This window comes from Somniosus microcephalus, unplaced genomic scaffold (genome assembly GCF_052327205.1).
Source record: "Somniosus microcephalus isolate GS21.2 unplaced genomic scaffold, FLI_Smic_1.0 scaffold251, whole genome shotgun sequence".
Classification (NCBI taxonomy): Eukaryota; Metazoa; Chordata; class Chondrichthyes; order Squaliformes; family Somniosidae; genus Somniosus; species Somniosus microcephalus.
In genome coordinates, this window is record NW_028225438.1 from 214,791 (window position 1) to 286,309 (window position 71,519).

Sequence of the window (71,519 nt, forward strand, 5' to 3'; positions counted from 1 at the left end):
GCCCCACCACAACAAAGGGACCTGGGAATGGATTGGTATTGGTACCCACAGGTCAGGTACTGTACCAAGGGGTCCACTACGTGGTGGCTTCGGTGATTTTAAACCTCACCGAGGTACGATTGCCAGAGTGGTGCCCCAGGGAAACGGAGCAATTATACCAGGTCCTGTTAACAAACATGTTTAAACAGTTTTACGAATTCGACTTTGCCGATGTCGACAGAGCCGAATTGCGTACCACACCACATGAGGTCTTGGACAGGATAGGGAGACAAAGAAGGGGTGCAGTAAATGATATTTTCACAGCTTTTAATACAGAAACTTCCGTCATCAACACACTGGATGATGTGGAGCTGCAAACCCAGATCAATGGTTTGAAAACACATTTAAGAAAGATACTGACTGACGAGAATAAGGTAGTGGGTTCTGAGTTACATGAGGACCAGGCCATGACACTACACTTAAAAGAGATAATAGCTGAGCTGGAGAAACACGCCAAAATGGTAAATGCTCTCATCAGGGAGGATTGTAACGTGTCCGATCAGGCTGCGCAGAACGAAGCTTGTGTGCTATACGGGGCGTGGTTACTGGGCGAGGGCCACAGTAACCTGGATGATTTGAAACAAGGTTTAGTCCCCTCCTGGATCAGCAACAAGCACCTCGCAGCCCTCCACCCTTTTGAGAATGCATTGAGTCCGTGCCAGCTCAGACTAGCTTCAGAGGCCTACCCAGTCCCAGTGGACTGTGGACGGTTTAATCACACCATTATGGGCATAGTGGTAAGAATGCCGGTGATGGGAAAGACAGCCAAACCCGCCCCGGTAGATAGGGTGGAGAACATTGGAGTCATTCAGGGGGGTGCGCACATTCGCTGCACAGGTGTCCCACCTTACATCATTCGATGGGAGCATGCAATGACGTGTACCGACCTCTCGGGGTGCCGAAGCCGGGGAGCACACATCATCCTGTGTCCCCAACACTTGAATGCCCATTCAAAACCACAGTGCGGGTTCAGAACTGCTGGCGCGAAGCCTATAAATTGCACCATGGAGGCAATGGCACAAGGCCATGTGCCCCTGCAGGTGGCATATATACAGGAGGTGGGACATACTGTGTCACCACTGCAGCGCCCCACTGCCAGCATGGACAGCACAGTTGGTGTCCGGTTAGTGACAGCAGCTTCTATTTCCAGCCCAGGGCAGAAGTTCAAGTGGCCCAAGAGCGAATTGTCCCCATTGCTGAACCTTCCACTGTTCACATCACTGTGAAAGAGAATTTCACTGATCTGCAGTGATTCGTTGCACATTTTGGATATATCATTCCCCCTCTCCCTGAACACCTCACCAAGATATTAAAAGCCATTGTTGTTTCACAGAAACACTTCTACACACTGGAGCAGAAGACTTTAGAGATAGGGGCAGACATATTGAACATAGTGACCCCACCGTGGTGGGAACTGTTCACTAATATAGAAGTCCCTTCTTGGATTAGGATAGCCTCCCACATTCTTGTAGTGTGCCAGGTTGTCATTGTAGTTTATTTACTGTTTGTACACTGTAAAAGGGTCAAACATTCACAAAAGTATGAGAATAGAGGGGAATGGAGGGAGCATTATGTGCGGGTAGAAGAAGAGACACCTGTTTAGATTTTGCTGCTTTGTATAAAGATAAAGTATTACCTCCCTCCTCTGCATTATTTTGATATGTATTCATGTGCATTGTGATTTTTGTGTGTATTTTATTTTAATATTGAAGTCTTATTAGATGTGATTTTATTATTAAAAGGGTAATGTGTATGCACTAGGTGATGTAGGGGTATAAGGACCCCCTCCACGCCTGGAAGTAAGTTGTTAGATTTTTAACTCCAAGGTATTGCCATCTATAGATGCTTAATGTACACTAGATTTTTCTGAAATGTGAAATTCATGTGTCGTGGGGTCATAGATAGGTAAATACTGGGGATGGTTAGATTGTGGAAAGTCAGAAAATTTTGCTCACCCAGAATTATGATACTTCAAGCAAGTTACAGTATCATCAGGGGGGAGTGTAGGATTTACAAAATTGGACTTTGTATTAATAAGGGTCAAATGGCAGAAGAGGCCATGATTTTAAAGACTGTTTTAAAAGAAGCCCAGAAAAAGGGGCATACAAAATGGCCACCATACCATGTGACCGGCTTATTGGGACACTTTAAAATGGTTCCTGCGAATCCTCAGACAGCTTTGTGGATTCAACCCACAGTAAGTTCTGGAAGCCGTTTCTGAGAGAACGAAACCAGACCCACACATATACATATGGATTAGATGCAGATCCAGTCAAGATCGGCCTGGAGACAGAGGCCATCTAAATGTTGACCCAGACAAAAGGGGACAATTTCATATTCATGAGAACAGCACCAAGGATTAGATAACAAGATCAGCAGGACATTAAAAACAATGAAGGTAATTCCAGACCAGAGATGGGCCTTTACCGGCCATCGAAAACATTAAAAAATATAATAACTACCCCGCTGTGCTCCCAGCCCGCCAAAAGTTAAACAAAGACTAACCTGATTTTGGGCGGGAAGTGGAGACTCCTGAAAAAAGGTATAACTGGAGGAGTTGAAGTTGTACAGAGACGCTGAAGGAGACACTGGAGTTGTAGTTGCGGAGACAGTTGGAGACAGCTACACTCAGAAACACATGACCGAGTGGCAGTGGGTGAAGAGGAGTCGCTTCGGGAGAAGATCAGCAAACTCCTCTCCACCATCGGAGGAAGAAGAATTAAGCCAACATCAGGAAGGCTGTTCGAAGCCGGCGTCCCGCCCCGGGGAAACACATCGGGAGATCATCGACCATCCCCAGGCCGTTGCCGGAACGAAAGGCCATCGACCCAACTCGGGAGAAGAGACAAAAACGAACTGAAGAAACGATGGGAGCCAGCCCAAGGCTCCTCTGACCGGGGTCGAGCCGACGATCCCCGACCCCGCCGACAGCCAGAACCAGCCGGTGTCCAGCTGCCCCCGACCCCCACCTCGGGAGAGAGGTGTGGCGCAGCTCGCTGCGGCTCCACGATCCACGTGGAGACGGAACGCCTGAAAGGATCAAACGCAGACTGGTTCAAAACCTTGCACTTCCTAGTTGGATTGGTGAGCATGTTTCTGGCTCTTCACAATCAGATCTAGATAGGTTTAAGGGGGTGGATTTAAGGGCACAATTAACATGAGTTGTTGTCCCTCGATGTTCCATATGTTTCCTTATTTCATGATGATCTTTGTAGAGTATAAGATGCCTGTATTTGCCTTAGTTAGTATGGTGTCGTTATGATTTGTTTGTGTTTTTCCCTCCCATGTACTCTCTTATCTGCTTGCATTTGATTTGATATTTTTCCTTATGCAATAAAGTTTCATTTTGTTTCTTCAAACTTGGTCTACAAGAGTTTTCTCTACATTGTAGTTCCTGCCCCAAAGTCCAGAATATAGAATCTAAGGGGCGAGTGGGTCGAACCACTCAAGGTTTTACTGTGCAAGAGAGAGAGGCCTCTAGAGAGAGAAACCTCAGAGACATCTCTCAGGAAAACCCCTTACACAGTTTCTGTTTTAAACCCGAGGCAGAAGTTAAAGTGGCCCAGGAGTGAATTGTCCCCATTCCTGAACCCTCCACTGTTCACCTCACTGTGAAGGAGAATTTTACGAATTTGCAAAAGTACGTAGCACACTTTGGCTACGAAATTCCCCCTCTCCCTGAACACCTTACCAAAATACTCAAGGCCATTATAGTTTCGCAGAAACATTTTTATACACTCGAACAGAAAACAGTAGAGATAGGGACTAAGATATTGGATATTGTGACTCCACCCTGGTGGAACATTTTCAGTAATATAGAGGTCCCTTTGTGGATCAGACTGGCTTCCCACATTCTCGTGGTTTGCCAGTTAGGGATAGTGTTGTATTTAGTTTGTATCCAGTGTAAGGGAAAAGGTCGGTGGTCAGAATTCCGAAACCAGAGGATTTGGAAGGAACATTATGTAAAGCTGGAGGGAGATATGCCAGTTTAAGTCCTTTTCCCTGTATTCTTGATTGAAGGATTGTTGTTTCTTTGTGTTTGTTATTTTTAATAAAGGTTTTTCTGTTGTTGTTTTTTTGCGACGTGGTTTAATAAAGATATGTGTACCAAGTGGTGCAGGGGTGTTGGACCCCTCCATGCTTGGCTGTGTGTGTAAAGTCTGTAATTTTACTCTCTGTATGCTGATGTACACAACATTTTCACGGAATGGGAAGTGCATGTGTCGTGGGTATATTAGATAGGGGAGGGGAGGGTTGACTATTACAGGGGAGGGTTGACTATGGAGGTTCAGAAAAATTTTGCTCCCCTTAAATGTATGATACTTCAAGCAAGTTTTAGTATCACGGGGGGAATGTAAGATTTGCAAAATTTCTGCTTTCCCCGAAGGCTGTTATTAATAAACGGGACCCTGCGTGGACATTTTACATCAAAAAGGGTACCCAAGATGGCATCCATGCCTCGTGGCAGAAAGCCTGTGAGATTTTAAAATAGACTCTGCAACGCAGACAGCTTATGGATCGAAACCCAAGCTGCAGGTTTCTGTGAAGAGAGACTGTATTTTGAAACCAGACAGGACTCTGAATTATGCATTAGACTGAATTGGAGACAAATCTAAATTCAGTTTAGGCCTATAGTTAAGGCCATCAAGCAGTCTACATATATTATCGGAAACAGATTAACAGAGCCGTCGAGGCTGGACAGGCCCATCAAGGAACTTTCATGACAATACAAGTCAATTATCGGGCCAGTAGATGCGATTACCGGCCATCTAAAAACAGTTAGTATGGATTGCTACCATTATTTAAAATAGTCCGCCAAGATTAAGACAAAGAACTAACCTGATTTGGCGCGCAGATAAGGGTTTTCGAAAAGGTATAATTGAAGGCCCCCGGGTAGCAATCGCTCTCTGTGTGCTGGTGCTGCTGCTCTCTCTGCTCTTCGGCCCCTCGCCCTCATGGCTGCCGCTCTTTCCCCGTCCCGCGCTTACCCCCTGGCCTTTACCCGTGCCCTTTTCCCACTCCATCTGGAATCGCCCCGGCACCGGGTCAGGCGGACACGGACAATTCAGGCCAGGCGAGGCGGGACTCAACGAGTGGAGGAGGGAAGACCACCGGAGGGAAGGCCACCTGAGGAAGACCGGCTGAAGAAGACCAACTGAGGAGATGAACTGAGGAAAGGCTTCGAATTATCGGGCCTTCCGCCTCAGCCGACCTTCGAATATCCGCACACCAACTCAAACTGGCGGCTGGCGACGAAGAATCATCCCTGCAAGGTAAAGTACCCAAACAGAGACTTTACCTTTGGGGTACTCGAACCTGGACAACATCCTTGCAGCGCCCGGAGACGACGTGACGACAGCAGGCTCCAGAGAGCACCAAGAGCGAACCCCGAACCCAACCGCTGTTTTGAGTCCAACAAACCTTTTGATTGGTGAGCATGAAGTTCTGACCCCTCATAGCTTAATCTAGTTAGGTATAGGTGTGGGATAAGGATAAGGGGATTGTTAAGATAGTTGTTTTCCCTCGATGTGTTGTGTGTTCCCCATTCCCTGTATAAGTATAGTTACTATTCTTTTGTGGTTTTTTTGCCAGTAGAAGTGTACACTAGTAATTTTCCATAAGATTGTATCAGTTTTTCCTCTTCAGTAAAATCTTGGTTTTTGTTTACATCCAACCACCTGTCTACTCGAGTCTTCTCTGTACCGCCGCTATTACGTCCGTGAATAATTGAGACACGGACAGCAGGAGTGGAACAAAATAAGTCTTTACTGATGGAAGTCAATAGTGAAACTGAAACAACCGAGGCTCACTAGCGCCTTTTATACAGGGGTGGTCACTGCCGGTACTGCAGTCTGAGACCAGTTATTCTCTTAAAGGTACATACACAACAATTCCTCCCCTTTTAGATAAACAGTACATAACATTCATTTAACAACTAAATGATAACTAATTACAATCACAATTACGGTTGCTAAATACATTGGTTAAGTTTAAGCAATTATAAGTTCAGTCTTTGAGGAGGCTTCCTGATTCCGTCTGGATAACGCCTCTTTGGGGTATCAGGTTCTTCTGGCAATGTTGAGTCAGGATCAATGTCGTTGGTTGGTTCATCTGCTTCCAATATTACCGGTTCTGCGGTAGCTGCAATTGGAACGTCGATTTCATTACCAGGTGTATCAGATCGTGGTGTGGAGTTGACGTTTTCCAGTGACTCTAGGATCTGGTCAGCATGGCATCTTACAATGCTCTCCCCAACGTCCACAGTATACATGAGAGGTCCTTGTCGTGTACAAATCGTTCCTGGCTGCCATTTCTCAGTGCGGTAGTCCCGGGCCAAAACTGGTTGACCTATCTTAAAACGCCTGGTCGGCCTTTCATGCATATTCTGAAACTGCCTGTTCTCCACATCTCTTCGGACGTTTGGCTTAACCAAATCCAAGTGGCATCGTAGTCTTCGATTGAAGAACATCATGGCTGGAGTTTGGTTGGTAACCGCATGTGTCGCATTCCGGTAGGCAAACAAGAAGTTGTCCACCTTGTGTTGTAGGGGTATATCTTCATTACACATTGCCTTGATAGCCTTCTTGAATGTTTGGACAAACCTCTCGGCCAATCCATTAGTGGCTGGATGATATGGGGCAGATGTGTAATGCTTAACACCATTGTTCTTTAAGAACCTCCGGAACTCTTCAGACACAAACTGTGGTCCATTGTCAGAGCAAATCTGTTCAGGCAGCCCATTCCTGGCGAATATGGTTCATAAAACTGTGATAGTTTTTTCCGTGGTGGTTGAGGACATTTTTATTACCTCTGGCCACTTTGAATGTGCATCCACCACAATTAAAAACATCGAGTCCATGAAGGGACCAGCAAAATCAATGTGCACCCTTTGCCATGGAGATGAGGGCCACTCCCATGGATGCAGAGGAGCTTGTGGTGGGGCGTTTTGGACCTTCTGGCATCCTGCACAGCTCTTGGTCATCTCTTCGATTTCTCTATCGATTCCCGGCCACCACACAAACGCTCTGGCTAAGTTCTTCATTTTTACCCCACCCAGATGACCCTCATGAAGCTCATTGAGCACTCTATCCGTCAACTTAGGTGGAATTACTACTCTGGATCCACACATCAAGGTTCCTCTGCACACTGACAACTGTTCTCTTCTCGGCGAGAATGCTGGCAGCAGTGGTTCGCCATGTGCTGGCCATCCCTTCACCGTTAAATCATAGACCCGTGATAGTTTCGGGTCATTCCGTGTTTCCTTTTCTATGTTTGCATTCGTCACAGGGAGACATTCGACTATGGTCGAGTGGAATAACTCCATTGGATCCACTGCAAGGTCTTCTTCTTCCACCGTCGGCAATGGTAGGCGTGACAATCCATCAGCATTTCCATGCTGTTTAGTTCCTTTGTACTGGATGTCATATTGGTGTGCCCCTAGGAAAAGGGACCATCTCTGCAGCCGTTGTGCTGTCATTATCGGTACGCCCTTCTGAGGGTTGAAAATGGAGACAAGAGGTTGATGATCGGTTCGTAGAGTAAATTTTTGACCGTGCAGGTAGCGATTGAACTTCTTCACCCCCCACACTAGGCTGAGGGCCTCTCTGTCAATCTGGGCGTAGTTACGCTCGGCAGAAGTTAACGAGCGTGACGCAAAAGCTATCGGCCTCTCTAAACCATCAAGGAATTTACGTGACAGTACCGCCCCAATGCCGTAGGGAGACGCATCACACGCCAGTCTGATCAGCAGTGCTGGGTTGTAATGAGCCAATACTTCCCTTGAAGTGATTAAGTCCTTACTCTTCTGAAAGGCACGCTTACAATCATCGTTCCATTTCCATGCTACCCCCGTTCGTAGCAGGGCGTTCAGTGGGTGCAGAATTGTCGACAAATTCGGCAAAAACTTATGCTAGTAATTCACCAATCCGAGGAATGACCTCAGTTGCGACACATTTTCAGGCGCTGGGGCCTTAACAACCACTTCAATTTTGTCAGGGGACTTATGTAACCCCTCTTCATCAATCACATGGCCACAATACGATATCTGTTTCTTAAAAAATTCACACTTGGGGCGGTTGGCTCGCAGCCCATGTTCCCGTAGTCTAGTGAGCACCTGTTCTAGGTTGTTAAGGTGTTCACTGTCATCTTCACCTGTCACAAGGATGTCGTCCAAGTAACACTGAGTCCCTGGAATCCCTTGCAGGACTTGTTCCATCGCTCTTTACCATATCGCCGGAGCCGATGCTACTCTGAATGCCAATCGATGATACTGGTAAAGACCTTTGTGAGTGTTTATCGTGAGATACTTCCTAGAGGACTCTTCAACCTCCATCTGCAAATATGCTTGTGCTAGTTCAATTTTGTAAAACGCTTCCCTCCAGACAGTGAGGCGAAGATGTCTTCTATCCTTGGAAGAGGATATTGTACTGTGTGAAGGACTGGGTTCACCGTCACCTTGAAATCCCCACAGATGCAAATCTTCCTTGGCTCCCCGGACTTATTGCTTAATGTTTTCTTCATGACAGGAACGATGGGTGTCGCCCACTCGCTCCAGTCGACCTTAGACAACACGCCTGCCTTCTCCAGATTCTCCAGCTCTGCCTCGACGGCTGGGCGAATTGCATATGGTACCGGTCTTGCTTTGAAAAACTCGGGAACTGCATTCTCTTCTATTTTTATCGAGGCGGTTACGCCTTTTAGCGTGCCCAGTTCTTGTTGAAATACCTCTTTGGCGTTAGCTAAGATTGTTGACAATCGTCCAGGAGTGACGTCTTCATCTTTTTTACCGTCCACCGTCATTGCATGAATGGAGTGCCAATCTAAGTTTATCTTCCTGATCCATTCCCATCCCAATAACGATGGTCCACCATTTGGCAGTATGTAGAGATAAAATTTCCGTATTTTCTTGCCGTTGTTTTCGACAGGCACCCTTATTTTTCCTCTGGGGTATACTTTTTGCCCCGTATACGTCGTCAAGACGATGGATGTCTCTCTCAAGGGTATGTGTGAAAATAGCCGCTCGTAGTATCGTCGATTCATGACGGTTAGCGCTGATCCTGTATCCAATTCCATTTTAACTTGGGACCCTGCTATCGTGAGGGTGACCCAAATGGTTCGGTGATCCTCTTTTGCGATTACATTGTGAATTTTGAGACAGCTTAGTCTCCTGTTCCCGGATTCACTATCGCTCATCTGGTCTTCGGAACTACTGTCCGTCATCTTTTGTGCTTTCTTGTACGGTTCCTTAGTAGCCTTTTTGTTGTCGCTGGTCTTCTTCCCAGACCTGCAAACTCGTGCAATGTGTCCCATCTTTCCGCATTGCCTGCATATGTCTTTGGACCAGCAGTCCTTCTGGTCATGGTTAGTTCTGCCGCAGCGATAACATTTTGCAAATCCCCGTGTCATTTCGTGGGTGCCGTATTCCTGTGGTTTTTGTTGAATTTCTGCAGCTCCCCTGGCTGCTGCTTCATAGGATACTGCCACGCTGAAAGCCTTATCTAGCGTCAGCTCTTTCTTTGAGAGTAACTTCTTCTGTGTTCCTTCACTCAGGAGTCCACAGACAAATTTGTCCCGTAGGGTATCTGCCAGTCCTGCTCTGAACTGGCAGTGCTTTGATAGCTTGCGTAGTTCCGTAAGGTACTCAGCATTGCTCTCATCTTTATGTTGAGTTCTCCTGTGGAATTTAAATCTTTCTGCTATCGACAGCGGTGCAGGGTTTAGGTGTTCCTGTAGGACAGCAACAATTTTGTTAAAACTCTTCGCCTTCAGTTTGGCTGGAGTAATCAGGTCCCGCAATAGGCCGTACGTTCTAGCGCCCATTAAGTTTAGCAATATCGATGCCTTTTTCTCCTCCGCTATTTCGTTTGCCTCGAAATATACCTCGACTCTTTCCACATACGTGGTCCAGTCCTCTATTGTATTATCAAAAGCAGTGATACAGCCAGTCTTCGGCATCTTGCAAATCTAAAATGGCGCCTCCCACGCTTTTCCTTCTTCCCCGATTTAACAAAATGGCGCCTCCCACGCTTTGCCTTCTTCCCCGCTGATTAAGATGGCGCCTCCCGTGCTTTGCCTTCTTCCCCGCTGTTGTTAGCGCTGCTTTCCGCGGTTTCTTGCGCGTTTAATATATATATATTTTTTTTTATTACTTTCCCGTCGTGGAACAATCCTGTGGGACTCTTGCCTCCCTCTTCGTGGGTCTATACGCAGCCCGGCTTCGTAGCACCGGCCGTGCCCTGTGTGCTCCACCCTCTCTCTCTCTTCTTCCCGACAACGCTGCTCGGCCCCGTTGCAAACCACCCGCTCGAATTCGCGACCGCCGCAGCCCAGGAAGGATCAGTGCACTACCTGCCACCAGCCCGATTAGCTGAAGCACCGTCGACAGGAACCAGGCCCGCTTCCGACAGCTTCTCCAGCAATCTTCAACTCCGCAACACAGGGCGGATGCCCACGGTCGACGCCCGTTTCTACTGCTTCTTACTTTCTTTTCTTTCTGGCCTCGACCTCTGCTCACTTCGCTGTAGGAATGGATCCCAGGAGGTGGTGCAGACTGTAGGTAGGTTCGTATCTGCTCGTCGCCAGCATTACGTCCGTGAATAATTGAGACACGGACAGCAGGAGTGGAACAAAATAAGTCTTTACTGATGGAAGTCAATAGTGAAACTGAAACAACCGAGTCTCACTAGCGCCTTTTATACAGGGGTGGTCACTGCTGGTACTGCAGTCTGAGACCAGTTATTCTCTTAAAGGTACATACACAACAGCCGCCTTGTACCTAAGTCCAGTGTCTAGAACCCAGGGGCGTGGGAGCGATTCGAACCACTCACAAAACAGTCAGAGGCATAATTGACTGGGCGTATGCGCCAAACACCACCACACGCCACCCCCTACACCACACCCCTGCCCGTGGGCCTTTCTCCTTTCAGAGAGCCAAGAACTCCAACCTGGCCAGGCAGCGGTGGAGGAGCAGGAACTGCAAGAGGAAGAAGGCAGTGATACTGAAGGCTCAGCACCGTCACTCGATTTCACACTCACAGGCACCAGCTCAGATGCTGACACTGCGTGAATTTAGAGGGTAGCATAGAGGCGGGATCTGCACACGGTGAGACACAGGCATGAGTGGATTATAGCCAGGGCAGGGGGAAAATGTAGCACAGGTGCCAGCTCACCAGGGCGTGAGGTCACACACGAGTTTTACGGCAGAGAACAGATGAGGACTTCAGTGGGGTGGCCTACAGAAGAATGCTAATGGGTTTGCACAATGAAACGCTTGGTGCATTGTCAGGTCTGCCAGAAAGTCTGAGTTCAATATCAAAGAGCAGGGAGGAATCCAGCACTAACCTTGCACAGGGCTTTGCACAGAGCTTGGAGCCCATCGTTTCCAGTGTTGAATTGGTGGGTAAATCGATTAACGCACTTGTGGACTCATCCATGATGCAGCATCTGCTGACTGATGTCTCATCTTCCATTGCAGCACAAGCAGAAGCCATCCAATGCCTGAGTGCTGCAGTGGAAGCTCAGACTGAGATCATGCAAGCTCAGCTTGTTGCCACACAGGCACAGACTGCTGCCTTCGTGGCTGCGGTTACCAGTGTCGAAAGGAGCTTGCAGGGTATCACAGCATTCCAGCAATCTGTCCTGCAACAGATTACTAGGATTACTGAGGCGCCGCCCTGGGGGAGTGGAGTGGCTTCTTGCAGCAAGAACCTGTTGTCCTCTCTCAGGTTGACAGCATTTGTCCTCCCACCACTGCCACTCTATCAGTGCCCTTGATTTTGCATGTCAGCCAGACCAGACTGCTGCTGCGCATGCCGAGGTGGTGCCATCCGAAGCTGAGCCTTCTAGGCCCAGAACTGCTCAAGGTCGTGCTCCAAGGCCATCTGCAGTCTCCCCCACTGAATGTCAGCAGCCTTCCACCAGCCATGCTGCAGCCACTGGGGTAGGACTGCATAGGAGCACTGGGGCAGGCAAAGGCAGACGGAAGACAAGTACTAAGGGACTGCACAAGGGTGATTAGTTTACTTTGGAATGCAATATTGGATGGTTTGTTTAAAAAATTTGGTTAGGGATGTTTGTTTTGTGCTGACTTTTATTGAAGCATTGTGGCCAAGAGGACACTGTGATGGTCAGTAACAGAGGTAAGTAATTGTGTGCAGTTTTGGTCGCCTTATCTGAGGAAGGATATTCTTGCCATGGAAGGAGTTCAGCAAAGATTCACCAGGCTGATACCTGGGATGGCAGGAATGACGTATGAGGAGAGATTGGGACGATTGGGCTTGTACTCGCTGGACTTTAGAAGAATGAGAGGGGCTCTCATTGAAACTTATAAAATTCTGGCAGGACTGGACAGACTAGATGCAGGGAGGATGTTCCCGATGGTCAGGGAGTCCAGAACCAGGGGTCACAGTCTAAGGATAAGGGGTAAGCCTTTTAGGACAGAAATGAGGAGGAATTTCTTCACACAGAGAGTGGTGAACCTGTGGAATTCTCTACCACAGAAGGCAGTAGAGGCCAATACATTAAATATATTCAAGAAGGAGTTGGATATATTTCTTAAGGATAAAGGGATCAAGGGGTATGGGGAGAAAGCAGGGACCGGGTACTGAACTTGGATGGTCAGCCATGATCGCATTGAATGGCGGAGCAGGCTCGAGGGGCCGAATGGCCTACTCCTGCTCCTATCTTCTATGTTTCTATGTTTCTATCTATATGTAAGTTGTGGGACAGTTGCTGAATGGGTAACTGTGTTTGCATTCACTGGCACCACAGCCGAATGAGTCAATCACGGACAGCCCAGCCAGAAAGGAGCTGTGTAGGTTGCCTTCTCCCATACTCCTCCTCTTCTTCCTCCTCGTCATGCTCCTCTTCCTCTTCCTCGTCCTCCTCTGCAGCTCTTTGCCATATACGTGGTGGTAAGGGCAATGCCCTCAGGATCTCGAGGTTGTGGAGCATGCAGCAGAAACGACGAATTTGAGACGTGTTCTGGCGAGTTCTGCACGGCCTCTCCAGAGCTGTCCAGGCAGTGGAAGCATTGTTTAAAGACGCCAATGGTCTGCTCTTTCAGATTGCATGAGGCAGCATGGCTTTCATTATATGTATGCTGCCCACGTGTGGTTGGGTTGTGCACCGGAGTCATGAGTCAGGCGGTCAGCGGATTGCCCTTGTTGCCCAGAAGCCACTCTCTGGTTTGTCGTGGTGGCTCAGCTGGACACTGAGGGAGTGGAATCCCTTCCAGTTGCGGTACATTTCAGAGTTGACATGCGACACCCACAAAGTGACATGCGTACATCAATTGCACTCTGCACCATGGGGAAGCCTGCAATCCTGGCGAAGCCATGTGCTCACTCCGCCTGCTTCTCTCTGGCAAGAGAGAATGAAAGGTATTTAGCTCTCTTTGCATACAGAGCCTCAGTGACCTCTCTTATGCAACAGTGCATGGCGAATTGCGAGATATTGGAAATATCGCCTGCTCCAGCCTGGAAGGAGCCCGACGCATAAAAGTTCATGGCTAAGCTCACGTTGACAGCAATGCCATCCTCGCATTGTTAAGTTTCCACATGCACACATCGGCCACATTTCACATATGTGCTCGAGTTTGTGCATGCGCAGTTGAACATACATGCATTAATGTCATCAGGCGTGCGTCCTCCTTTGACAGGCTCCACCAGGCTGTGTTCACACATGCACAAATCGAATTTCTCGAGCATGCACACTTCCAATCTTACGTGGTGACGTCATCAGGTATGTGCAATAATGTCATCAGGCATGCACATATGTACCTTCATTCAGCGCGATCTTTAAACCCTTCATGTTGGAGACTCCATCAAGAAAGTCCAGATAAGAGAAAACATCTTTAAACTGGGAATTGCTTTAAATGTGAGTACTTGAGCTTTGTGTACCATTGATTGTACTTATTTTCAGAATTCTTAATATTTTTTGTGAGATTCCTCCTGAGGATTGGGAGCAGTTTAGAGTTCAGCAAAAAAGGACCAAGAAATTGATTAAGAGGGGAAAAATAGAGTGTGAGAGTAAACTTGCAAGGAACATAAAAGCGGACTGTTAAAGATTCTACAAGTATATAAAAAGAAAAAGATTAGTGAAGACAAATGTAGGTCCCTTACAGTCAGAAACGGGAGAATTTATAATGGGGAACAAGGAAATGGCATAGCAATAAAACAAATACTTTGGTTCTGTTTTCATGGAAGAGGACATAAATAACTTCCCAGAAATGCTAGGGAACCAAGGGTCCAGTGAGAAGGAGGAATTAAAGGACATTAATATTAGTAAAAAAATAGTGCTAAAGAAATTAATGGGACTGAAAGCCAATAAATCCCCAGGGCCTGATAATCTGCATCCCAAAGTACTAAAAGAGGTAGCCATGGAAATAGTGGATGCATTGGTTGTCATCCAAAATTCTATATATTATGGAACAGTTCCTGCAGATTGGAGGGTGGCAAATGTAACCCCACTATTTAAAAAAGGAGGGAGAGAGAAAATGGGGAACTAGCATCAGTAGTAGGGAAAATGCTAGAGTCTATTATAAAGGATGTGATAACAGGACACTTAGAAAATATCAACGAGATTAGACAATGTCAACATGGATTCATAAAAGGGAAATCGTGTTTGACAAACGTACTGGAGTTTTTTTGAGGATAGAATTGGGAAAATAGATAAGGGAGAACCAGTGGATGTGGTGTATTTGGATTTTCAGAAGGCCTTTGATAGTGTCACACATAAGAGGTTAGTGTGCAAAATTAAAGCACATGGGATTGGGGTTAATATACTGGCATGGATTGAAAATTGGTTAACAGACAGGCAACAGAGAGTAGGAATAAATGGGTCTTTTTTGGGGTGGCAGGCAGTGAATAGTGGGGTACCGCAGGGATCAGTGCTTGGGTCCCAGCTATTCACAATATATATCAATGACTTAGATGAGGGAACCAAATGTAATATTTCCAAGTTTGCTGACGACACAAAACTAGGTGGGATTGTGAGTAGTGAGGAGGATGCAAAGAGGCTTCAAGGCGATTTAGACAAGTTGAGTGAGTGGGCAAATACATGGCAGATATAGTTTAACATGGATAAATGTGAAATTATCCACTTCGGTAGGAAAAACAGAAAGGCAGAGTATTATTTAAATCGTGATAGATTGGGAAATATTGACGTACAAAGTGACCTGGATGTCCTGGTCCACCAATCACTGAAAGCAAACATGCAGGTGCAGCAAGGCATATGGTATGTTACATAAGAACATAAGAAATAGGAGCAGGAGTAGGCCAATTGACCCCTCGAGCCTGCTCCGCCATTCAATAAGATCATGGCTGATCTGATCCTAACCACCAATCCACTATCACAGAACCATCTCCTGAATCTAACAGAATTAGACACACGAAATAGGAGCAGGATCAGGCTACACAGCCCCTGGGCCCGCTCCGCTACCCACAGGGCCATGACCGATCCGAACCTAGACTCATGTCCAAATTCCTGCCCGCTCCCCGTAACCCTTAATTCCCTTTACTTCTAGGAAACTGTCTATTTCTGTTTTAAATTTATGTAATGATGTAGCTTCTACAGCTTTTTGGGGCAGCATATTCCATGGATCTACCACCCTCTGAGTGAAGTAGTTCCTCCTCATCTCAGTTTTGAAAGAGCAGCCCCTTATTCTAAGACTATGCCCCCTAGTTCTAGTTTCACCCATCATCGGGAACATCCTCCCCGCATCCACCCGATCCAACCCCTTCACAATCTTATATGTTTCAATCTTATATGTTGGCCTTCATTGCAAGAGGATTGGAGTACAGGAGCAAGGATGTCTTACTACAGTTATACAGGGCTTTGGTGAGACCACACTGTGTGCAATTTTGGTCTCCTTACCTAAGAAAAGATATACTTGCCATAGAGGGAGTGCAGCGAAGCTTCACCAGACTGATTCCTGGGATGGCAGGACTGTCGTATGAGGAGAGATTGGGTCGGCTAGGCCTGTATTCACTAGAGTTTAGAAGAATGAGAGGGGATCTCATTGAAACGTATAAAATTCTGACAGGGCTAGACAGACTGGATGCAGGGAGGACGTTTCCCCTGACTGGGGGCTCTAGAACGAGGGGTCAGTCTCAGGATTCGGGGTAGGACATTTAGGACTGAGATGAGGGGAAATTTCTTCACTCAGAGGGTGGTGAACCTTTGGAATTTCTCCCACAGAATGCTGTGGAGGCCAAGTCACTGAATATATTTAAGAAGGAGATAGATACATTTCTAGACACAAAAGGCATCAAAGTGTATGGGGAGAGAGAGTGGGAATATGGTATTGAGATAGAGGATCAGCCATGATCATATTGAATGGCGGAGCAGGCTCAAAGGGCCAAATGGTCGACTCCTGCTCCTATTTTTCTATTTTTCTCGGTTAGCCTTTCTCTAATAGCATTACGTCTACAGCGAGCAGTGCAAGGGCCTTGTTTCACTCCACAATCATCAGCTGTTAAGTTTACTGCCAGTGTTAAAGGCTGGTCTGAATGTTCCTTACAGAGCTGGTACAGTTCACCATCTCAACTTATGGACTATGAGCGACACTTACTCTCAGCATCAGCAGAGATCAATGACACAAATAAAATCATAGCTACAGTTTCTTTTTATTGGTTATTTTAACACTCAGCCTCTGATATTACAGCAAATTAACATTTCTCATTGGAAAATCTGTATCTGCAACTATAAAGCTTCATTATTTTTAACCATTTTAATCTATTTTTATATCCTTTAGCCGTAAGTCACCCGGTGGAATTGAACCGCTTCCATTGAAGAGGCTGGAAATCAGGGAGCTGCGGGCAGTTTGTTACAGAGCGAGAGAGAGAGAAAATAATCTTTATTCAGCCATTATACTGGCCATCACGTATAGCGGGCAAATCGGCGGGGACTGTACTCACAAATATTTATGCGTTTACAAAGTAAAGGCTGCTTGGAATGAAAGTACTAACAGTCTATATTAAACAGGTTAAGTCAGATCCTGCCAAACTTGTCCATAGATCAGCGAGCATCAATGCATCTTTCAAACACTGGGGTAGAGTTTTCGCTAATTTGCGTTAGTTTTATCCGTACAATCCGGATGAAATCAGCCGAACCAGCACAAAAGATCACAGAAATTCGAGCATGATTTACGTCAAGTGTAAATCGAGTTTTCCGTGATCTTTAACGCTTGTTTAAAAATCATTCCACCCGAAGCCGGCCCCGCCTCCAAAACTGGCCACGCCCCCAGATCGGAATCCCGAGGATGGCGAGTTTCCGCTGATTGCTCCTGTTTGTGGCCGTTCGAGGAGGATTTTCAAATTGAGCTCGTTTTCTTAGGCACCCAGGCAGTAGTGGGCACGATTTAAAAGTATTACATGTTAAATTTATTTAATTTACTTACAAACTGACAACTATGAAACTAATAAATGGTTCAGTATAGCTTTTTTAAGTCATTTTCATTCATTTTACATCAGGTTTCTCACCGGTGAAATGCTGTACACTTCTATTAAAAATGCTTTTTTTTGTGGTAAATCCATTTTCAGCTGTATTAATAAAACGGCACCAGGTTATCACTCTTAAATACAACAATGAATTTTTTAAATTGAAAGAAAAATAACTGATTACATTTTATTACACTGATCGATTTGACTGGTTCATTGAATGTTTGTGATTATGCAAATACATTCTAGCGGATACTTGAACTGTAACCTGTCTAGTGTAATTTCAAGCACAATTTGCGCCCAAGTTACCGATTACGCCCGAAGCAGAAACTCTACCCCGCTGTGTGTAGTTTCAGCTGGGAAAGTCAGCGTTGACCTAGATAGAAAGGCGTAATTCACAAAGAGCACTTAGATATTCTTCATTGTCACAATCAACCTCCAAGGCCTTTTCAAAGCACTCAATAGCTTCACACTTCTCCCCGTCCAGCTGGTGCAGGAACCCAAGAAGACCAAAGGCCTTGCTGTCTCTGGGATTCCTGTCAATTTGTTTTGTTGCAATCTTTCTCAAGTTTTCACGACACAATTCCCAACTTTTTGTGCCACGTTGGATTTTAAGTCCTTCCAGAAAATGGGTGATGGCCTTTGATTCAGATCTTCTGTGACGCAGTTCAAATAACCCAGCCTGGAAACATATTGCCTGCTTATTATCAGGATGATTATCCCCTAATTGCAGTAGATTGCTGTAGATTTCCTCTGCTTTGAGATATTCTCCATTTAATGAACAGATTCCTGCAAAATCCAATTGTGCAAAAGCAAATGATGGCTTCTGTTCAAATGCCTTTTCAAAATAATACTTGCATAGTTTGATCAACTCCGCTTTCTGTTGAAAAGCAGGATTGCGAGGAATTTTGCTGCCAGGATTTTTGATCAGTTGAAATAGTTTGTTTCTGTAACACAGACCTATTTGGTGGTGTAAGAAGGTAGAGTTTGGGCTAATTTCTAATGCTTTCTTCAACAGCTCCAAAGCTTTTTCCACATCTCCTTCTCTTCTCAAAAATTTTGCTGCATAACGAGTTACATATGGAAGGTCAGGGGACTTCTGCAATGCTTGTTCAACTAATGAGAGAGCTTCCTCCTTTTGCTTGAACTCTTGTAGTTTTAGAGCCAACAGCACCATGGCTACAGAGTCATCTGGATCAAGCTCCAGCACACGTCGCAACTGCTTCACTGATTGACTGGGTTCACCACTCTCTGGGGTACAAGTATCTCCTTCCAGGCGAAACAGAGCAATCGCATAACCAGCATTCCATTCAGTGTCATCAGAATCTTCCTCCAGAGCCTTCTCAAAACATTCCTTTGCCTCTTCATAATATTTCCTAGAAGATTTCAACAGTGACCAACCCTTCTCCCCGTATACTTCAGGTATCAGTGCTGTATACCGAGAGCCATTAGTAAATCGTTTACAGATCATCTCCAGCTTGTCGAGGTAGGACTGGGCCTCTGTCAGTTGTCCCATGTGATAATATACCCAGGCATAGTTTCCATAGGTGATGATGCTTCTTCTTTCAAATTCATGTTCATGATTCTCCCTCAGAATCTTTTCAGCTTCCTTTAAGTTTTGAATTGCCTCTTCACATTTGCCTTGCAGACAGTTTACAAAAGCAAGATGGTTGTAAGGCATGGCCTGGTATTTCACACCAGCCTGTATTGAATCTTGTAATCTATACTTCATGTCGTCCAAGTCAATACTGTCTTTCTGTGGGCCCCACGTGAAGTGACATTGAAGCTGGCCAAGTTTTGCTTTCAAGCAATCCTTCAGTGTGTTGCTGTAAGAGAACAAAATCATCAAAGCCCATCTTATGTGTATCTAACTTACATTTTTAGCTCATATATAAATCAACTTGCAGGGGGTGCCCGGCGTTGCCAGGGCAATTTTGGGCCGCGCGGTCTCCCTGCCCGTGTCTGTCCCCTCTCTCTCTCCATCCCTCTGCCCCTCTCCTCTCCTCTCCCTCCCTCCCGTCCCTGCCCCTCTCTCTGTCCCTCCCTCCCATCTCCCTGAGTAGCGCGTCAGGCCCGGTGCCGTTGTGATATCGGCAGTGCGGGGCCTAGTGGTTAAGGGCCGGCCGGGATCTCGGGCGGAGACGGACCCGAGCTGAGCTCCCCAGGGGATCGCGCGGTTGACGGCCGGCAGCTGCAGCTCGCCCGCCCGTTGCGTGTCTCGGGCCTAGCGCTTGAGGCCCGGCCAGGCTCTCGGGGCGAGACGGACCCGAGCTGAGCTCCGCTGCGGGTGGCGCGGTTGACGGGCGGCCACTGCGGATGACCCGCCCGCTGTGTGTAAACTCACCTGCCGCTCCCAGAGTCGCAATGTGGGGGTTTGTTTGGCTGGTGCTGTCCCTGTGGCGATGAAAAAAATGGCGGCGAAGTTTAGGGAGACTGGAGGATTAAGTCCCGCCCATGACATACTGATTGGTCAACCATCAGGTCACTGAACTGTAGGATTGGTCAAGCAGCACGTCACCATTGAGAAAATATTCTGATCTTTCTTAGCTCCAAAGCGGATGAGCTCACATTTCCCCACACTGAAGTCCATCTGCTGCAGTTTTTCCTACTCGCTTAAGCTGTCAATGTGCCTTTGGAACTGTCTAATCCTATCTGCCTTATTTACTGTGCCACCTAACTTAGGGTCACCAGCAAACTTGGATATACAACTCTCCATTCCTTCATCTAAGTCATTGATAAACACAGTGAAAAGCTGAGGCCCCAGTACAAATCTCTGGGGGCACCACTAATCACATCCTGCCAATTCGAGTACAAACCCATTATCCCAACTCTCTGTCTCCTAGCTGCTAACCAATTCCTTACTCTTCAAAGCTCCAAGACCACAGGCCTTGCCTCAAATTATTACCAGATCCTGGGATCCCACTTTCAGTGCTCCCATACACTAGGGCTCACCCCAGATCCAAACCCTTCCCCTGAGTGCTCACAGACCCAAGGAGAAAAATCATTTAAGTGTATTTTGTGAATTTTAGTGTGTTAAGAAGTCAATTATATGAAGTAAGTTTAATTTTTTAAGGGTTTTTTAAACTCTTGGGGAGTTTAAACCAGAAGTAGAATCCGGGTATAAAAGGGGAGGGGCTAGTGCAGTGCACGGAGTGCTTTGTGCATTGAGTGGTGCTGGAGTTTGCTAAGTGGGAGAAAAATCATTTAAGTGTATTTTGTGAATTTTAGTGTGTTAAGAAGTCAATTATTTGAAGTAAGTTTAATTTTTTAAGGGTTTTTTAAACTCTTGGGCAGTTTAAACCGGAAGTAGAATCCGGGTATAAAAGGGGAGGGGCTAGTGCAGTGCACGGAGTGCTTTGTGCATTGAGTGGTGCTGGAGTTTGCTAAGTAGGAGAGTTCGGATAAGTGGGAGGTGAGGGTGTGTTTTTTGCTCTGTTTTGTTCCCCACTCCCAGGCTTAGACAGCACTGCGGAGGCGGAGCAGCGAGACGAGTCAACCAAACAGGCCCCACAGACAGTATTCAAGGAGGAGGTTGGTGATCAGCTGGTTGGTTGGTTTTCTTCCTTCTCTTCTCTTTTATACCTTTAAGTTGGTAAGTCCTTTGAATAGTGGTGTGACATTATCATCTATATCCAGGCAGGGTCTTCATAACTAATAATAAGAAATTTAATTAATTATATAGAATGGAGCAGGTGATGTGTTACTGTTGCGAGATGTGGGAGCCGGTGGTCCCCATTGAGGCTCACGGTGATTACATCTGCGACAAGTGTTGGCGGCTAGAGGAACTCAAGTTCCATGTTATGGAGCTTGAGACCGAGCTTCAGACACTGCGACACATCAGGGAGGGGGAGAAGTTCCTGGACTCTATGTATCAGGAGGTGGTCACATCTATGAAGTTAATTACTGCAGATGTAGTCCGTGGTCAGGGACAGGACGGTGTGACTACGAGTGAGGAAGGTACAGGGATCCAGGATGTAGTGTTGAAGGAGACACAGCCCTTGTTCTTGTCCAGCAGGATCGAGGTTCTTACTCCCTGTGAGGGCGGGAGCGGGGACTGCAGGGAGGATGAGCAACCTGGCCACAGCACCGTGGTACAGGGGGCCATTCAAGTGGAGGGAGTAAAAAGAAATGTTGTAGTGGTAGGGGATAGCATCATTAGGGGGATAGATAGGGTTCTCTGCAGTCAAGAGCGGGAGTCCCGAAGGTTGTGTTGCCTGCCCGGTGCCAGGGTTAAGGACATCTCTTCTGGGCTGGAAGGAAACTTCGAGTGGGAGGGGGAGGATCCAGTTGTCGTGGTCCATGTTGGTACAAACGACGTAGATAGGACAAGGAGGACGGTTCTGTTAAAGGAGTATGAGCAGCTAGGGATCAAATTAAAAAACAGAACCTCAAGGGTAATAATCTCTGGGTTATTACCTGAGCCACGAGCGAATATGGCTAGGATAAATAAAATTAAAGAGTTAAATGCGTGGCTCAAAGACTGGTGTGGGAGAAATGGGTTTTGCTTCTTGGGACACTGGCACCAATACTGGGACAGGAGGGAGCTGTTCCGTTGGGACGGACTCCACTTGGCCAGTGCTGGGACTAGAGTCCTGGCGAATCATATAACTAGGGCTGTAGAGAGGGCTTTAAACTAATTAGTGGGGGGGAGGTTTCCAGAGAGCAAATAATAGAAATGACAACAGAGAAGGTCATAGACTTAGGTAGCAGTGGGGGAATTAAAAAACAGAATGTGTCAGGAAGGGACAGAAGGTATGGAGTAAAAAGTAAAGTACTAAAAAGGGAAAAAACAGGAACTAAGTGTTACAAAACATATTTGAAAGTTCTTTATCTGAATGCACGTAGCATTCGTAACAAAATGAATGAGTTAACGGCACAAATAACGACATATGGGTATGATCTTGTGGCCATTACAGAAACATGGCTGCAGGGTGACCATGACTGGGAATTAAACATACCAGGTTATTTAACAATCAGGAAGGACAGGCAGGAAGGGAGAGGAGGTGGGGTGGCTATGTTAATAAAGGAAGGAATCACTATAATACAGAGAAATGATATTGTGTCAAAGGAGCAGGATAGTGAAACGGTTTGGGTGGAGATAAGGAATAATAAGGGGAAAAAACACTAGTGGGTGTAGTCTATAGGCCTCCGAACAGTTGCAACTCTGTTGGACAGAGTATTAATCAGGAAATAGTTGAGGCTTGTAATAAGGGAACAGCTATAATTATGGGGGATTTTAATTATCATATTAACTGGACAAATCAAATTGGGCAGAGCAGCCTGAGGATGAGTTCATTGAGTGTATTAGGGATGGGTTTCTTGAGCAGTATGTAACTGAACCGACCAGGGGGCAAGCAACCTTAGATTTGGTCCTGTGTAATGAGACAGGATTAATTAAAAATGTCCTAGTAAAGGATCCCCTTGGAATGAGTGACCATAACATGGTTGAGTTCCATATTCAATTAGAGGGTGAGAAGGTTGGATCTCAAACAAGCGTGCTGAGCTTGAATAAAGGAGACTATGAAGGTATGAGAGCGGAATTGATTAGAGTGGACTGGGAAAATAGATTAAAGGGTAAGACGGTACATGATCAGTGGTGTACATTTAAGGAGTTATTTTACAACTTCCAAAAAAAATATATTCCACTGAGGAAAAAAGGGTGTAAAAGAAAAGATAGCCATCCGTGGCTAAGTAAAATAATTAAGGATAGTATCCGACTAAAAACAAGGGCATATAAGGTAGCCAAATCTAGTGGGAGGATGGAAGATTGGGAAGTCTTTAAAAGACAGCAAAAAATATCTAAAAGATTGATTAAGAAAGGGAAGATAGATTATGAAAGTAAATTAGCAAAAAATATAAAAACAGACAGTAAAAGTTTCTATAGTTATATAAAAAGAAAAAGGGTGGCTAAAGTAAATGTTGGTCCCTTAGAGGATGAGACCGGGAAATTAATGGTGGGAAACATGGAGATGGCAAAAACACTGAACAATTATTTTGTATCAGTCTTTACAGTAGAGGACACTAAGAATATCCCAACACTGGACAAACAGGGGGCTCTAGAGGGGGAGGAACTAAATACGATTAAAATCACTAAGGAAGTGGTACTTGGTAAAATAATGGGACTCAAGGCGGATAAATCCCCTGGACCTGATGGCTTGCACCCTAGGGTCTTCAGGGAAGTAGCGGTAGGGATTGTGGATGCATTGGTAATAATTTTCCAAAACTCACTGGACTCAGCAAAGGTCCCGGCAGATTGGAAAACTGCTAATGTAACACCCTTATTTAAAAAGGGTAGTAGGCAGAAGGCTGGAAACTATAGACCTGTTAGCCTAACATCTGTGGTTGGTAAAATGTTAGAGTCCATTATTAAGGAGACAGTAACGGGACATTTGGATAAACATAATTTAATAGGACAAACTCAGCATGGTTTCATGAAGGGGAAGTCATGTTTGACAAGTTTGCTGGAGTTTTTTGAGGAAGTAACATACAGGGTGGATAAAGGGGAACCAGTGGACGTAGTGTATTTAGACTTCCAAAAGGCATTTGACAAGGTGCCACACAAAAGATTATTGCTCAAGATAAAAAATCACGGGATTGGGGGTAATATTCTGGCGTGGGTGGAGGATTGGCTCTCTAACAGAAAGCAGAGAGTTGGGATAAACGGTTCGTTCTCAGATTGGCAACCAGTAACTAGTGGTGTTCCGCAGGGGTCAGTGCTGGGTCGCCAACTCTTTACAATCTATATTAACAATTTGGAGGAGGGGACCGAGTGTAACATATCAAAGTTTGCAGATGCTACAAAGATGGGACGGAAAGTAGTGAGTGAGGAGGACATAAAAAACCTGCAAAGGGACATAGACAGGCTAAGCAAGTGGGCAGAGATTTGGCAGATGGAATACAATACTGGAAAGTGTGAGGTTATGCACTTTGGCAGGAAAAATCATAGTGCAAGTTATTATCTTAATGGCAAGAAACTGGAAAGTACTGTAGTACAAAGGGATCTGGGGGTCCTGGTGCACGAAACTCAAAAAGTTAGTATGCAGGTGCAGCAAGTGATCAAGGCCAATGGAATGTTGGCTTTTATTGCTAGGGGGATGGAATATAAAAACGGGGAGGTATTGCTTCAGTTGTATAAGGTATTGGTGAGACCGCACCTGGAATACTGCATACAGTTTTGGTGTCCATACTTAAGAAAAGACATACTTGCTCTCGAGTCAGTACAAAGAAGGTTCACTCGGTTAATCCCGGGGATGAGGGGGTGGTCATATGAGGAGAGGTTGAGTAGATTGGGACTCTACTCATTGGAGTTCAGAAGAATGAGAGGCGATCTTATTGAAACATATAAGATTGTGAAGGGGCTTGATCGGCTGGATGCGGTGAGGATGTTCCCAATGATGGGTGAAACTAGAACTAGGGGGCATAATCTTAAAATAAGAGGCTGCTCTTTCAAAACTGTGATGAGGAGAAACTTCTTCACTCAGAGGGTGGTAGGTTTGTGGAATTTGCTGCCCCAGAAAGCTGTGGAAGCTACATCATTAAATAAATTTAAAACAGAAATAGATAGTTTCCTAGAAGTAAAGGGAATTAAGGGTTATGGGGAGCGGGCAGGAAATTGGACATGAGTCTAGGTTCGGAATGGTCATGGCCCTGTGGGTAGTGGAGTGGGCCCAGGGGCCGTGTAGCCTGGTTCTGCTCCTACTGTGTTCTAATTCTGTGTTAGATTTCAGGAGATGGTTTTATTCCTGTTCCTGGCTGGGGTGGAGATCGCCTTTACAGAAGGTAAGTAATGTAGAAAATATAGGGACAGAGTGATCTCCTGGAAGAATTTCGATCGCCTAGATGGGTCGGAGAGGAATTTCCCAGATTTTTTTCTCCCAAATTGTCCATTGGGTCTTTATCTGGTTTTTCGCCTCTCCCGGGAGATCACATGGGTTCGGGTGGATGCAGAGTGATAGAAGATTTGAGGTTAGGATCAGATCAGCCATGATCTTATTGAATGGTGGAGCAGGCTCGAGGGGCCGATTGGCCTACTCCTGCTCCTATTTCTTATGTTCTTATGACAGATCCCAAACCCTTCCCCTGAGTGCTCACAGACCCAAGGACAGATCCCAAACCCTTCCCCTGAGTGCTCACAGACCCAAGGACAGATCCCAAACCCTTCCCCAGAGTGCTCACAGACCCAGGGACAGATCCCAAACCCTTCCCCTGAGTGCTCACAGACCCAGGGACAGATCCCAAACCCTTCCCCTGAGTGCTCACAGACCCAGGGACAGATACCAAACCCTTCCCCAGAGTGCTCACAGACCCAGGGACAGATCCCAAACCCTTCCCCTGAGTGCTCACAGACCCAGGGACAGATCCCAAACCCTTCCCCAGAGTGCTCACAGACCCAGGGACAGATCCCAAACCCTTCCCCTGAGTGCTCACAGACCCAGGGACAGATCCCAAACCCTTCCCCTGAGTGCTCACAGACCCAGGGACAGATCCCAAACCCTTCCCCAGAGTGCTCACAGACCCAGGGACAGATCCCAAACCCTTCCCCTGAGTGCTCACAGACCCAAGGACAGATCCCAAACCCTTCCCGAGTGCTCACAGACCCTGGGGGACAGATCCCAAACCCTTCCCCCGAGTGCTCACAGACCCAGGGACAGATCCCAAACCCTTCCCCTGAGTGCTCACAGACCCGGGGACAGATCCCAAACCCTTCCCCGGAGTGCTCACAGACCCAGGGACAGATCCCAAACCCTTCCCCTGAGTGCTCACAGACCCAGGGACAGATCCCAAACCCTTCCCCCGAGTGCTCACAGACCCAGGGACAGATCCCAAACCCTTCCCCTGAGTGCTCACAGACCCAGGGACAGATCCCAAACCCTTCCCCTGAGTGCTCACAGACCCAGGGACAGATCCCAAACCCTTCCCCTGAGTGCTCACAGGCCCAGGGACAGATCTCAAACCCTTCCCCCGAGTGCTCACAGACCCAGGGACAGATCCCAAACCCTTCCCCCGAATGCTCACAGACCCAGGGACAGATCCCAAACCCTTCCCCTGAGTGCTCACAGACCCAGGGACAGACCCCAAACCCTTCCCCCGAGTGCTCACAGACCCAGGGACAGATCCCAAACCCTTCCCCCGAGTGCTCACAGACCCAGGGACAGATCCCAAACCCTTCCCCTGAATGCTCACAGACCCAGGGACAGATCCCAAACCCTTCCCCCGAGTGCTCACAGACCCAGGGACAGATCCCAAACCCTTCCCCAGAGTGCTCACAGACCCAGGGACAGATCCCAAACCCTTCCCCCGAGTGCTCACAGACCCAGGGACAGATCCCAAACCCTTCCCCCGAGTGCTCACAGACCCAGGGACAGATCCCAAACCCTTCCCCCGAGTGCTCACAGACCCAGGGACAGATCCCAAACCCTTCCCCCGAGTGCTCACAGACCCAGGGACAGATCCCAAACCCTTCCCCCGAGTGCTCACAGACCCAGGGACAGATCCCAAACCCTTCCCCTGAGTGCTCACAGACCCAGGGACAGATCCCAAACCCTTCCCGAGTGCTCACAGACCCAGGGACAGATCCCAAACCCTTCCCCTGAGTGCTCACAGACCCAGGGACAGATCCCAAACCCTTCCCCCGAGTGCTCACAGACCCAGGGACAGATCCCAAACCCTTCCCCTGAGTGCTCACAGACACAGGGACAGATCCCAAACCCTTCCCCCGAGTGCTCACAGACCCAGGGACAGATCCCAAACCCTTCCCCCGAGTGCTCACAGACCCAGGGACAGATCCCAAACCCTTCCCCCGAGTGCTCAGAGACCCAAGGGCAGATCCCAAACCCTTCCCCTGAGTGCTCACAGACCCAGGGACAGATCCCAAACCCTTCCCCCAAGTGCTCACAGACCCAGGGACAGATCCCAAACCCTTCCCCTGAGAGCTCACAGACCCAGGGACAGATCCCAAACCCTTCCCCCGAGTGCTCACAGACCCAGGGACAGATCCCAAACCCTTCCCCTGAGTGCTCACAGACCCAGGGACAGATCCCAAACCCTTCCCCCTGAGTGCTCACAGACCCAGGGACAGATCCCAAACCCTTCCCCCGAGTGCTCACAGACCCAGGGACAGATCCCAAATCCTTCCCCTGAGTGCTCACAGACCCAGGGACAGATCCCAAACCCTTCCCCCGAGTGCTCACAGACCCAGGGACAGATCCCAAACCCTTCCCCCGAGTGCTCACAGACCCAGGGACAGATCCCAAACCCTTCCCCCGAGTGCTCAGAGACCCAAGGACAGATCCCAAACCCTTCCCCTGAGTGCTCACAGACCCAGGGACAGATCCCAAACCCTTCCCCCAAGTGCTCACAGACCCAGGGACAGATCCCAAACCCTTCCCCTGAGTGCTCACAGACCCAGGGACAGATCCCAAACCCTTCCCCCGAGTGCTCACAGACCCAGGGACAGATCCCAAACCCTTACCGAGTGCTCACAGACCCAGGGACAGATCCCAAACCCTTCCCCCGAGTGCTCACAGACCCAGGGACAGATCCCAAACCCTTCCCCCGAGTGCTCACAGACCCAGGGACAGATCCCAAACCCTTCCCCCGAGTGCTCACAGACCCAGGGACAGATCCCAAACCCTTCCCCCGAGTGCTCACAGACCCAGGGACAGGTCCCAAACCCTTCCCCTGAGTGCTCACAGACCCAGGGACAGATCCCAAACCCTTCCCCCGAATGCTCACAGACCCAGGGACAGATCCCAAACCCTTCCCCTGAGTGCTCACAGACCCAGGGACAGATCCCAAACCCTTCCTCTGAATGCTCACATGAAATGTGACTTATTCTGTTATCATAAATCAGTGGCACACTGACAATGATACATGATTATTATATTGTTATAAAACAGCACCCTTCGAGTAACGATTAGCAACACACTTGGAGATTTCTGATTGTGTCTTTTATAAAAACGCACAGTCTATGTGTACAGTAGTAACGTCTGCAACTAATAACGCTGCACTGCCACCCTCTGGAACCTAGTGCAGGCACCAGTCCCAGCTCTCACAGAGAGGGAGGGAACACAGGGAGATAGAGTGGAGAGAGAGAGAGAGAGAGCAATTCCACCATCACCAGTCTCCTGCTTTAAGAAATGTTCTATTTTCATTGTGGCAGGCTCAGGGAGGCAGGTTTAGGAAGGAGTTTGCCCTGAGGTGGCTGCCTTGCTATAAATATGCCTCTGCTATAAACAGATAGCCCCAGCTCCCTTCATTTCAATGGGTTTGAAAAGAGTGGCTTTGATATTAGGGCAGGAGAGTGTCAGGGGTGGGGTTAAACATTTAAATACTGAAACGCAGCCCTAACCCAACGAGCACACGCTTGCCGCCTTTTTAATGGCGACGCATATCAGAGCATCTGAGTGTCCTGCCGTGGAGCGGTCGGACGGTCATTAACATATGTAAATCAGGCTCCTATAATGCGATTATGAACCTGATTTGGAATTAATGGGTTTTCCGAGGGTTGGGAAACTCAGCAATGAACCCGAGGCGGGATTGGACGGCTCTTTACAGGGGAGGTTAAAGGTCAGAAGGCCCAAAGGTTCAGAGCTCACAGCTGCTTTCCCAGTTCCCTCTGGAACAGTTTAGTGAGAGTTCTTGGTGTGAGAGTTGTTTGTAGAGTTTAGAGGTGTTCACGCACAGAGGATCACTATGGGTGGCGCTATGGCTGCTTTGTTTGGACTTTAGATGAGGAAGAGAATGAGCATTATCGGCAGCAAGGGCGTGCTGTGGAGAGAGCCGCAGGTGGCCAGCAGACAAGGGAGTAACAGAGGGTTCGAGGTCACAGGAAGCACTACCCATCTAACAGGGTCTACAGACAGAGGCTCAGCTTCCTTGATGTGTCGGAAGAGCAATGGGTCTGAAGGCTGAGATTGTCAGGTCAGGTGGGCGCAGACATCTGCAGCCTCCTAGAAGACCTGCTCCCTGGTGGACCTGGCGGCCATGCATTACCAGCGGCTGTGAAGGTCACCACGGCCTCAATTTCTGTGCCTCCGGTTCCTTCCAAGGCGCTACCGGAGATATAGCGAAGGTCTCGCAGTCAGCTGCAAGTAAATGCATAAGGCAGGTGACTGATGGATTGTTTGCCAGTGCTGGGAAGTATATAAGCTTCCCCTGTGATGACAATAGCCAGAATCAGCAGGCACTCGGATCCGCATCTCTGGCTGGCTTCCCACAAGTGCAGGCTGCCATCGACTGCACACACGTGGCAATCCGAGCACCCCACAGATCAACCAGGAGTATTTGTCAACCACAAGGGATTCCATTCCATCAATGTTCAGCTGGTGTGTAACCACAAAAAAAAGGTTCATGCAGGTCTGCGCCAGATTCCCTGGGTGCTGCCATGATGCTTTCATGCTGCGACAGTCCAGCATCCCCAACATGTTCAGACCTGGAACCAGCCTTAAGGGAAAGGCGACAAAGGATATCCCCTTCAAACCTGGCTGATGACACCTCTGAGGAACCCCACTGATGAACACCAGGAGCGTTACAACAGGAGCCATATGACAACCAGATGTGTCATTGAGCAAGCCATTGGCACGCTCAGGTTGTGCTTCAGGTGCCTAGACAGGTTTGGAGGTCTCCTTCAGTACTCACCAATGAGGGTCTGCAGGATAATCGTGGTGTGCTGCACTCTGCACGACATAGCACAGCAGTGAGGACTAGAGGTGCAGGAGGAACAAGCCGCTCAGCACTCCTCGTCTGATGAGGACTCAATGACATCCAGGGACGCCTCATTAAACCTGGGCGCAGCCTTTGTCCTCCTTCCTTCCATAACCCTCCCTATACTCCTTCCAGCCCAGTGTAGTTAACTGCAAACCTCCTCCTCCATTGCCTCTGTGAACTGGCCCTTTAAATAGTCCAGGTGAAATCATGTCTTGCGGGTTGGAGACACGAAACCTGGAAGTAAAATGATAATGAGGAATCCCCATTGAAGTCGGATATTCCCACACGTCCCACAATATTGTGCTTTGTCGCCCACTATCGCCCCTGCCCCCTCCCCCGCTCTGATCCCGTCTCCGCGTTAATATCACTGACAATGTCAGTATTATTTTGTAAAATCTCGATACATCTAATAAAGTGATCACTGACCTCATGATGCTGGTCTGGATTTCACCTGTACTTCAGATAGCCGATCAGCTGAAAGACTGCAAGGTTTGTCTTCCCGGATATCTTTATACCATCTGGAATCAGCTGATTTTGAGGAATTGCTGCCTGAAAGTGAAACTGGAAAGCGAAACAGACCATGTCTGATATTTGCCATCTGAAGGTTAGCTGTATTCTGAAAAAGCCTCCATGATCAGGAGCTCGGGAGGAGAGGGAGACTGGGGAATGGGGCTATGGGGAGAGAAGGAGACTGGGGAATGGGGAGAGGGAGACGGGAATGGCGACTCCGGACGAGAAGCAGACTGCGGAATGGGGGCTCGGGGGAGGGGGAGTCTGGGGAAACTGGGGAATGGGGGCTCGGGAGACTGGGGAATGGGGGCTCGGGGGAGAGGGAGACTGGGGAATGGCGGTTCGGGGGGGGAGAAGAGGGAGACGGGGGCTCGGGGGGAGAGGGAGACTGCGGAATGGGGGCTCGGGGAGAGGGGGACTGGAGAATGGGGGCTCGGGGGAGAGAAAGACTGGGGAATGGGGGCTTGGGGGGAGAGGAAGACTGGGGAATGGGGGCTTGGGGGGAGAGGAAGACTGGGGAATGGGGGCTTGGGGGGAGAGGAAGACTGGGGAATGGGGGCTTGGGGGGAGAGGAAGACTGGGGAATGGCGACTCGGGGGAGAGTGAGACTGGGGAATGGGGGCTCGGGGGAGAGTGAGACTGGGGAATGGGGGCTCGTGGGGAGAGGGAGACTGGGGAATGGCGACTCGGGGGAGAGTGAGACTGGGGAATGGGGGCTCGGGGGAGAGTGAGACTGGGGAATGGGGGCTCGGGGGAGAGTGAGACTGGGGAATGGGGTCTCGGGGGGAGAAGGAGACTGGGGAATGGGGGCGCGGGGGGAGAGAGAGACTGGGGAATGGGGGCTCGGGGGGAGAGGGAGACTGGGGAATGGGGGCTCGGGGGGAGAGGGAGACTGGGGAATGGGGGCTCGGGGGGAGAGGGAGACTGGGGAATGGGGGCTTGGGGGGAGAGGAAGACTGGGGAATGGTGGCTCGGGGGGGAGAGGGAGACTGGGGAATGGTGGCTCGGGGGGAGAGGAAGACTGGGGAATGGTGGCTCGGGGGGAGAGGAAGACTGGGGAATGGGGGCTCGGGGGAGAGGGAGACTGGGGGCTGGTGTTGGGGGGAGAGGGGGACTGGAGAATGGGGGCTCGGGGGAGACAAAGACTGGGGAATGGGGGCTCGGGGGGAGAGCGGGATTGGCGGCTCAGGGGAGAGGGAGACTGGGGAATGCGGGCTCGGGGGGAGAGGAAGACTGGGGGATCGGGGGGAGAGGAAGACTGGGGAATGGCGGCTCGGGGGAGAGGGGGCCTGGGGAATGGGGGCTCGGGGGAGAGAAAGACTGCGGAATGGGGGCTCGGGGGGCTCGGAAGACTAGGGAATGGGGACTCGGGGGGGAGAGGAAGCCTGGGGAATGGCAACTCGGGGGAGAGTGAGACTGGGGAATGGGGGCTCGGGGGGGAGAGGGAGACTGGGGAATGGCGGCTCGGGGGGGAGAGGGAGACTGGGGAATGGGGGCTCGGGGGAGAGGAAGACTGGGGAATGGGGTCGGGGGGAGAGGGGGACTGGAGAATGGGGGCTCGGGGGAGAGAAAGACTGGGGAGTGGGGGCTCGGGGGGAGAGCGGGAATGGCAGCTCGGGGGGAGAGGGAGACTGGGGAATGGAGGCTCGGGGGGAGAGGAAGACTGGGGAATGGGGGAGAGGGGGCCTGGGGAATGGGGGCTCGGGGGAGAGAAAGACTGGGGGATCGGGGGGAGAGGGGGCCTGGGGAATGGGGGCTCGGGGGAGAGAAAGACTGGGGAATGGGGGATCGGGGGGAGAGGAAGACTGGTGTATGGCGGCTTGGGGGGAGAGGGGGCCTGGGGAATGGGGGCTCGAGGGAGAGAAAGACTGGGGAATGGGGGCTCAGGGGGAGAAGGAGACTGGGGAATGGGGCTCAGGGGGAGAGGAAGACTGGGAAATGGCGGCTCGGGGGAGAGGGAGACTGGGGAATGGCGGCTCGGGAGAGAGGGAGACTGGGGAATGGAGGCTCGGGGGAGACTGGGGAATGGGGGCTCGGGGGAGAGGGAGACTGGGGAATGGTGTCTCTGGAAAGAGGGAGACTGGAGAATGGGGGCTCGGGGAGTGGGGGAGACTGGGGATCTGTGTCTCGGGAAAGAGGGAGACTGGGGAAGTGGGAGACTGGGGAATGGGGGAGATAGACTGAGGAATGGGGTTCAGGTGGAGAGTGAGACTGGTGAACTGGGGCTATGGGGAGAGGGAGACTGGGGAATGGGGGAGATAGACTGAGGAATGGGGTTCAGGGGGAGAGGGAGACTGGGGCTATGGGGGAGAGGGAGACTGGGGAATGGGGGCTTGGGGAGAGGGAGAATGGGGGAGACGGGGAGAGGGAGACTGGGGAATGGGGGCTTGGGGGAGAGGGGGAATGGGGGCTTGGGGGAGAGGGAGACTGGGGAATGGGGGCTCGGGGGTGAGAGGGAGACTGGGGAATGGGGGCTCTGGAAAGAGGGAGACTGGGGAATGGGGGCTCGGGGAGTGAGAGAGACTGGGGAACTGTGTCTCGGGAAAGAGGGAGACTGGGGAATGGGGGAGTGGGAGACTGGGGAATGGGAGAGATAGACTGAGGAATGGGGTTCAGGGGGAGAGGAAGACTGGGGAACTGGGGCTATGGGCGAGAGGGAGATTGGGGAATGGGGGCTCGGGTAAGGGATGGAGACTGGGGAATGGGAGAGTGGGAGACAGGGAAATGGGGAGAGGGAGACTGAGGAATGGGGGCTTGTAGCACTTTCTCTTACTACAGCTCGGACCTTGAGAATTACGAATTAGCTTAACAATGATAGACAAGGATGTGATCAATAAAATTGGTCTATTAATCAGACTATAGTTCAAAATTCAAGTGTACATAGAAGCACCTTTGGCAATAAATTCAAAGAACTCCCGGCAATAAATATGCCTGCAACTTATCAATTCAAAGTATATAAAAATGCCCCTTTAATGATTCAAATGTACATAAAAGTACCCTCTTTAACTTTATCTAAGCCCATGTCCAATTCTCATACATACTCCTGCATTTCTGGGTGATCGGTCAAAGGAAACTAAGTTGAAACATGAACTAGCCAGCTTTCTCACTTCAATCTTCCTCCTGCTTTTTCTTCTCTGTTCTCCTTCTTATCTCTGAAAAACTCCCGCCACTGGGTTATAAGGCCTCGTTGATCGTAAATTACTCGCTGCCTCCCTTGCATAGGTCTGTTCTACTCCAAACCTTCCCTAATTGGAGTTCCATCCGCTTGACACATTCCTGTTCCTGTGAGATGTATGTTCTCCCCTTCTTGCTCAGGTGGCCTCTCAACCAAAGAACACATACTGACCACCATTTTGTGTCTTCACAAACAAAGAACACATGCTGATTTCTTACATTTTAAATCTGTCCATTATCATCTTACAATTCGTTCACAATTTTGATCTTCACACGGTCGCAGCGGTTTTATTACACTTTTCAGAATCTTACAGGCTCGAGGTGAGAGGGAGACTGGGGAATGGGGGCTCGGGGGAGGGAGAGAGACTGCGCAATGGGAGCTCGGGGGGGAGATAGAGACTGGGGTATGGGGGCTCGGGGAGAGAGGGAGGGAGACTGGGGATTGTGTGAGTGGGAGACTGGGTAATGGTGGAGAGGGAGATTCAGGAATGGGGAATCGCGGGAGAGAGAGACTGCAGAATCGGGGTTCGGTGGGATATGGAGACTGGAGAATGGGGTCTCGGGGACAGAGGGAGTCTGGGGACTCGGGGACAGAGGGAGTCTGGGGAATGGGGGCTCGGGGGAGACAGAGAGACTGTGGAATGGGAGCTCGGGGGGCAGATTGGGACTGGAGTATGGGGGCTCTGGGAGGGCGGAGCTGGTGACTGAGAAATGGGGCTCGGGGGAGGGAGATGGAGGTTGGAGTATCGGGGCTCTGGGGGAGAGGCAGACTGGGGAATGGGGGCTCGGGGGGAGAGGGAGCCTGGGGAATGGAGGCTCGGGGGTAGAGGCAGACTGCGGAACGGGGGCTCGGGCGAGAGGGAGACTGGGGAATGGGGGCTCGGGGGAAGAGGGAGACTTGGCAATGGGGGCTCGGGGGAGAGTGAGATTGGGGAATGGGGGAGAGAGAGAATGGGGAATGGGGGCTCGGGGAGAGGGAGACTGGGGAAGTTTGAGACTGGGGGCTCGGGGAGAGGGAGACTAGGGAATGGGGGCTCGGGGAGAGGGAGACTTGGCAATGGGGGCTCTGGGGAGAGTGAGACTGGGGAATGGGGGAGAGGGGGAATGGGGGCTCGGGGAGAGGGAGACTGGGGAATGGGGGCTCGGGGGGAGAGGGAGACTGGGGAATGGAGGCTCGGGGGAGAGGGAGACTGGGGAATGGGGGCTCGGGGAGAGGGAGACTGGGGAATGGGGGCTCGGGGAGAGGGAGATTGGGGAACGGGGGCTCGGGGGGAGAGGGAGCCTGGGGAATGGGGGCTCGGGGAGGGGGAGATTAGGGAATGGGGGGTCGGGGGGAGAGGGAGACTGGGGAATGGGGGCTCGGGGAGAGGGAGACTGGGGAATGGGGGTTCGGGGGAGAGGGAGACTGGGGAATGGGGGCTTGGGGAGAGGGAGACTGGGGAATGGGGGCTAGGGGGAGAGGGAGACTGGGGAATGGGGGCTCGGGAGGAGAGGGAGACTGGGGAATGGGGGCTCGGGGGGAGAGGGAGACTGGGGAATGGGGGAGAGTGAGACAGGGCAATTGGGGCTCGGGGAGAGGCCGACTGGTGCATGGGGGAGATGAGACTGGGGAACGGGGGCTCGGGGGAGAGTGAAACGGGGGCTCGGGGAGAGGGAGACTGGGGAATGGGGGGTCAGGGGGAGAGGAAGACTGGGGAATGGGGGTTCGGGGAGAGGGAGACTGGGGAATGGGGGGGTCAGGGGGAGAGGGAGACTGGGGAATGGGGGGGTCAGGGGGAGAGGGAGACTAGGGAATGGGGGCTCAGGGGGAGAGGGAGACTGGGGAATGGAGGCTCGGGGGGAGAGGGAGACTGGGGAATGGGTCACGGGGACGGAGGGAGACTGGGGAATGGGGGAGAGTGAGACTGGGGAATTGGGGCTCGGGGAGAGGCCGACTGGAGCATGGGTGAGATGAGACTGGGGAATCGGGGCTCAGGGAGAGGGAGACTGGGGAATGGGGGTTCGGGGGAGAGGGATTCTGGGGAATGGGGGCTCGGGGGAGAGGGAGACTGGGGAATGGTGTATCAGGGGAGAGGGAGACTGGGGAATGGGGGCTCGGGGGAGAGGGAGACTGGGTAATGGGGGATCAGGGGAGAGGGAGACTGGGGAATGGGGGCTCGGGGGAAAGAGGGAGACTTGAGAATGGTGGCTCGGGGAAAGAGGGAGATTGGAAATGGGGGCTTGGGGAAAGAGGGAGACTGGGGAATGGGGGCTCGGGGGAGAGTGAGACTAGGGAATGGGGGCTCGGGGAAGAGGGAGACTGGGGAATGGGAGCTTTGGGTGAGAGGGAGACAGGGGAACAGTGTCTTGGGAAAGGGGGAGACTGGGGAATGTGGGCTCGGGGAGGGAGGGAGACTGGGAAATGGGGGCTCGAGGTGGGAGGGAGACTGGGGAATAGGAGAGTGGGAGACTGGGGAAAGGGGGCTCGGGGGAGAGAGCGAGACTGCGCAATGGGTGCTGGGGTGGAAGATGGAGACTGGGGAATGGAGGCTCGGGGGAGAGGGAGACTGGGGAATGGGGGCTCGGGCAGAGAGGGAGACTGGGGAATGGGGGCTCGGGCAGAGAGGGAGACTGGGGAATGGGGGCTCGGGCAGAGAGGGAGACTGGGGAATGAGGCTCGGGGGAGAGGGAGACTGGGGAATAGATGCTCGGGGGAGAGGGAGACTGGGGAATGGGGGCTCGGGGAGAGGGAGACTGGGGAATGGGGGCTCGGGGAGGGAGGGAGACTGGGGAATGGAGGCTGTGGGGAGAGGGAGACTAGGGAAAGGTGGCTCGGGGGAGAGGGAGACTGGGGAACGGCGGCTCGGGGGGAGAGGAAGACTGGGGAAAGGGGGAGAGGGAGACTGGGAAATGGGGGCTCAGGGGAGAGGGAGACTGGGGAAAGGGGGAGAGGGGGAGAGGGAGACTGGGAAATGGGGGCTCAGGGGAGAGGGAGACTGGGGAAAGGGGGAGAGGGGGAGAGGGAGACTGGGGAATGGGGGCTCAGGGGAGAGGGAGACTGGGGAAAGGGGGAGAGGGGGAGAGGGAGACTGGGGAACGGGGGCTCGGGCAGAGAGGGAGACTGGGGAATGGGGGCTCAGGGGAGAGGGAGACTGGGGAAAGGGGGAGAGGGGGAGAGGGAGACTGGGAAATGGGGGCTCAGGGGAGAGGGAGACTGGGGAATGGGGGAGAGGGAGACTGGGAAATGGGGGCTCGGGAGAGGGAGACTGGGGAAAGGGGGAGAGGGGGAGAGGGAGACTGGGGAACGGGGGCTCGGGGGGAGAGGAAGACTGGGGAATGGAGGCTCGGTGGGAGAGAATGTCTGGGGAACGGGGGCTCGGGGGAGAGGGAGACTGGGGAATGGGGGCTCGGGCAGAGAGGGAGACTGGGGAATGGGGGCTCGGGCAGAGAGGGAGACTGGGGAATGGGGGCTCGGGCAGAGAGGGAGACTGGGGAATGGGGGCTCAGGCAGAGAGGGAGACTGGGGAATGGGGGCTTGGGGGAGACTGGAGAATGGGGAGAGGTAGACGGGAATGTGGTCTTGCGGAGGGAGGGAGGGAGTGCGGATTGGGAGAGTGGGAGACTGGGTAATGGCGGAGAGGGAGACTGAGGATTGGGGACTCATGGGAGAGGGAGACTACAGAATCAGGGTTCGGTGGGATATGGGGACTGGAGAATGGGGTCTTGGGGACAGAGGGAGTCTGGGGAATGGGGGCTTGGGGGAGAGAGAGAGACTGCGGAATGGGAGCTCGGGAGGAGATTGAGACTGGAGTTTGGGGGCTCTGGGAGGGAGGGAAGGAGACTGGGGAATGGGGGTGTGGGCGACTGGGGAATGGGAGTGTGGGAGACGGGAACGGGTGCTCGGAGGAGAGGGAGACTGTGGAATGGGGGAGAGGGAGACTGGGGAATGGAGGCTCGGGGGGGAGGGAGTCTGGGGAATGGGGGCTCGAGGGAGAGGGAGACTGGGGAATGGGGGCTCAGGGAGAGGGAGACTGGGGAATGGGGGCGTCGGGGGAGGAGGAGACTGGGAAATGTGAGCTCAGGGGAGAGGGAGACCAGGGAATGGGGGCTCGGGGAGAGGGAGACTGAGGAATGGGGGCTCGGGGGAGAGTGAGACTGGGGAATGGGGGTTCGGGTGGAAGGAAGACTGGGGAATTAGGGCTCGGGGGAGAGGGAGACTGGGGAATGGAGGAGGGGGGAGAGGTGGGAGAGGGAAACTGGGGAATGGGGGCTCGGGGGGCTCGAGAGACTGCGGAATGGGGTTGAGGGAGACTGGGGAATGGGGGAGAAGGTGACTGGGGAATGGGGGAGAGGGAGGCTGGGGAACGGGGGTGAGGGAGATTGGGGAATGGGGGAGATGGAGACTGGGGAATGGGGACTCAGGGGGAGATGGGACTTGTGAATGGGGACTCGGAGGGAGAGGGAGACTGGGGAGCCTGACCTCACCTTGTGCAGTGCAGGGGGATTCTGGCTTTGGTTTCAGGGTGAATATCAGTGGGTTATATAATTACTGCTAGTTACACATAGGTTATCGAGGTATTACATGTATTACTACCAGTTGCATATAGATTATCAATGAGTTATTGTATTACTGTTTGATGCGCCATCAATTACTCAAAAGACTGAGGTTGAGCGAGTAACAATCAGGCTTTTATTAACTAAAGAATGAAGGTCTTGTCTCGAGTGGTCGACCCGTCCAGAATACTAAGGGACTGGGAGGTTGTCACTTATATACCTGGAATTGTGGGAGGAGTCAGCCGAGGCATGTCCAGACCTGTACCTAGTGGAATACACATACAGACACAGACAGGTTATAACAGTGGTTTACCACATTCACCCCTTGTTTAAAAATGAGTCCAGTGGGGTGAAGTGTATTTAAAAGTTTGTGTATTGGAGTCTCTCCGGAGGTCTTGTCTGCCGCTGTGATCGACGTGGCGACGGCAGGGGTGGTGGAGCTTCCGGCGTCGCGTCCCGTGTAGGCTGGGGCCCTGGAGTGTAGTCCTCGTGGGTGACGGTCCAAGGCGAGCCAGCTGCTGGGGTTGGATATCGGGTCGTGGGGGGGGGTGGTAATGGGTAGTGGGTTACAGCGGTCCCCGAGGGTGCGAGGTCTCGTATGGAGACTGTGTCCTCCCGCCCGTCTGGGTACGCAATGTAAGCATACTGGGGGTTGGCGTGGAGGAGGTCGACCCTCTCGACCAGGGGGTCCATTTTATTGGCCCTCACGTGTCTTCTCAGTAGTACCGGCCCTGGGGACGTCAGCCATGGCGGTAATGATGTCCCCGATGTGGACTTCCTTGGGAAGACAAACATTTTCTCGTGAGGGGTGGCATTGGTGGCAGTGCAGAGCAGTGACCGAATCGAGTGGAGCGCATCGGGGAGCACCTCCTGCCAGCGGGAGGTCGGAAGGCCCCTAGACTTTAAGGCTAGTAGGGCGGCCTTCCAAACTGTTGCATTCTCTCTTTCCACCTGTCCGTTCCCCCGGGGGTTGTAACTGGTGGTCCTGCTTGTGGCTATACCCCTAGCGAGCAGGTACTGGCGGAGCTCGTCGCTCATAAACGATGAGCCCCGGTCGCTATGGATATAGCTGGGGAAACCGAACAGGGTGAAGAGGCTGTTCAGAGATTTAATGACCGTGGCACTGGTCATGTCCGGGCAGGGGATAGCGAACGGGAACCGGGAGTACTCGTCAATGATGTTGAGGAAGTACACATTGCGGTCGGAGGAGGGGAGAGGCCCTTTGAAATCGACGCTCAGGCGTTCGAAAGGGCGAGTGGCTTTTATCAGGTGGGCTCTGTCTGGTCTATAAAAGTGCGGTTTGCACTCAGCGCAGACCTGGCAGTTCTTGGTCATGGTCCTGACCTCCTCGATGGAGTAAGGCAGGTTGCGGGCCTTGATGAAGTGGAAGAACCTGGTGACCCCCGGGTGGCAGAGGTCATTGTGGAGGGCCCTCAGCCTATCGATCTGCGCGCTGGCGCACGTGCCACGCGATAGGGCATCTGGGGGTTCATTGAGCTTCCCAGGCCGGTACAAGATCTCGTAATTGTAGGTGGAAAGTTCGATTCTCCACCTCAAGATCTTGTCATTTTTGATTTTGCCCCTCTGCTTGTTGTTGAACATAAAAGCAACTGAACGCTGGTCAGTGAGCAGGGTAAATCGTTTCCCGGCCAGGTAGTGCCTCCAATGACGCACAGCCTCCACGATAGCCTGGGCCTCCTTCTCGACCGCGGAGTGTCTGGTCTCCGGGCCCTGGAGGGTTCGTGAGAAGAATGCCACAGGTCTCCCCGCCTGATTAAGGGTGGCGGCCAGAGCGAAGTCGGACGCATCGCTTTCCACCTGGAAGGGGATGGATTCGTCCACTGCGTGCATGGTGGCTTTGGCAATGTCTTCCTTGATACGGTGGAAGGCTAAGCGGGCCTCTGCCGTCACGGGAAAAGAGGTGGACTTGATCAGCGGACGGGCTTTGTCTCCATAATTCCCATGTGGCTGGAGTCGTCCAAGATGGCTGCTGCTGCGGTGGTTCGCACATGGCTGGGGAGGCCCAAGATGGCGGCCCGCACGGCCCACACGCGGCGCTGTTGGGGGCCCAAGATGGCGGCTCGCAAGGCCCACACGCGGCACTGCTGGCGTTCGGGGTGGCTTTGGCCTTGCAGACACTGGCGTAGTGTCCCTTTTTCCCGCAGCCCGAGCAGGTCGCATTCTTCGCCGGGCAGCGCGCTCTGGGGTGTTTGGCCTGGCCACAGAAGTAGCATTTCTGGCCTTGGGATACTGCTGTCTGGCTTTGGGACACTGCTGCGGTAGTTGGGCCGTTGTTGGGCTGTGGCTGGGGTGGCACGGTGCTATGGGGCTGTCCTACCGTGTCCCAGGTTGTCGTTCCCCGCGGCGTCCACGGTGCAGAGGAGTAGGCATCCATGCCCCGGAAGGCTGCGTCCAGCGTTAGTGCGATGTCGGAGGCTTTGTCGAGGGTGAGGTCACTCTGCTCCAGCAGTCGCTGTCGGGTGTAGTTGGACCTGTGGCCCGCTACGAAGGCATCCCGGATCAGTTCCTCCGTGTACTTAGTGGGCGTTACCGCCTTACACCCACAGGCCCGGCCAAGCACGGACAGTGCTTGGAGGTATTCCTCAGTCGATTCCCCAGGTTGTTGCTTGCGACTCCCCAGAAGGTGCCTAGCGTATACTTTGTTCACAGGGCGCGTGTACTGGGTCTTGAGGAGCTGGAGGGCGGCTGTGTACGAGGTCGCGTCCCGGATGACTGAGTACACTCGGTGGTTCACCTTGGAGAACAGGACAGACAGTTTGTCCGCATCCGTTTCGACTGCAGTGGAGGCAGTCAGGAATGTCTCGAAGCACGTGAGCCAGTGAGCAAACTTGGTGGAAGCGTCCGCTTCCCGACTGTCCAGGTCCAGGCATGCTGGTGTGAGGATCTTCTCCATTATAAAAAATTTAGTTAATAAAATTGATGCGCCATCAATTACTCAAAAGACTGAGGTTGAGCGAGTAACAATCAGGCTTTTATTAACTAAAGAATGAAGGTCTTGTCTCGAGTGGTCGACCCGTCCAGAATACTAAGGGACTGGGAGGTAGTCACTTATATACCTGGAATAGTGGGAGGAGTCAGCCGAGGCATGTCCAGACCTGTACCTAGTGGAATACACATACAGACACAGACAGGTTATAACAGTGGTTTACCACACTGTTGGTTATGAGGGGAATCTGAGTGTTACCACTATCATTGTTAGTCATCACTACAAATTCAGTGAGTTACTATTAGTGACTGTTGGAAAAAAATTCTTTTGACCTCTGGTTTCCCCTCTGTGATTTGCTCCCCCGCTCTGTACCCCGCCTTCGGTTTCTCCTTTTCCCCACCGTCAGTTTTATCTCTTCTCCGCCCTTGGATGCCCCCTCTTCCCCGCCCTCGGATTCCCCCTCTTCCCTGCACTCCCTTTCCCCTCTTCCCTGCCCTCCCTTTTCCCCTCTTCCCGACCTCCCTTTCCCCCTCTTCCCCCCTCCCTTTAGCCCTCTTCCCCACCCTCCCTTTCCCCCTCTTCCCCGCCCTCCCTTTCCCCCCTTCCCCGCCCTCCCTTTCCCCCTTCCCCGCGCTCCCTTTCCCCCTCTTCCCCGCCCTCCCTTTCCCCCTCTTCCCCGCCCTCCCTTTCCCCCTCTTCCCCGCCCTCCCTTTCCCCCTCTTACCCGCCCACCCTTTCCCCCTCTTCCCCGCCCTCCCTTTCCCCTCTTCCCCCTCCCTTTCCCCCTCTTCCCCCCTCCCTTCCCCCTCTTCCCCACTCCCTTCCCCCCTCTTCCCCCCTCCCTTCCCCCTCATACCCCCTCCCTTTCCCCCTATTCCCCGCCCTCTCTTTCCCCCTCTTCCCCACTCCCTTTCCCCCTCTTCCCCCCTCCCTTTCCCCCTCTTCCCCCTCCCTTTCCCCCTCTTCCCCCCTCACTTCCCCCCTCATACCCCCTCCCTTTCCCCCTCATACGCCCTCCCTTTCCCCCTCTTCCCCCCTCCCTTCCCCCCTCTTCCCCCCTCCCTTTCCCCCTCTTCCCCCCTCCCTTTCCCCCTCTTCCCACTCCCTTCCCCCCTCTTCCCCCCCTTCCCCCCTCCCTTTCCCCCTCTTCCCCCCTCCCTTTCCCCCTCTTCCCCCCTCCCTTTCCCCCTCTTCCCCCCTCCCTTTCCCCCTCTTCCCCCCTCCCTTTCCCCCTCTTCGCCCTCCATTTCCCCCTCTTCCCCCCTCCCTTTGCCCCTCTTCCCCCTCCCTTTCCCCCTCTTCCCCCCTCCCTTTCCCCCTCTTCCCCCCTCCCTTTCCCCCCTTCCCCCTCCCTTTCCCCCTCTTCCCCCTCCCTTTCCCCCTCTTCCCCCTCCCTTTCCTCCTCTTCCCCCTCCCTTTCCCCCCTTCCCCCTCCCTTTCCTGCTCTTCCCCCTCCCTTTTCCCCCTCCCCCCTCCCTTTCCTCCTCTTCCCCCTCCCTTTCCCCCTCTTCCCCCCCTTCCCCCCTTCCCCCTCTTCCCCCCTCTTCCCCCCCTTTCCCCCTCCCTTTCCCCCTCTTCCCCCTCCCTTTCCCCCTCTTCCCACTCTTCTCCCTCCCTTTCCCCCTCTTCCCCCTCCCTTTCCCACTCTTCCCCCTCCCTTTCCCCCTCTTCCCCCCTCCCTTCCCCCTCTTCCCCCTCCCTTTCCCCCTCTTCCCCCCTTTCCCCCTCTTCCCCCCTTTCCCCCTCTTCCCCCCCTTTCCCCCTCTTCCCCCCTGGGTTGTGAGGTCCCATAAGACGGACCCCCTGGTCGAGAGGGTGAGCCTCCTCCATGCCAGCCCTCAGTATGCTTACGTGGTGTACCCGGACGGGCGGGAGGACACAGTCTCCATACGAGACCTCGCACCTTCGGATGCTCCCGAAACACCTCCCTCGCCACCCACCACTACCCACGCCTACCCCCAGTACGCTTACGTAGCGTACCCGGACGGGCGGGAGGACACAGCCTCCACACGAGATCTCGCACCTTCGGGTGCCCCTGAAACACTACCATTGCCATCCACCACTACCCACAACCCAACCCCGCTAGACGGCATGCCGCAGCCCCAGGACCCGTCATTGACCACCCAACCACTCAATGAGACGCCAGATTCAACGTTGGATGCTGCACCATCACCGCCGCCACCTCGACGATCAGGACGGCATACAAGGCCACCTGATAGACTTATTTACACGAACCTTTAGTACACTTCACCCCGCCGGACTCAATTTTAAACAAGGGGTGAATGTGGTAAACCACTGTTATTGTTGTTCACCATTGTTGTTGTTGTTGCACACTGTTGTACCTATGCATGCCTCAGCATGTCTCTGCTGACTCCGCCCCTGGCTCCACCCACAGGCCCAGGAATAAAGGTGACTGCTCTGCAGCCCCCTGCCTTCTTGGAACCCAGTCAACCATGAGAGGCATGCTCTGTTCTTTGCTAATAAAAGCCTTTAGTTACTCTCCTAACTCTCCGTCTTTTATGAGTAATTGATAGCGCATCAGCCCTGTGATCCTAATCTTACATATGTTTATAATGGGCTCTGTGGAGCTCTGTGACAGCACACAATGTTACTGTGCTGGCAGCACTATTTCTTGGATAAACACATTGGTTCTTAGTTTCGTTTCCTCGGTTTAATTTCGATTCACATTCAGGAAATGATTCATAGCAATGAGCTGGTAAACAACACACCCAACACTCTTCTCGATCGATAAACTCACCATTGGAAGTACAGTTGAAGGTGAAAAAGGAATTCAATGCATTTTCCATCCGATCAGCATTATGAGGTAAAGATCATTGGAATTCCTCCTGTATTTAAATTTACACGTAGACTATTGATCAACGAGCTTGTTTTCAGAAATAAAGTAGCACACATTTACAAGGCAGGTGAAATGCAGAGAGCTGGGATTATTTGTTTACAGTGAGACATTCAGATAAGGGTATACTGCTGCTGCTAGGCTGGTGATAGTCAGAAGACATGAGGCAAAGGCAGACCTGTTCAGAGTATTATAATTAAAATTAAAATTAAATTAGTTTCCACTTGGGCTTTGTTGAAAGTACAATGTTAAACTTTAATTTTATTCTGTCGTGGAAAGGCTTATTCTGTAAGTGCCCTCAGGCCATCTGCAGAGTTCGAAGAAAGACAGTTTTACTTTGTGTTCCATCGGAATCAAGAAGGAATCTACTAATGTAAAACAGTGATTTTCAGCACTTTCATATATCCAAACTAAAGCAATCTGAACTATAAAGCAAAGGGAGAGTACAGCATGAACTGGGATGGGGGATGAACCTAGCATGAAATGCAGGAGGAGAGTGCCAGCTTAAAGTGGGTAGGAGAAGGAAAAGTTCTTACTTAAATTGAGAATGGGGGGGTGGTTGGGGGAGAAGAGAGCTCGCATGAACTGGGGGAAAAGGACAGGTGTACCAGTTTGAACTGAGCAGCATAGGGAGGAAAGTCACCATGAACTGGGGCAGGGGTAAGAATGACAGCTTGGATTGAGGGGGGAAGGGAGACGAGTGCCAACATGAACAAGAGGCAGGCGGAGTAGAGTGCAAGAATGAGTTGGGATAGCTGGGAGATGAAGTGTATCGATGTGAATTTAACAGGAAGAAAGCAAGAGAGAATTTGCATTGATAGAACACCTTATCACACCGCTCAGAAATGTCCCAAAGTGCTTCACATTCAGTGAATTATTTTGAAGTGCAGTCACTGTTGTGTTGTAGGGAAATGTGACAGTTCAGTTTGTGGGACAACAACAACTTACATTTATAAGTTATAGCACCTTTAATGTAGTAAAACATCCCAAGGCGCTTCACAGCAACATAATCAGACATCAATTGACACCGAGACAAAGAAAGAGATACTTAGAGGGGTGACAAAAAGCTTAGTCAAAGAGGTAGGTTTTAAGGAGAGTCTTAAAGGAGGAGATTGAGGTGGAGAGGTTTAGCGAGGGAATTCCAGAGTTTCGGGCCTGTCTGGGCTGATGGCACGGCCGCTATTGGTGGGTGAGGTGAAGGATGGACACGAGCCAGAGTTAGAGGAATACAGAATTCTCGGAGGATCTGTTTTTGATGGTGTTGCTTGAGGGAAGAATGTTGGAAAGTACAACTCCCTACTTTTCTTCAAATAGTGCGATAGAATCTTTAACGTCCACCTGAACCACTGGAACAGGCAGATGCTGCCTTGGTTTAACACCTCACCTGGAGGTTGGCACGGTGGAAGGTGTTCAGCAGGGTAAGAGTCAGTTCATGAAACATGGTCTTTCAGAATGCTGCAGATACCTTTGTGATGGGCCTTCTTTTCTGCTTTAAGGATAGGTTCTCCTTCTGCATGTTGGGGTGGGGAATGATCTGGCTCACAGACAGCAGGGTCCCTGTGGAGGACCAGGTTGGTGATCCTATTTAGTAGAGAGTTACTTTGACTGCCAATATGAGAGGGAGAGCGTTTAAAATTAGCACTGGCCTTTTTAGTGAGGGGACTCCCATTTCAGAATGGAATACATGAATAAGAAGGAGGTGTAATGGGTGAACCAAAAGGCAGACTGAGTACTTCAACCAATGCTCCTGATCATATCATTGGGGCTGGGGGTGGTTGAGGTGTTGCTGTGCATTGGCTGAGAAGACTAAATGGCCAGGAGCTAATACATCAGCCTGCATGAAGGAGACGAGTGTCAGCTGAGATTTTGCAGTCATACCCATTGCTTTTGCAGTGGTTTTTGCAGAGGTCATCATTGTGTGACCAGAGTCTTCATGGCCAGTGGGTCCAGGAGTCGGGAGAAGGCCTTAGTTAAAGAAACCGGAGGGGAGGTCAAGTCTCAGCTAGTCTGAATTGAATTTTGATGAATTTTGTTCTCTTGCAGCAACGCACAGAAGGATTTGTTGAAAGTGAAGCTCGATCAGCTTCAATGTCACTTCACGTGGGGCCCACAGAAAGAAAACATTGATTTGGACGATATGAAGCAAAGATTGCAAGATTCAATACAGACTGGTGTGAAATATCAGGCCATGCCACACAACCAACTCGCTTTCATATGCTGTCTGCAAGGCAACTGTGAAGAGGCAATTCAAAACTTAAAGGAAGCTGAAAAGATTCTGAGGGAGAATCATGAACATGAATTTGAAAGAAGAAGCATCATCACCTATGGAAACTATGCCTGGGTATATTATCACATGGGACAACTGACAGAGGCCCAGTCCTACCTCGACAAGCTGGAGATGATCTGTAAACGATTTACTAATGGCTCTCGGTATACAGCATTGATACCTGAAGTATACGGGGAGAAGGGTTGTTCACTGTTGAAATCTTCCAGGAAATATTATTAAGAGTCAAAGGAATGTTTTAAAAAGGCTCTGGAGGAAGATCCTGATGACACTGAATGGAATTTCGGTTATGCGACTGTTCTGTGTCGTCTGGAAGGGTTTTCTGGTACCCCAGAGAGCTGTGAAGTCAGTCAATCAGTGAAGCAGTTGCGACGTGTGCTGGAGCTTGATCCAGATGACTCTGTAGCCATGGTGCTGTTGGCTCTAAAACTACAAGAGTTCAAGCAAAAGGTGGAAGCTCACAAATTAGTTAAGCAAGCATTGGAAAAGTCCCCTGATCATCCACGTGTAATTCGTTATGCAGCAAAACTTTTGAGAATAGAAGGAGATGTGAAAAAAGCTGTGGGGCTGTTGAAGACAGCATTAGAAATTACCCCAAACTCTACCTTCTTACACCACCAAATAGGTCTGTGTTACAGAAAAAAAATATTTCAACTGATCAAAAATCCAGGCAGTAAAAACCCTGGCAATCCTGCTTTTCAAGAGAAAGCTGAGTTGATCATACTATGCAAGTACCATTTTGAAAAGGCATTTGAGCCCCGCCCAATAACTTTTATTAATGCAAAACTGGATTTTGCAGGAATCTGTTCATTAAATGGTGAATATCTCAAAGCAGAGGAGATCTACAGCGATCTACTGAAATTAGAGGATATTTATCCTGATAATAAGCAGGCAATATGTTTACAGGCTGGATTATTTGAACTGCATCATAAAAGATCTGAATCAAAAGCCATCACCCATTTTCTGGAAGGACTTAAAATCCAACGTGGCACAAGAGATTGGGAATTGTGTTGTGATAACTTGAGAGAGATTGCAACAAAACAATGTGAAAGGAATCCCAGAGACAGTGAGGCATTTGGTGTTCTTGGGTTACTGCACCAGCTGGATGGGGAGAAGTGTGAAGCTATTGAGTGCTTTGAAAAGGCCTTGGAGTTTGATTGTGGCAATGAAGAATATCTCAGTGCTCTCTCTGAATTATGCCTTTCTATCTAGGTCAACGCTGACTTTCCCAGCTGAAACTACACACAGCGGGGTCGAGTTTTTGCTTTGGGCACAAATTGGGCTTGAAATTGCACTGGACAGCTCACAGTTCAAGTTTCTGCTAAAATGTATTTGAATATTCACAAACATAAAGGGGGAAAAATTCAGTATCGCCCCATTTGGGCCGCCATTATCGGCCGTGCGCAAAGTTCAGCGCCTGCCGCTAATTATCGCCGCCGACAGCAAACTTGCCTTTTATCGCCCCTGCAGGTGATTGGAGCGCTAAATCAGGCGCTTCACACCTGTCTTAAGGCACAAACGCCGACGAGTGAGGCGCTACCTCAGAGTGCTGGCGAAGCAAGGAAGGGCAAATCTGTGATAGTGGATTGGCGGTTAGGATCAGATCAGCCATGATCTTATTGAATGGCGGAGCAGGCTCGAGGGGCCGATTGGCCTACTCCTGCTCCTAGTTCTTATGTTCTTATGTTAAAAAAAACTGCAAAGTGCTGCTCAGTACTCAAAACTCCTTCACACAGTGCTGAATCTCTACTGAAGTCTCTCTCTCTCTCAGACTGCGTGGTGCAAAAACATCACTGTCAAAAAAAGGCAGGAAGCGGTCGCCTTTAAATAGCACTCCCCTAGTCCCTTTCTGACAGCATAACGCTCCCCTCAACCTGTCGTTGCTAGCGGCAGGCGGTAAGGCAGGGGGTGCCGCTCAATATCCGGTCCGGGGCACTAACGGGTCGTTGCGCACTCGAATGACGTCACAATCTCCCGGCGCAAGAGATCGTGGCGGAAGTGTTTAGCGCCGCCACAAAATGTCTGGTTAATTTTGCGAGCGACACAAACATCGCCTCGCCCGGCCTCTAGTTGCTTTGCGCCCCAATTGGCGCTCTCTTAAGGCGCTAACGAGCGGCGCAAGCAACTGAATTTTCCCCCCAAAATCTTCCAAGAACCAGTGCAATCTGTCAGTGGAATAGAATGTAATCAGTTATTTTTTTTTTTGCATTAAAAACATTCATTGATGTATTTAAGAGTGGTAACAATGTGCAGTTTTATTAATACAGCTGAAAATGGATGTAACAAAAAATAAGCATTTTTAATAAGTCTTTCACCTGTGATTAACCTGATTTAAAGTGACTGAAAATGACTTTAAAAATTATACTGAACCATGTATTAGTTTCATTGTTGTACGCTAGTCAGATTTTTAGTAATTTGAATATTTTTTAAGATGTAAAACCTATTAAATCGTGCCCACTAGTGCCTGGGCACCTATGTAAACGAGCTCAATTTGAAAACCCTCCTTGAACGTCCGCAAACGGACTCGCTATCCTCGTTACTTCGATCTTGGTGCGTGGCCATCTTCGGTCGGAATGTTTTTTAAAACAATGTTAAAGATCGTGGAAAACTCGATTTACGCTCGACGTACCTTATGCTCGAGTTTCCACGATCTTTTGCTTTGGTTCGGCCACTTTCACCTGGATTGCGCAATTTTCCCGCTATACGCGATGGCCGCTGTAATGCCTGAAGGAAGATTATTTTCTCTCTCTCTCTGTAACGAGCCGCTCGCAGCGCCCTGATTTCCAGCCTCTTCAATGTAAGCGGTTCAACTCCACTGGGTGACTTACGGCTAAAGGATATAAAAATAGATTAAAATGGCTAAAAATAATGAAGCTTTATAGTTGCAGATGCAGATTTTCCAATGAGAAATGTTAATTAGCTGTAATATCAGAGACTGAGTGTTAAAATAGCCAATAAAAAGAAACTGTAGCTGTGATTTTATTAGTGTCATTGATCTGTGCTAATGCTGACAGTGTCTCTCATAGTCCATAAGTTGAGATGGTGAACTGTACCAGCTCTGTAAGGAACATTCAGACCAGCCTTTAACACAGGCAGTAAACTTAACAGCTGTTGATTGTGGAGTGAAACAAGGCCCTTGCACTGCTCGCTGTAGCCATAGTGATATTAGAGAAAGGTTAGGAAGAAATGGTTGGGAAGGTCCAGAGGATTCGGACAATGGAAGAACCTAACATTGGGAGAGGCTGCAGAGGCCTCACGCCACACTTAGACCTATTGGAAAAGCAGCACCTGGAAGGGTTCAGCCTTTCTGTGGAGGTATTGTCTCAGGTATGTGCAATGCTGGAAACTTCATTAAAGATAGTGGAGGATGTCCAGCACCCATGGGACTGCACCACTACTGAGTCAATGCCTTCAGGAGAGGAGAAGAACTGAAGGCTTCCTCACCCCATTTTCCTCCTTCTTCCATTTTAAGTGGTATATCAGAAATGAATCCAGACCCTTATTTCTCAATCAGTGGTGGATGTGTGAGTTGACAGATATTTCAAAGTTAATCCTACAGTCACCATTTCTAATTCTACCGGTCTGGAGATCATTTTGTGTGATGTTGGGGGTTTTTGGCATATGCCCAGTCAGCTCTGCCCCTGACTGTCTCTGAGCGGTTCGAATCACTCCACACCCCCTGGGTTCTAGACACCGGACTTAGGTACAGGCGATGATACAGAAAAACGAGTAGACAAGTGGTTCAGTGCAAGAAAACCGTAATTTTTATTAAAGGCAAGACAAGATCACAATACTGAGAATTACTATAATGATAACAGGCATATAAAAATAATACACTTATTTGGGAATGGGGAACACATGGCACATCGAGGGAACAAACACATTAAAATACCCTTATTCTTATCCCACCCCCTATACCTAACTAGATTAAGCTATGAGGGGCCAGGGATTTATGCTCACCAATTCGAAACCTGTTGACTTTTAACGGTTGTGAGTTTTGGGGTGCACTCTTGCTGTCCTTTGGGATACTTTGTCGCCATGTGGTCACAGGGCGCGGTGGTGGAGTTGTTTATGCGAATCACCCTCCTTTTCCTCAGCTAACATCGTCGAGTCGCGATGGGTCTTCTTCTTCCTCGGGCGGTTTAGTCACTGACGGGTTTTTAAAACGGTTGGGGCTCGGTTCGCGGTTTATACTGTCAAACTGATTTTTCTACCCATTCTTCGAACGCCAGTTTATTCGTCATGGACGCTGCTATCCATGCTTGAAATGCCAGTTTATTCGTCAAACGCTAGCTTATAACTAGGCATTTGTCCCCCAATGCGTCTTTTCGCTGCCCTTCTCTGCCTTTACCGGTTTACCATTTTCTTCATCTCGTCTCGTCTCATCTTGTCTGCCCGTTTGTGGCCTGTGTGTCCTGTGTGTTTTCGAATTCGGGTCTCGTTCTCCTCCCGCGTTTAGCCCTCGGTGTAGTAATAGGCGCCCTTGGTGTTGAGCGGCGCGGGGAGCGAGAAGAGAGCCCGCCACGAGGCCAGGGCATGAGAACGAGAGGCAGGAGGCCAAAGGCCAAGCGATAAGAGGCAAGAGCAAGAGAGCGATCACTACCGATGGGCCTACAATTATACCCGGTTCTTCATCCCTTATTTGCGTGCCAAATCAGGTCAGTCCTTTGTCTAACTTTTGGCGGGCTCGTTTTAAAATGATTACAGCCATTTACTTTAACGACTTCTGGGGTGGTTGTCCCCGTGCTTAATGGCTTCGATGTCCTGGCTGTTTGTTATTTATGAAATTTAATTTTCCTCATCCTGGCTTGATGGCTACTGTGAGCTGTTACTGATTAAATATGCAGAAAACTAATGGCCTCGATTAGGCCCATTCTGACCCGATTTGTTCCAAGGTGAATGAATGCATATTCTGTGTTTGCTTAGCTGTCTGGCTCCACAAAGTCTTTTCACAGATTCATGCATTTTAGGTTTCGTTTCAGGTTTTGTAAAGTGCCTGCCTTTTTGCAGGGCCATGCTTTTAAAATCCTGTACTTTTGGTCACGAGGTTGCAGAAGCCATTTTGGGTACCCTTTTTAACAACTTGTCCAATACAGGTTCCCTTTAACCATAACTTTGGGGAATGTGGGGATTTTGAGAACCCTACACTCCCCCCTGTTGATACTAAACTCGCTTTAAATATCATCCTGAGAAGGTGAGCAAAATTCCTGACCCTCCATAGTCAACCTTCCCCTGTAATTACCTATCTATGATCCCACGACACATGCATTTCCCACTCTGTAAAAATGTAGTGTACATAAGCCTACATAGACAGATTACAAGCGTTTACACATATCCAAGCATGGAGGGGGTCAGACACCCCTGCACCACTTGGTATACATCATCTTTATTAACATAACACTTCGTAAATCTTTATTGAAAATAACAAAGAACACAAAAAAACAACAATCTTTACCCAATAACACAAACAAAAAATTCAAACAGGAGTATCTCCCTCCACCTTAACATAATGTTCTTTCCACGTCCTTTGGTTTCGGAATTCTAGTATTTGGCCTTTTCCCTTGCACTGAGTGCACACTAGGTACAATACTATCCCCAACTGGCAAACCACGAGAATGTGGGAAGCCAGTCTAATCCACGAAGGGACCTCTATATTCTCAAAAATGTCCCACCAGTGTGGAAGTACAATGTCCAATATCTTGGCCCCTATCTCTTCTGTTTTCTGCTCCAGAGTGTAGAAATGTTTCTGGGAGACTATAACTGCTTTGAGTATTTTGGTAAGATGTTCTGGGAGAGGGGAGATTTCATAGCCGAAATGCGCTACATACTTTTGTAGATTGGTAAAATTCTCTTTTACAGTGAGGTGAACAGTGGAGGGTTCAGGAATGGGGACAATTCGTTCCTGGGCCACTTGAACTTCTGCCTCGGGTTTAAAGCAGAAACTGCTGTCACTTACCGGACACCAGCTATGCTGTCCATGCTGGTAGTGGGGCGCTCCTGTGGTGACACAATATGTCCCACCTCCTATACATGCTACCTGTGGAGGAACATGGCCTTGTGCCATTGCCTCCATGGTACAATTTATAGGTTTTACGCCAGCAGCTCTGAACCCGCACTGTGGTTTTGAATAGGCGTTCAAGTGCTGGGGACACAGGATTATGTTTGCTCCCCGGCTCCGGCACCCAGAGAGGTCAGTACCTGTCATAGTGTGCTCCCACTTTATGACATAAGGTGGGACCGCTGTGAAACGGATGTGTGCACCCCCTTGAATGACTCCAATGTCCCACCCATGACCGGCATTCTAACTACTATACCCATGATCGTATGGTTTGACCGTCCACAATCTACTGGGACTGGGTAGGCCTCAGAAGCTAGCTGGAGTTGGCACGGGCTTAATGCATTCTCAAACGGATGGAGGGCTGCGAGGTGCTTGTTGTTGATCCAGGAGGGGACTAAACCCTGTTTTAAATCCTTCAGATTACTGCGGCCCTCGCCCAGCAACCACGCCCCGTACAGCATGCACACCTCGTTCTGCGCAGCCTGATCCGAAGCATTTCTGTCCTCTCTTATGAGAGCATTTACGGTCTTTGTGTGCTTCTCCAGCTCGGCTATAATTTCTGTTAAATGGACCGTCATGGTCTGGTCCTCGTGTAACTCTGACCCCACTACTTTGTTCTCATACATTAAGATTTTCTTTAACTGAGTTTTTAAACCGTTTATCTGGGTCTGTAATTCTATGTCATCTAAACTGTTGATGACAGAGGACCCTGTGTTAAACACAGTAGAAACATCATTCCATGCTCCCCTTCTTTTCCTCCCAGTATTACCCAAAAACTCATGGTGTGTGGTGTACAGTTCGGTTTTGTCGACATTGGCGAAATCGAACTCGTAAAATTTTCTGAACATCTCCTTTAACAGAGCCTGGTATAACTGTTCTGTCTCTTTGGGGCACCACTCCGGTAAGTGTACCTCGGTGAGGTTTAAAATCACAGAGGCTACCGCGTAGTGTACCCCCTGGTTTAGCACCTGATCCGTAGGCACTAGTACCAGCCCATTCCCTGGTCCCTTGGTGGTGGCGGGGCACCCCTCCCTGTGTGTCCTTGCTGCCTGGGTCATGGGCAGGGGCTTTCGGGGGCAGGTCACAAGCTCAGTGGCATTCACTGGGATCGGGGAGTATGGGACCGCGCACGCCTTCAGGCTGGAGTCCCACTTCACCCCCTCCCCGGCATCTTGCCATTGCCGGTGGAAAATGATGGATATGCCTGTGGGGCAGACCCTCTCTGACCCCCACATACAGACATAAATCCCTTGATCCGGTTCCCACCACTTGTCCCAGCACACACTTAATCCCCCGTGAGTCCCCGTAATTGTCCGATGGGTATTGTTCCCCAACTGTTCCCACTCGACTGCGGGGTTCCTCATATCCTTGCTCAGCTTTCTGAGCCACCACCACCTATCCAAAGGAATCTGTCCTTTGCATGTTAAACATACACGTTTCCCTATGGTGACGCTGACCCTTGTGGCAATGACCTGTGCCCTGGGGCACAGGAGGGAGGCCTCCCCGTACATGAACCTGGTCTGGCTGGAGTACTGAGACAAATTGGACCCCAGCCACCCTGGCCACCTTCCCTCTTGGACGTAGACGGCGATCTCCTCCACGTCCCGTTCGCCACTTCCATCGGTCACCTTAGGTGCTCTTTCTCCTGAGCACCCATAGGTGTGGGATTCCTCCACGTCACCTCGCTTTCCAATGCTCAGTCCTATCAGGGCGAATAGGAGTATGCCCCCCTTCATCCTGAAATCCTCTCTGCAAGGAGACACAAGAACATATAGCCAGGTCCCGAGGAGATTCTCTGGCTTGGGTGAAGTATAGACGGGTCTCGCGACCTCCACTCAAATACACACACTCTTAACAGGTTACTACTTATTTAAAACTACCTGTCACCTTGTTTAAACTTAAACCAAACACCCAAACTTAAAAATACTTAAACTTAAATTACCTAAACTATGTACAGCCGCCGCCCGTCTCCGGGCAGCCAGCCTAATTCCTGTTTGGGCTGCGGCACACCGCTCCCTTCAGTGTGGCCGCACTGTTCTGTACTTTCGGTCCCTCACAGCCTGTGGCTGCTGGCTGGGGACCTCTGCCTTCGGACCGATCCCTCACTCGAGGGGCGGCCCCTTTTAATGGGGGAGCTGGTGACCACGGTTTCCTTGGCTGGGGCATCCGTGGGGACCTTGGCGGGTGGGGATTTTCTGACTGGTGGGCCTTTAACCCGAGCCACTGCCCCCTCCGGTGTGGTCTGTGTACTTACCACTACCGCCGGCTGAGGATCTTCTTCCTCAGGCTTTACCTCTCCTGAACCTGGGCTAGGGGCAGGTAACTCTTCGCAGCCTGGTGTTGCAGGCTGGGGGTCTCTGCCCCCAGATCCCAAATCTGGGTCCGGGGCGGGGTCTTCGCCCTCAGGTCCCTCCTCATCTGGATCCTAGAAGAGTGGGGGAGTGTCCCAATCGGTGGGCGGGATGGTCCCTCCCCTTAAACAAGCCACAGCGCCTGCCTGTGCAGTCTGTGAACTTGTTCCCGCTGCAGTCTGAAGATTTCTGTCCTCAGACCTTACCCCAACTGACTGCTCTCTCTTCTCGGGTTTAAACAGTTTCCACTGATTAATATGGAACCATTTGGTGCACCGAGGCATCTTAATGGCGTGTAGCATGGGGCTGGCCTTGTCTACAATGCTGTAGGGCCCCATTTATAGCGGTTCTAGACTTCCTACCCGAGCATAGTTCCTCACCATGACCTGATCTCCTACCTCCCACTCATGGTGTTTTCGGGGTTCTAACAGCAATCGGTTGCTCCGATGCTGCTTTCCCATGTTCCCAGCCGCCTGCCTGTGGACCTGCTTAAGGTGCTCGAAGAGGTTACGGGCGAACCTGTCCCGGTTTACCTCCCTGAGCTGACCTTCGGTGAGCACCGGGGCTAGTACATGAGTGGGGGTCCGCATAACCCTGCCAGTCATCAGCTCATGCGGGGAGTACCCTGTGCTTTTCGACTGGCTGGCCCGGATCCCCATTAGGACCAACGGTAGGACCTAAGCCCATTTTCGAGGCGAATCCACCGTCTCCTTCCTTAACCTTTCATTTAAGGTCCTATTCATCCTCTCCACAATCCCTGATGACTGTGGGTTGTGGGCAACGTGCCATTTCCCCTCGATGCCTAGCAGCATAAGGGTATTCTGCATTACCTGCCTGGTAAAGTGACTCCCTTGGTCGGACTCCACATACTGCGGTAGCCCCCATCGCGAGAACACTTCCCGGACCAGGATCCTGGCCGTACCCAGAGCTGTGGCTGTTCTGCAGGGGAAGGCTTCTATACATTTGGTGAACACATCTACCAGGACTAGGCAGTACTTATAGCTTCCCTGGACAGTGGGTAGGGGCCCGATGTAGTTAACCTGTATCGACTGCCATGGTCCCACTACCTGCCTGATTTGTCCCATGGGTACCTTCCTTTTGTGGGGGTCAGGGTTATTAGCAGCGCACACTAGACAGCCGGCGCAGAACTCGCGAACATCTTCCCTGAGTCCTGGCCACCATCCCGCCTGCTCCACCCGCTGCCAGGTGGTCTCAGGCCCGGGATGCCCCGCTCCTGAACCCTCATGGACCAGTTGAAGGAATTCCCTCCAGTGCTGCTGTGGCACAACCCACTGTACCCCCCTGAACAGCATGCCTTCTTTTATGGAGAGGGCTGCTGCGCCGTAAGGGCCCTCTACCCTTTTTCCCTCAGTCACTGCACTGAGGACTGCCTTGAGGACGGGGTCTTGGGCTTGGACTGTCTTAAGGTCCGGGCTAAAGCTACCCCTGCACTCCCTTGTGTCACATCCCTACCCCTGACTGCTGCTATGGGTCTGGACCCATATGGGTCCCAGAAAGTGCCTGTGCGGGCACCCTCCTTAGCCAGCATGTCAGCCTGCTGGTTACCCTGACTATGGGGTTCTGTGGAGGAATGGGCCTTCACCTTGTGAATGAAAAACTCCCCTTCCTCCCCCACTGCTGCTAGGATTTTTTCCAGCAGGGGTTTTACTCTGAGGGGTCTCCCGTCGGCGGAGGTGTATCCGCGGCGGGACCAGATGGCCAGGTACTCCGTACACGAATTGCACGTAAACATGCTGTCTGAGCAAATCGTGTACGGGGTGGGGAAGACTGCTGGGCGCTCATGGTGCTATGGAGCTTAATTGCCAGGGCAATGTTTGCCGCTGGGTCATAAACTCCGCATCCCATGAGTTGCTCGCCAGCAGATACCGTGCTGGAGCCGTCTACATAGATCTCGCGGCCTGTGGGATGTATCCCGGCCCGTAAACCTATGTCCACTTCCCAAACCCCTTCTAAGGAACACCGGTGGGCTGTTCCAGGAGATACCAGGTTGGCTGCGAGCTTTGGCTCGCAGAGACCCTTCACCTTAAGGTCCATCTGTGAGAAGAGCAGGGTCCAGCAAGCAATGCGAGCACTGCTCACCGTTCCATCCTTGATCCTCCCATCTCGGAGCATCTGGGTGGGTGTGTGATGGGTGAGGAGGGTGATGGGAGAGGTGCCTGTGAAGATCAGTGATCTTTTCACAGCCCAATGTGTGGCCAAGAGGTGCCTCTCACAGTTGGAGTAGCTCCTCTCCACATCCGTGAGTATCCTGGAGGAGTAGACCACCGGCCTCAGCTGGCCATGCCGCTCTTGGAGCAGCACAGCACTCAGGCTCTCCCTGCTGGCTGCTACCTCCAGGAAGAACTCTTTTCCCCCATCTATGGCCCCCAGAGCTGGTGCGGTCTGCAGATCCTCCTTGAGCCTGACAAATGCTGCCTGGCAACCCTCATCCCAAACCCACTCCACTCCCTTGTGTAGGAGTCGGAGCAGAGGAGCTGCTGTGGCTGCATAGTCTTCAATGAAGTCTCTGCAGCCCTAAAAATGACCTCACACCCGTAACTGTGTTGGGGACGGGTAACTCCTGTACTGCCTCCCTCCTAGCCTTATCTATGGCCCTTTCCCCAGTGCGTACGGTCAGGCCCAGGAATTTCACCTCCTGCTGGCCGATCTGCGCTTTCTTCGGGTTTACTTTAAAACCCTCCTGCCTGAGCAGTTCGGCCAGTAGTGGGCCATGCTCCTCTCTCAAATCGGTGAAGAGGAGCAGGTCATCCACATACTGCACCAACTGTCTGGGCTGGCTGAATCCCTTTAAACTATTCGCCATACCCTGGTGGAAAATGCTGGGGCTGTTGTGGAAGCCCTGAGGCAAACAGTTCCAGGTGTACTGTTGCCCTTTAAACGTAAAGGCAAACTTGCACTGATCCTTCCTCCTTAAAGGGATGGACCAAAACCCGTTGGAAATATCCAGCACCGTGAACGTGGTCGCGGATGCTGGGATACTTCCTATCAGGTCGGCAACTGCTGCTACCTTGGGTGTACAGGCTGGGATGTTGCTGTTGAGCACCCGATAGTCCACCGTGGCCCTCCAGGAATTGTCCGGCTTTCCAACCGGCCACAGTGGAGCGTTTACGTGGGTGGCTATCGGTCTCAGGACTCCCTACTGCACTAAGGAGGACATGGCTGTTTCCATGTCTGGCTCCGCTTCCTGGGGAAGTTATACTGTTTCAGTGGTTGGGCCATGGGGTCCCCGTCTACGCTGACCTCACACCCGTTGACCCTCCCGCAGTCATGTTTGTGCGTGGCAAATATGGCTAGGTGGGCGCGCACAAATGCCTGGAACTCTCTTGGGGTATTGCTGACCATGAGCTTGAGGTTATAACCCTCTTTGGGCTTCATGGTGCACAGGATCCCCTTCCCTTCTTTCCCTGGGATGACTACTACCTCGCCGTTCTTTCCTGTACTTGCCCCCCATAGGCAATGATTTCTTAAATCAACCAGGATCCCGTGGCCTACAATAAAGTCGGCTCCCAGGATCCCTCTTCCACCCTCCACTTCCCGCTTCATCAGGGCACAGGTCCGCTTAGAGCGGAGTGGTCCTAAACGAATGGCGAGTGAGATGGAAAACGAGCCAGCCTGTTCTCTGCCTGTGAATCCCGACAGACTGTATGGGGCCCCGTTGGATAGAGGTGAGGTGGTGAGGTTAGCTGAAAGGACCACGGTGCATGATGTCCCCGTGTCCAACAGATAGGTCCCCTTCACCTTTTCTACCTCCATCTCCACGAGGGGTCTCTTCCATACATCGTACCGCAGGGAACACAGGTAAACAGGCTGTGCTGGCTCTAGTCATGGCTGTGGGTTGGATGGGGCTGACGGGGTCAGAGCACTGGTAACGGCTGCTATTCTCCCCTGACCAGTCAATAAGGACCTCATGGTGTCCAAAAATGACTCGACCGTGGCGGGAGGGATCCCTGCCTCTATCTTCTGGGCTGGGGCTGTGGAGTTCTATCCCTTGCTATTTTCCCAAGGGTTTTTGCACTCCTTCCTCCAATGGCCATCCTTCCCGCATCCATAACAATTGAGCTTTGTGTTGGGGGGGTTGTTCCCTTCCTGATGCCACTCATTCCTACCCTGTCTGGGTTTTACCTCATGCACCTTCCCCTTGGGTGGGTGTGCATCGGATCCCCTACCGTTCTTATAGGCAAGGGTCAACTGTCTGATCACCGTGAGTTTGGTGGTCAGGGGATTCTTGGGGTCAAACCAGGCTTCTGCCTTGGCCCGGACCTGTGGCAAGCTGTTTGCCACCAGGCAACGGAGCCAGTGGGCCAGTGGGTCCCCGTTCAGGAACGCCCGGTTAGGTGCCCCCGGACAGGCACTCCGGTACACCGGCCATAACCTGTCTGCGAAAGCTTGCGGGGTTTCCCCTGCGAGCTGCACCATCTTCTCCACACGGGAGAAAGGACTTCCCTCATTCATCCCCATGGCCTCCAGAACTTCATCCCTGAGCACCTCATACCCACTCTGCCCCCTCTTACACTCATCAGAGAGGGATTGGAGGAGCTTGCTCTCCAAAGAGAACAGCAGCATTTTGGCCCGCTCAGCACCATCGCAATCGTTGATGCTGGCTGCCTGGTCCACTTCCCTGAAGTGTACCGAGGGGTCTCCTTTCTCAGTGAGCCTTGCGATATGGCTCACCATAGCCCTAAGCTGTTAGGTGCTATAGGGTAATATGAACTGGTTTTGGAGGGGTCCCTCGTCCTCGCCATCTACAGGTAGGCCAAACCTCCAATGCTGGACTGGGCACATCGGTCCTGGTTCTAGCCTCTCCCGCGGGGGTTGTTCCACCTCCACTTCAACCCCTGACTGCACCCCCCACTTGCTGCCAGAGCTCACTAAAACCTGGCGCTACGGTTGGTTGTCGCGGGACCTCCTGTTCCTCAACCGGGTTGCCCCTCTGCACTACCTGCGGTGTTTGAACTGTTCTCCCCTCGTTCCCTGTGAAATCCGCCTGGCCTGCCTTCGGGCTTATGAGACCACCATGCCCTTTGCCTTCCTTAGGGCCAGGCTCAGACTTTCTATCTGTTCCTTGCAGGGGCCATGATCGGCATCTTCAAACCCCTGTTCGCTCGCTAACTTGTAAGCTGCCTTTACTTCCTTTATTTTCTCCTCCTGCTCCCTTACTTGTCTCGCTAAGCGGGCATTCTTTTCCCGTAACCTCAACTCGTTGCCCTTGGCTTCGGTGACTTGGCACTGTAGGTATTCCAACCTGGCCTTGTGTTCTCCCATTAACTGAACCCTTTCCTGATTCAGGGCCTGCAATGCTACCAGTAACTTCTCTCCTGCTAGAGCCTTGTCCTGGATTTCCAGGGCTGACTCTTTTATCTCGGCTGCCTGTGCTGCAACAAGCCTGTCCAAAAGCTGGACCTGCTTTTTGAAGCACATCAGCCAGACTGCCTTCTCTCGGGATTTCTTGTGCTCCTTCCCTTCTGTCCACTTGGCTGCAGCATCTATCGGACGCCCAGCCTTTAACAGAGTGGTGATCCACTTCTTTGTGATATTCACCTTACTAAACACATAATCAGAAATCCTTTCCTCCATCATGGTTTGCTCTTCCGAACCATTGTCTACTGTATTGCACCCCTGTTGCTGGTGTCCTGACGCGATCGCCATTTCTGTAGGGGTTTTTTGGCGTGTGCCCAGTCAGCTCTGCCCCTGACTGTCTCTGAGCAGTTCGAATCGCTCCACACCCCCTGGGTTCTAGACACCAGATTTAGGTACAGGCGGTGATACAGAAAAACGAGTAGACAAGTGGTTCGGTGCAAGAAAACCGTAATTTTTATTAAAGGCAAGACAAGATCACAATACTGAGAATTACTAAGATGATTACAGGCATATAAAAATAATACACTTATTTGGGAATGGGGAACACACGGCACATCGAGGAAACAAACACATTAAAATCCCCTTATCCTTATCCCACCCCCTATACCTAACTAGATTAAGCTATGAGGGGCCAGGGATTTATGCTCACCATTTCGAAACCTGTTGACTTTTAACGATTTTGAGTTTTGGGGTCCACTCTTGCTGTCCTTTGGGGCACTTTGTCGCCATGTGGTCACAGGGCGCGGTGGTGGAGTTGTTTATGCGAATCACCCTCCTTTTCCTCAGCTAACGTCGTCGTCGAGTCGCGATGGGTCTTCTTCCTTGGGCGGTTTAGTCGCTGACGTGTTTTTAAAACGGTTGGGGCTCGGTTCGCAGTTTATACTGTCAAACTGATTTTTCTACCCATTCTTCGAACGCCAGTTTATTCGTCATGGACGCTGCTATCCATGCGTGAAACGCAAGTTTATTCGTCAAACGCTAGCTTATAACTAGGCATTTGTCCCCCAACACGTCTTTTCGCTGCCCTTCTCTGCCTTTACCGGTTTACCGTTTTCTTCATCTCGTCTCGTCTCGTCTGCCCGTTTGTGACCTGTGTGTCCTGTGTGTTTTCGAATTCGGGTCTCGTTCTCCTCCCGCGTTTGGCCCTCGGTGTAGTAATAGGCGTCCTTGGTGTTGAGCGGTGCGGGGAGCGAGAAGAGAGCCCGCCATGAGGCCAGGGCACGAGAACGAGAGGCAGGAGGCCAAAGGCCAAGCGATAAAAGGCAAGAGAGCGATCACTACCAATGGGCCTACAATTATACCCGGTTCTTCATCCCTTATCTGCGTGCCAAATCAGGTCAGTCCTTTGTCTAACTTTTGGCGGGCTCATTTTTAAATGATTACAGCCATTTACTTTAACGACTTCTGGGGTGGTTGCCTCCATACTTAATGGCTTCGATGTCCTGGCTGTTTGTTATTTATGAAATTTAATTGACCTCATCGTGGCTTGATGGCTACTGTGAGCTGTTACCGATTAAATATGCAGAAACCTAATAACCTCGATTAGGCCCATTCTGACCTGATCTGTTCCAAGGTGAATGAATGCATATTCTGTGTTTGCTTAGCTGTCTGGCTCCATAAAGTCTTTTCACAGATTCATGCATTTTAGGTTTCGTTTCAGGTTTTGAAAAGTGCCTGCCTTTTTGCAGGGCCTTGCTATTAAAATCCTGTACTTTTGGTCATGAGGTTGCAGAAGCCATTTTGGGTACCCTTTTTAACAACTTGTCCAATATAGGGTCCCTTTATCCATAACTTTGGGGAATGTGGGGATTTTGAGAACTGTACAGTGATGTTACAAACACTTAATGTGCTCGTATGAAATTATTCTCTCCTATTTTAACAGAGATGTTCATTTATTTGAAATAAACAGGTTAACCTCTCTATTAAAATAATGGAGAGATGATTTTGTTCCAAGTGTGTTCAATTTTAGTACCATAAAAATATTCAGACTCATTTCCAAGTTCTTGTTATTTTGGCTCCAAATCACAGGAGACCACCTGAACCTCTTCATTGGAAACTGGTTCAGTCTCTATCTTGCTGCTTCCTAGAGAGCTGATTGGTCGATAGGAATCACATGACCCACAATTCTGTTATTTTTCTGCCAATTTCTTTCTTCCATGGTGTCATGTGACCCATATCCTTAATGCTGCTCTAGTGATCTGATTGGTCTGTGGGAAAATGTAACCTGTGGCGGCGGGGGGGGGAACTGACTGGTTTCTTTTCTTTCAATAATGACAGCCACTCTCATTCCTTGTTTTATCCAGGCCGTGCTCCCGCCTCGACCTCGCCAGTCTGGCGCCGGAAGTGTCCCCCTCAGGGGCTTCAGGCTGTTGGTCTCATGTTCCCTGCCCTGCTCACTGTGTGCAGATTATTTTGTATATTTTTAATTTTGGAATACAGCAACACTGAGCAGGCTGCAAAGGATCAGGGACTCAGCTCTTTGGTCTTAGGGTGGGTGGTGGAGGGAATGTCTTGCAAGTGTCCACCCCCTTTATATTAATGGCCCTGACCCCGGGATTGGGATGGTGTCAGTTCTAGTGCAGACTGGTTGTCAGGAAGGTCTGCCCCAGCCCAGTTCCAGTGGCTCAATAGCCTGACTAGAATTTCCAGTTCTAGGCATTAGAGACACTGAGATCAATTTACCATGGAGATACTATTGAAGCATGTCGTATCAGTGGATTCCAGAGGAGGTGACTGAGGAATATAGTGAGAAGGTAGAGTTGAGATCAACCAAACAGGTTAGGTTTTGTTGGTTCTATCTCTGTTGGTCAACAGGTCTATGTTGGTAATAGGGCCCATGGAGATCTGTGACATCAAACACTGCTCGTGTTCTGGAACCACATTATCGGCGTGCACCGCGACCGCTTAGTGCCCCGCTGCAACCCCTTACCACCGCGTGGCAAAATTTTGGCTGTGCCCCGCGAGGCTGCTGCGGGCAGTGTCAGCGCTAGCCTTGTGGGTCGGTAGCCGGGCCGAACTCTGCCAGCCACTCTCATTCCTTGTTGCTAATTAAAGGGAGGTGTGGCCGCAACCAACGCCACCATTTTATTTTTTTGACCGATCTCCAGGTTGGCCCTCCATGATGGCCTTTGGCGTGGTCCGTGGCCGCCATCGCGCAGCCTGGCACCGCGTCTCAGTGCCGGGCTGCAGCCACAGCACCAAGTCACCCTGGTGGTCTAGTATGGGCCATCAGAAGCCCTGCAGAGCTCGCAGTGCCCCTCCCCTTTAACGGAAGGGAAGGGGCGCTGAAATGCTTCAGCGCTACGCGGAGCGGCCACGTAACTCTCCGGCGCTACCACGCTTTGTACCCCTGACACCACCCCGACAGGAAGTGGAGCGCCCAAGATAGCGCTCCTCTTCCACACTGGTGTGGTAAGCTGAAGTACTTCGCCGGGCGCTAAATCTCTGGTGATAATTCGGTTCCTGCCCCCAAACGGGCCCTAACTGAATTTCGCCCCCATGTGTGTAATTGTTCCTAATCCCGTGGCCCTAATGGTATACGTCCAGAATTGTTTCAGGATGTTAACAATTATGTAAAAGGAAAGACTTTCATTGATAAAACGCGTTTCATGACCTCATCACCCCAAAGCACTTTACAGTCAATTAGGTACTTTTGAAGTAAAATTACTGTTGTAATGTAGGAAACGTGGCAGCCAATCTGTACACAGCAAGCTCCCACCAACAGCAATGTGATAATGGCCAGATAATGGGCTAAACATTTGTTTGCCCCCGAAAACGGGCGTGGGGATTGCGATGCGGGATCAACCTGCGCCCGTTCAAAGTAATGAAGGCAGAACGCAAGCTTCATGCTGCCTGCTAATTGGAATGATTGTGGTGTGCAGCTCAGTGCTGAATGTGCTGCTGCATGGCTGCACACTCAGCAGGGACTCCAAGTTTGTGCCAGGCTAGCACCAATTAAAGCTAGCCTGCAAAGGGGAGGTGCTTCTGGCTGCAGGAGGTGATTTAACTGTTTGGGGAACAGAGTGTGAGCAGGAGGAAGTACAATGGCACAACAGGGGATAGAGCGTGCCCCAAGATTCTCGGATGTAACACTGGAGGCCTTGGTGCAGGAGGTGGACAGAAGAAGAGAGGTCCTGCTTCCACAGGGGGCCAGGTGGCCCGCCAGGCAAATACGAAAAAGGAAGCTAGCCATCGGGGTCAATGCCAGCAGTGTAGCCCTGAGGACCTGGATGCAGTGCTGTAAGATTTTAAATAACCTCAGACCAGTAGTCAAGGTGAGTGAATTCATTTTCAAATGCCATATCCTTACAACTGAACCACTAGTCTCAGACACTGCTCAATTCACCACACCACCTTTACTCACCGAACAACAATCTCTGTTTAACACAACTCATACCTAACATTCATGGCTTCACCTCACCCTCACACACTTAGCATCGCAATCCCCACGCCCGTTTTCGGGGGCAAACAAATGTTTAGCCCATTATCTGGCCATTATCACATTGCTATTGGTGGGAGCTTGCTGTGTACAGATTGGCTGCCACGTTTCCTACATTACAACAGTAATTTTACTTCAAAAGTACCTAATTGACTGTAAAGTGCTTTGGGGTGATGAGGTCATGAAACGCGTTTTATCAATGCAAGCCTCACACCCACATCTCACAGCTTGTAAACACTGCCAGCTATTTAACCATGACAGGCACATCACCCAAACACATTGCACCACATTCACTGACATACTTCCCTCTCTCTTACAGGACAAGGTGACTGATAACTGCAGCCAGCCTGGGCTACCTGCAGGGAGACAGCCGCGTCTGCAAACCTTACCCTAATGGAGGAGACAGTGCTGGAGATCATTGGAGCACTTATCACTGAGCCTGTGGCGACAGGTGCGGCTGAAACACTGCAAGATGACAGTATCCTCATTCCTAATCCTTCTTCTCACATCCCACTTCCCCCTCATTCAACAATCTCTTCTGATTTACAAGCTACAAATGGTGTAAGCATGCACCTCTTGCTTTCCCCCCTCCCCTACACCACAACCCATCCCCGTGGGCCTTTCTCCTTTCAGAGGGCCAAGAACTCCAACCTGGCCAGGCAGTGGTGGAGGAGCAGGAACTGCAAGAGGAAGAAGGCAGTGATACTGAAGGCACAGCACCGTCACTTGATTTCACACTCGCAGGCACCAGCTCAGATACTGACACTGCGTGAATTTACAGGGTAGCATAGAGGCGGGATCTGCACACGGTGAGACACCAGGCACGAGTGGACTACAGCCAGGGCAGGGGGAAAATGTAGCACAGGTGCCAGCTCACCAGAGTGGGAGGTCGCACATGAGTTCTACGGCAGAGGACTCAGATGAGGACTTCAGTGGGGCGGCCTACAGAAGAATGCTGATGGGTATGCACAATGAAATGCTTGGTGCATTGTCAGATCCTGCCAGAAAGTCTGAGTTCAATATCAAAGAGCAGGAAGGAATCCAGCACCAACCTTGCACAGGGCTTTGCACAGAGCTTGGAGCCCATCGTTTCCAGCGTTGAAATGGTGGGTAAATCGATTAACGCACTTGTGGACCCAATCATGATGCAGCATCTGCTGACCGATGTCTCAGCTTCCATTGCAGCACAAGCAGAAGCCACCCAATGTCTGACTGCTGCAGTGGAAGCTCAGAATGAGGTCATGTAAGCTCAGCTTGTTGCCACACAGACTCAGACTGCTGCCTTCGTGGCTGCGGTTACCAGTGTTGAAAGGAGCTTGCAGGGTGTTACAGCATTCCAGCAATCTGTCCTCCAACAGATTACTAGGATTACTGAGGCACCGCCCTGGGGGAGTGGACGTGGCTTCTTGCAGCAAGAACCTGCTGTCCTCTCTCAGATTGACAGCATTCGCCTTCCTACCACCGCCACTCTGTCAGTGCCTTGATTTTGCCTGTCAGAACTTAATATTGGATGGTTTGATTTAAAAATTTGGTTAGGAATGTTTGTTTTTTGGTGGCTTTTATTGTAGCATTGTGGTCAAGAGGACACTGTTATGGTCAGTAACAGAGGGAGGTAAGGTATGGGACTGTTGCTGAATGTGTAATTGGAGCTGTATTCACTGGCACCGCAGTCGAATGAGTCAATCACAGAGAGCCCGGCCAAAAAGGAGCTGTGTTGGTTGCCTTCTCCTATACTCCTCCTCTTCCTCCTCCTCCTCATCATGCTCCTCTTCCTCTTCCTTGTCCTCCTCCACAGCTCTTTGCCATATACGTGGTGGTAAGGGCTGTGCCCTCGTGATCGCGAGGTTGTGGAGCATTCGGCAGACCATGACGAATTTGAGTCGCAGTCTGGCGAGTACTGCAGGGCCCCTCCAGAGCTGTCCAGGCAGTGGAAGCGTTGTTTAAGGAAGCCAATGGTCTGCTCTTTCAGTTTCCATGTGGCAGCATGGCTTTTGTTATATATATATGCTGTCCACGTGTGGTTTGGTTGTGCATCGGAGTCATGAGCCAGGTGGTTAGCGGATAGCCCTTGTTGCCCGGTAGCCACCCTCTGGTTTCTCGTGGTGGATCAAAAACACACAGTACAGAGGATTGTTGCAGAATGAAGGCATCATGACTGCTACCAGGATCCCGATCACTGACCTGCATGATGCGCTGTGTGTGGTCACACACCAGCTGGACACTGAGGGTGTGGAATCCCTTCTGGGTGCGGTACATCTCAGAGTCGACATGCGACACCCACAAAGTGACATGCGTACAGTCAATTGCACTCTGCACCATGGGGAAGCCTGCTATCCTGGTGAAGCCATGTGCTCACTCCGCCTGCTTCTCTCTGGCAAGTGAGAATGAAAGGTATTCAGCTCTCTTTGCATACAGAGCCTCAGTAACCTCTTATGCAACAGTGCACGGTGAATTGCGAGATGTTGGAAATATCGCCTGCTCCAGCCTGGAAGGACCCCGATGCATAAAAGTTCATGGCCAAGCTCACCCTGACAGCAATGCCGTCTTCGCATTGTTAAGTTTCCACATGCACACATCGGCCGCATTTCGCGTATGTGCTTGAGTTTGCGCATGCGCAGTTGAACATCCATGTGTTAACGTCATCAGACGTGCGTCCTCCTTTGATAGGCTCCACCAGGCTGTGTTCACACATGCACAAATTGAATTTCTCGAGCATGCACACATCCAATCTTACGTGGTGATGTCATCAGGCATGCGCATAAGTGCCTTCATTCAGCGTGACCTTTAAACCCTTCATGTTGGAGACTCCGCCAAGAGAGTCTAGACAAGAGAAAACGGCCTAGAAATTCACTTTGGGGCGGCCAGCTCGCTCGCGCCCAAAAGTTAGCGCTGGGCGGGGAGCCATTAGCGATCGTCAGATATTCAGTGTTTGCGCCCCAATTCGGAACCGGGCGCTATACCAGGGTGTGCCCGCCTCCGCTTGGGGCGCTGACACTGAATTTCAGCGCTCTTGGCGTCGCTGCGCTAGCCGCTGCGGAGCGGCAGGCTGCGGTACTGCAGGCCTCCTCCTTCTCTTAAGGGGGAGCTGCCTGCAACGGGGAGATCGCCGCTGGAGAGTGCCGCCAAATGAGCCCGGCACCACGGAGAAGTGCCGGGTTCGCGGAAAGCAGCCGGCAATGCCGTGGGGGGGGGTGGGTGGAGGAGGCCGGGGAAGGAGGTGCGGGCAGGCGGCCGCTGAAAAAGCGGCCGGCTGCACCTTCCCCTTTAAAGCGCCCCACTAAGGCTACAGCACGGCCCCGTTTTCTGGTCGCTGTTTGTGGCCGCTTCGGAGGAGGCGGCCGCTACTAAATATGGGGAGCGGGCCGGTTTCGGGGCGGAACCGGGGCACTGCGCACACCGATGACGTCATCGGTGCCGGCGCAGCGCTAACGGCTACCGCCGCCAATACCGCTGTGCTGAATATCAGCGTAAACTCATTTTTGGCGCAGAAGCCCTCTTTAGGCGGTAACTGGCCGCAAAGCTGGCAGCGCCTTAATGAATTTCTAGGCCAACATCTTTAAACTGGGAATTGCTTTAAATGTGAGTACTTGAGCATTGTGTACCGTTTATTGTAATTATTTTCAGAATTCTCAATATTTTTTGTGTGAGGTTACATGGCTCTTGGGCTGGTCTGCTCCTTTGCTCTGGATGTCTCTCCATGCTCATCCACTGCCAACCTTTGCCCTTTCTCCCCCAATCTCCTCTCTCCCGCTGACATCTCAGTGTGAGTGTGGGAAGGATGAACCATGAGGTGGGGGGGCTCGGTGTGGGGAGGGTGCTCTCCAGGCGCAGGGGGCGGATGTATGTCAGGGGCAGCCCGGGAGAATCTGGGGGTGGGCCACCGTGTGTTCCCACACCCCTCTCCCTGGAGGCTGGCATTCGTAGCGATGATCCAAGGTGACCCAGACCCAGAGCGAGCAGCCACTCCTGGAGTGGCAAAGGGCGTCGGGCGATGACAGACAGACCGGCGCCGCACCTGCTCGGTGCAGCACAACAATCACATCAGCAAGTTGATGCAACAGTAGCCCAATCCACCCTCTCCACCTTCACCACTGGCAAATCAGGGCTACAGTAACCCAATCCACCCTCTCCACCTTCACCATTGACAAATCAGGGCTACAGTAACCCATACCACCCTCTCCACCTTCAACATTGGCAAATCAGGGCTACAGTAACCCAATCCACCCTCTCCACCTTCACCATTGACAAATCAGGGCTACAGTAACCCATACCACCCTCTCCACCTTCAACATTGGCAAGTCAGGGCTACAGTAACCCATACCACCCTCTCCACCTGCAGCAAAATTTGACAACAAGCCAAACAAGTAAACATTATCCCCTCCCCCCTGTTATGTTCATTAATAAGTAGACATTTTCATTATGAACAGCTAGCTTGGAGCTAGTCATTTATTCAGCCATGTGGACTAGTGTGCAGGCCTCCATCTTGACTACTGCCTTGTGGGTAGCCTGGTGCATCGTGGGTAGCCCACTCTTATATACATACAGCTTCACCTAGTGTACCATTCTAGAATGACAGGTTACTGATCATTACATAAGAACATAAGAACATAAGAAATAGGAGCAGGAGTAGGCCAATCGGCCCCTCGAGCCTGCTCCGCCATTCAATAAGATCATGGCTGATCTGATCCTAACCGCCAATCCACTATCACAGAATCATCTCCTGAATCTAACAGAATTAGACACACGAAATAGGAGCAGGATCAGGCTACACGGCCCCTGGGCCCGCTCCGCTACCCACAGGGCCATGACCGATCCGAACCTAGACTCATGTCCAATTTCCTGCCCGCTCCCCGTAACCTTTAATTCCCTTTACTTCTAGGAAACTGTCTATTTCTGTTTTAAATTTATGTAATGATGTAGCTTCTACAGCTTTTTGGGGCAGCATATTCCATGGACCTACCACCCTCTGAGTGAAGTAGTTCCTCCTCATCTCAGTTTTGAAAGAGCAGCCCCTTATTCTAAGACTATGCCCCCTAGTTCTAGTTTCACCCATCATCGGGAACATCTTCCCCGCATCCACCCGATCCAACCTCTCCACAATCTTATATGTTTCAATAAGATCGCCTCTCATTCTTCTGAACTCCAATGAGTAGAGTCCCAATCTACTCAACCTCTCCTCATATGTCCATCCCCTCATCCCCGGGATTAACCGAGTGAACCTTCTTTGTACTGACTCGAGAGCAAGTATGTCCTTTCTTAAGTATAGACACCAAAACTGTACACAGTATTCCAGGTGCGGTCTCACCAATACCTTGTACAACTGAAGCAATACCTCCCTATTTTTATATTCTATCCCCCTAGCAATGAAAGCCAACATTCCATTGGCCTTCTTAATCACTTGCTGCACCTGCATACTAACCTTTTGAGTTTTGTGCACCAGGACCCCCAGATCACTTTGTACTTCAGTACTTTCCAGTTTCTTGCCATTAAGATAATAACTTGCTCTACGATTTTTCCTGCCAAAGTGCATAACCTCACACTTTCCAGTATTGTATTCCATCTGCCAAATCTCTGCTCACTTACTTAGCCTGTCTATGTCCCCTTACAGGTTTTTTATGTCCTCCTCATTCACTACTTTCCCTCCCATCTTAGTATCATCTGCAAACTTTGATATGTTACACTCGGTCCCCTCCTCCAAATCGTTAATATAGATTGTAAAGAGTTGGGGACCCAGCACTGACCCCTGCGGAACACCACTAGTTACTGATTGCCAGTCTGAGAATGAACCATTTATCCCAAATCTCTGCCTTCTGTTAGATAGCCAATCCTCTATCCATGCCAGAATATTACCCCCAATCCTGTGATTTTTTATCTTAAGCAATAATCTTTTGTGTGGCACCTTGTCAAATTCCTTTTGGAAGTCTAAATACACTACGTCCACTGGTTCCCCTTTATCCACCCTATACGTTACTTCCTCAAAGAACTCCAGCAAATTTCTCAAACATGACTGCCCCTTCATAAAACCATGCTGACTTTGTCCTATTAAATTATGATTATCCAAATGTCCTGTTACTGTCTCCTTAATAATGGACTCCAAAATTTTACCTACCACAGATGTTAGGCTAACCGGTCTATATTTTCCAGCCTTCTGTCTACTGCCTTTTCAAATAAGGGTGTTACATTAGCAGTTTTCCAGTCTGCCGGGACCTTTGCCGAGTCCAGGGAGTTTTGGAAAATTATTACCAATGTATCCACAATCCCTACCGCCACTTCCCTCAAGACCCTAGGATGTAAGCCATCAGGTCCAGGTGATTTATCCGCCTTGAGTCCCATTATTTTACCGAGTACCGCTTCCTTCGTGATTTTGATCGTGTTTAGCTCCACCCCCCCCCCTTTAGCCCCCTGTTTGTCCAGCGTTGGGATATTCTTAGTGTCTTCTACTGTAAAGACTGATGTAAAATATTCATTCAGTGTTTTTGCCATCTCCATATTTCCCACCATTAATTTCCCGGTCTCATCCTCTAAGGGACCAACATTTACTTTAGCCACCCTTTTTCTTTTTATATAACTATAAAAACTCTTACTATCTGTTTTTATATTTTTTGCTCATTTACTTTCATAATCTATCTTCCCTTTCTTAATCAATCTTTTTGTTATTTTTTGCTGTCTTTTAAAGTTTTCCCAATCCTCTATCCTCCCACTAGATTTGGCTACCTTATATGCCCTTGTTTTTAATCGAATACTATCCTTAATTTCTTTACTTAGCCATGGATGGCTGTCTTTTCTTATACACCCTTTTCTTCTCA

The 71,519-nt window shown here is 50.6% G+C and overlaps 1 protein-coding gene and 1 pseudogene across 4 annotated transcripts; one reads left to right on the forward strand and one right to left on the reverse strand.

Moving 5' to 3' along the window:
• Positions 1–16,645: 16,645 nt before the first annotated feature.
• Positions 16,646–49,205, reverse strand: LOC147081992 (interferon-induced protein with tetratricopeptide repeats 5-like). 4 transcript variants are annotated; one of them, XM_085980544.1, is made up of 4 exons: positions 49,117–49,205; positions 44,108–44,195; positions 30,612–30,746; positions 16,646–19,303 (listed from the first exon to the last, which is right to left on the reverse strand). In XM_085980544.1, the coding sequence occupies exons 3-4, from the start codon at positions 30,614–30,616 to the stop codon at positions 17,854–17,856; spliced, it is 1,455 nt and encodes a 484-aa protein (XP_085836670.1). In that variant the 5' UTR covers positions 30,617–30,746; positions 44,108–44,195; positions 49,117–49,205; the 3' UTR covers positions 16,646–17,853. The 4 variants fall into 4 exon arrangements, with proteins under 4 accessions (XP_085836670.1, XP_085836673.1, XP_085836672.1 ...); XM_085980547.1 differs by lacking the exons at positions 44,108–44,195; positions 49,117–49,205 and adding an exon at positions 33,803–33,817; XM_085980546.1 differs by lacking the exons at positions 44,108–44,195; positions 49,117–49,205 and adding an exon at positions 33,737–33,797.
• Positions 44,025–48,971, forward strand: LOC147081993 (interferon-induced protein with tetratricopeptide repeats 5-like; annotated as a pseudogene).
• Positions 49,206–71,519: the final 22,314 nt, after the last annotated feature.